At 47.4% G+C, this 61,884-nt stretch overlaps 1 protein-coding gene and 1 long non-coding RNA gene across 2 annotated transcripts; both read left to right on the top strand.

The window, feature by feature from the left end:
• Window positions 1-2,544: 2,544 nt before the first annotated feature.
• LOC134933685 (uncharacterized) lies at window positions 2,545-41,113 on the top strand. The gene is made up of 3 exons (XR_010179757.1): window positions 2,545-2,686; window positions 26,562-26,604; window positions 40,798-41,113. It is a non-coding gene; the product is annotated as an uncharacterized LOC134933685 (long non-coding RNA).
• A 17,421-nt stretch (window positions 41,114-58,534) lies between these two features.
• LOC134933677 (E3 ubiquitin/ISG15 ligase TRIM25-like) lies at window positions 58,535-60,868 on the top strand. The gene has a single exon (XM_063929052.1). The coding sequence runs from the start codon at window positions 58,559-58,561 to the stop codon at window positions 60,152-60,154; it is 1,596 nt and encodes a 531-aa protein (XP_063785122.1). The 5' UTR covers window positions 58,535-58,558; the 3' UTR covers window positions 60,155-60,868.
• The last annotated feature ends 1,016 nt before the right edge of the window (window positions 60,869-61,884 follow it).

Genomic DNA, 61,884 nt, shown 5'->3' with positions numbered 1-61,884 from the left:
CCTCATCACACACTTCATTTAATTCCTCGGATACAGGAAAAACTACAGGCAGTTTTTTCTCACCAAACATAATACCCTTTTTAGTGGTATTATCAGATATATGCAATACATTTTTTATTGCTTCAATCATGTAACGTGTGGCCCTAGTGGAAGTCACGTTTGTCTCCTCATCATCGACACTGGAGTCAGAATCCGTGTCTGTGTCTGCCATTTGAGGTAACGGGCGTTTTAAAGCCCCTGATGGCGTTTGAGACCCCTGGACAGGCACAAGCTGAGTAGCCGGCTGTCTCATGTCGTCAACTGTCTGTCGTAAGGAGCTGACACTGTCATGCAATTCCTTCCACAAGCTCATCCACTCAGGTGTCGACTCCCTAGGGGGTGACAACTGTATAATAGGCAATTGCTCCGCCTCCATCTCATTTTCCTCCTCAAACATGTCGACACAATCGTACCGACACACCGCACACACACAGGGAATGCTCTGATAGAGGACAGGACCCCACTAGCCCTTTGGGGAGACAGAGGGAGAGTATGCCAGCACACACCAGAGCGCTATATATATACAGGAATACCACTATAAAATGTGCTTTTCCCTTTATAGCTGCTGTTAGTATAAAACTGCGCCAAATTAGTGCCCCCCCTCTCTTTTTTACCCTTTTCTGTAGTGCAGGACGTCCTTCCAGCGGAGCTGTGATGGAAAATGGCGCCCGTGTGCTGAGGAGATAGGCTCCGCCCCCTTCTCGGCGGCCTTTTCTCCCGCTTTTTAGGTGAGTTCTGGCAGGGGTTAAAATACACCCATATAGCCCTGCGCTACCTTGTTGAAGACTGATGTCTTCTGCCCCGCGATTTTTCCGGACCTTTTCTTGCTTCTGGGCTCTGTAAGGGGCCGGCGGCGCGGCTCCGGGACCGAGCTCCGAGGCTGGGCCTGTGTTCGGTCCCTCTGGAGCTAATGGTGTCCAGTAGCCTAAGAAGCCCAATCCACTCTGCACGCAGGTGAGTTCACTTCTTCTCCCCTTAGTCCCTCGATGCAGTGAGCCTGTTGCCAGCAGGTCTCACTGAAAATAAAAAACCTAAAACTAAACTTTTCACTAAGAAGCTCAGGAGAGCCCCTAGTGTCCACCCTTCTCGGCCGGGCACAAAAATCTAACTGAGGCTTGGAGGAGGGTCATAGGGGAGGAGCCAGTGCACACCAGGTAGTCCTAAAGATTTTACTTTTGTGCCCAGTCTCCTGCGGAGCCGCTATAGCCCATGGTCCTTACCGAGTTCCCAGCATCCACTAGGACGTCAGAGAAATGTATATACCTCATGTAACTTGATAGGAAGGTGGGCCCCTCTCAGCTCTGGGCCCCATAGCAGCTGCACTGCCTGCACCTATGGTAGCTACGCCCTTGATGCAGACCTTAATCTAGCACACTGCTCATTTGACCGCTGGGTGAAATGTGCGCCCTCGCTCAGCTCACATCACGTCGTGCTGATCGGGGGGGGAGAGATGTGTGCAGAGCAGTCTGTTCTAGAACGCTGAGCACACATCTCCCCCGTGTGTACGGCCCTTTAGTGTAACTGAGCCTGTAGCTATTAATCTGAGTGAAGCTCAGCTCGCCCTGTGTGCAGAATGTGACCTCACTGGTATCTGAGTGTCAGAAATTCTCACTTTCATTTCTCTTTCCTGCTTCCAGTGATGGCGTCTGCTGATCTGAGACAGGAGCTGGACTGTTCCATCTGCCTGAGCATTTACACAGATCCTGTAACCCTGAGATGTGGCCACAACTTCTGCCGGGTCTGTATTGATCGTGTGTTGGATACACAGGAGGAGGCTGGAGCGTATACTTGTCCTGAATGCAGAGCAGAGTGTCAGGAGCGTCCTGCACTGCAGAGGAACATAACGCTGTGTAACATAGTGGGGAGGTTCCTGTCTACTCGGCCAGATCAGGAGGAGACTGGGATCTTCTGCACTTACTGTGTGGACTCTCCTGTACCTGCTGCTAAATCCATGTCTGCTGTGTGAGGCTTCTCTGTGTGATAATCACCTGAGAGTACACAGCAAGTCATCAGAGCACGTCTTATGTGATCCCACCACTGCCCTGGGAACAGGAAATGCTCCGTCCATAAGAAGATCCTGGAGTATTACTGCACTGAGGACGCTGCCTGTATCTTGTGTGTACTGTTCAGCTGGGGAACATCGGGGACACCATGTGGAGATGCTGGATGAGGCCTCTGAGAAGAAGAAAGAGAAGCTGAGAAATGTTCTGCAGAAACTAACCATAAAGAGAGAGGAGACTGAGAAAAGAGTCCAGAGTCTGCAGGAGCGCAGGAGAGAAGAACAGGGAAAAGCAGTGGGTGTAACAGAGACAGTCACTGCCCTGTTTAGAGACATCAGGAGACAGCTGGCAGACCTGGAGAGAGAGTCCTCAGTGAGATCTCCAGGCAGGAACAGCGCGTTTCACTCTCAGTCTCTGACCTGATCCAGCAGCTGGAAATAAAGAAGGACGAGCTGTCCGGGAAGATGCGTCACATTGAGGAGGCTGTGTACATGTCTGATCAGTGACTGTCTTACAGGAACCAGACACAGGGGACTTGTGTGATACTGAGGACACAGAGAGACATGATACCCAGGTCCGTGGTGCAGGAGATCTGGATGTGGGTCTCATCTCAGAGACATTACACACATTATCTGATATAATAACAGGTATAAATACAGGATCTATGTGCAGGAGGCTACAGACATATTACTGGATGTAACCACAGCTGGTAATAATATACAGATATCAGGTGACAGGAAAACTGCATCCTGGTCACCAAGTCAGAATCACCCAGTAACACCAGAGAGATTTCAGTGTGATCAGGTAATAAGCACCAGGAGATTCTCCTCAGGGCGACATTACTGGGAGGTGGATGTCAGTAAGTCAGAGTGGTGGAGGGTGGGGATGTGTTATCCCAGTATAGACAGGAGAGGACGTCAGTCACTCATTGGATATAATAACAAGTCCTGGTGTCTGTGTAGAGATAATAATCAGTACTCAGTGACACATGACAGTAGAGAGATCCAGTTACCTGACAGTATCCCCTGTGACAGAGTGAGGGTATATCTGGATTATGAGGCAGGACAGCTGTCCTTTTATTCTCTGTGTGACCCCAATCAGACACTTACACACCTACACTGCCGCCCTCACTGAGCCCCTCCATGCTGCATTATGGGTAGGAAACGGTTTATTTGAACCAAGAGGTTCTATAACTATATGTGGGGGAGTCAGGAGCTGGAAGACATTACCATAGGAAATCCTCCCAGAGACTGGTGACATCACATGGAGAGGAATATGATTGGTGGAGCACTCAGCCAATAGAATGTAGCAGTAGGTGGAGCTACAGCTGAGCTCCTCCCAGTATATGACCACATGACCAGTGTGTCTGGAGCTGTTCCCTTATTGGTGTGTTGCTGTCATTATAACTATATAAAATACACATCTCTGCCTCTGACACCTGTGATTGGCTGGAATATCTGTCAGGTGTGCTGATGTCAGTATAGTGTGATGGTGACATTATGAGTGACATCACTGTGACTACATCCCCGGCCCATCACCACACAGCTGACCATAGGGAGGACAGCCCAGCACTATTTTATCTATGTAATATTTGCTGAATTCCTTAATATAAAACATTTGGCCTCGGAGTCCTGTGAATAAAATGCTGATACTCTAGGGCGCTGCGATTCAGTAACACTGAGACCATTGGTGCCCCCTATTACTGTAGTCAGAGCTACACTCGCTCGCACTGGGTGTTATGTGTGTAGGGGGAGAATGGGGCGGGGACTGTGTAAAGCTCCGCCTACTGGGAACTGTGACAAAAGCCGATGTTTCTTACATAACACATGATTGGCTGGATAGCTCCTAACTGCATGATGCCTCATTGCTTATCTGTATTATCTTATGCAGGAATCACAATGTATAATGACTGTTTATGTGCTCACCATTATACAAGTATAGTATAAATTATACAGCGCTCTCTCTTTACATCGCGCCCTTTATACTGCCGCCATCACTTACAGCCATGTACGCTGTCACCATAAGAGCCTTAAATCATACTAATGACATTATACATGTAATAAACAACGTTATAACGTCACAGTCAGAGACTTTGGGAGACATCGATCATAACTTTGTAATCAACGTCTCTTCGAAATATTTCTGTTCTACTGATGTAATGGGGAGTGGGGGGAATCAGCCAGGCAGGCTTGTGTGATTGGTTTCCACAGCTAAGCCTGTACATATAGGAGATATGTGCTCCTTCCATTACATCCCCTGTATTATACACGTCTCAGGATGTCACACCCGGTACTAATTACTCTGCAGTCACACACCTTACACATGGAGCTATTTGCTCCATCATAGGAAGCCTGGTAATACTAATTATATGACAGTAAGTGCAGGGCCGGCTCCAGGCCTACTAGCACCCTGAGCGAGAAGATTTAAGAGCCCCCCCCCCCCCCCCCACACACACACACTCATGCGCGCTCGCTCCTGGAAAAGTGGGTGTGGCCTCATGGAAAAGTGGGCGTGGCTTCATAAGTTCATATAATCAAACTATAAATAAATATATTTTCACACACCCTCTATGCACACAGTTAGCAGCCTTACACATAACAGCCACAGTAGTGTTCCTTACACACAATGTCTCCAGTATAGTGTCAGGTACACACAATGTCTCCAGTATAGTGTCAGGTACACACAATGTCTCCAGTATAGTGTCAGGTACACACAATGTCTCCAGTATAGTGTCAGGTACACACAATGTCTCCAGTATAGTGTCAGGTACACACAATGTCTCCAGTATAGTGCCAGTTACACATGACATGCCCCCCAGCAGAGCCAGCTACACATGACATGCCCCCCAGCAGTGCCAGCTACACATGACATGCCCCCCAGCAATGACAGCTACACATGACATGCCTCGCAGCAGTGCCAGCTACACATGACATGCTCCCCAGCAGAGCCAGCTACACATAACATGCCCCCCAGCAGTGCCAGCTACACATGACATGCCCCCCAGCAGAGCCAGCTACACATGACATGCCCCCCAGCAGTGCCAGCTACACATGACATGCCCCCCAGCAGTGCCAGCTACACATGACATGCCCCCCAGCAATGACAGCTACACATGACATGCCTCGCAGCAGTGCCAGCTACACATGACATGCTCCCCAGCAGAGCCAGCTACACATAACATGCCCCCCAGCAGTGCCAGCTACACATGACATGCCCCCCAGCAGAGCCAGCTACACATGACATGCCCCCCAGCAGTGCCAGCTACACATGACATGCCCCCCAGCAGTGCCAGCTACACATGACATGCCCCCAGCAGTGCCAGCTACACATGACATGCCCCCCAGCAGTGCCAGCTACACATGATGACATGCCCCCCAGCACTCCCCAAATAGCACATGACGCAAAGAAAAAAAGAGGCGCAATGAGATAGCTGTGTGACTAAGATAAGCGACCCTAGTGGCCGACACAAACACCTGGCCCATCTAGGAGTGGCACTGCAGTGTCACGCAGGCTGGCCCTTCAAAAAAACACTCCCCAAACAGCACATGACGCAAAGAAGAAAAAAAGAGGTGCAAGATGGAATTGTCCTTGGGCCCTCCCACCCACCCTTATGTTGTATAAACAGGACATGCACACTTTAACCAACCCATCATTTCAGTGACAGGGTCTGCCACACGACTGTGACTGAAATGACGGGTTGGTTTTGGACCCCCACCAAAAAAGAAGCAATCAATCTCCCCTTGCACAAACTGGCTCTACAGAGGCTAGATGTCGACCTCATCATCATCCTCCGATTCATCACCCCTTTCACTGTGTACATCCCCCTCCTCACAGATTATTAATTCGTCCCCACTGGAATACACCATCTCAGATCCCTGTGTACTTTCTGGAGGCAATTGCTGCTGGTGAATGTCTCCAAGGAGTAATTGATTATAATTCATTTTAATGAACATCATCTTCTCCACATTTTCTGGAAGTAGCCTCGTACGCCGATTGCTGACAAGGTGAGCGGCGGCACTAAACACTCTTTCGGAGTACACACTGGAGGGAGGGCAACTTAGGTAGAATAAAGCCAGTTTGTGCAAGGGCCTCCAAATTGCCTCTTTTCCCTGCCAGTATACGTACGGACTGTCTGATGTGCCTACTTGGATGCGGTCACTCATATAATCCTCCACCATTCTTTCAATGGTGACAGAATCATATGCAGTGACAGTAGACGACATGTCAGTAATCGTTGGCAGGTCCTTCAGTCCGGACCAGATGTCAGCATCAGACTGCCCTGCATCACCGCCAGCGGGTGGGCTCGGAATTCTGAGCCTTTTCCTCGCACCCCCAATTGTGGGAGAATGTGAAGGAGGAGATGTTGACAGGTCGCGTTCCGCTTGACTTGACAATTTTCTCACCAGCATTTCTTTGAACCCCTGCAGACTTGTGTCTGCCGGAAAGAGAGATCCAAGGTAGGTTTTAAATCTAGTATCGAGCACGGTGGCCAAAATGTAGTGCTCTGATTTCAACAGATTGACCACCCGTGAATCCTTGTTAAGCGAATTAAGGGCTCCATCCACAAGTCCCACATGCCTAGCGGAATCGCTCTGTGTTAGCTCCTCCTTCAATGTCTCCAGCTTCTTCTGCAAAAGCCTGATGAGGGGAATGACCTGACTCAGGCTGGCAGTGTCTGAACTGACTTCACGTGTGGCAAGTTCAAAAGGTTGCAGAACCTTGCACAACGTTGAAATCATTCTCCACTGCGCTTGAGACAGGTGCATTCCACCTCCTTTGCCTATATCGTGGCCAGATGTATAGGCTTGAATGGCCTTTTGCTGCTCCTCCATCCTCTGAAGCATATAGAGGGTTGAATTCCACCTCGTTACCACCTCTTGCTTCAGATGATGGCAGGGCAGGTTCAGGTTTTTTTGGTGGTGCTCACCTATACGTGGCGGTAGGACAAGGCTTTTGTCAATGATTACCTCCAGCTACCCCGCCGGTGGCAGAGCCGGGTGCAGCAGTGCGCTATCTCCCCTCCTTCTCTGCCCTCCATAGCCGGATTAAGCCTGCTGCCCGCATACAGACAGTGGCGGATCAAATCCACTGTTGTTCCAGCTGCTGGGCTGGCCGGAGTGAGCTACCCCATCTCCGGTGATTGTCCTGGTGTAATCGCCGTCCCCCGCTCTGCGCTGCACGGACACTCCACTCTCACATCCTCCCAGCCAGTGGCTGCGCTGACTAGTTCCGCCCGCCACCAGCGTTACTCAGTCTCCTCTCCCTGGGCTGATGGCGGCAGAAGATGGGCTGTGGGAGTCTGGGTCTGGGAAAAGCTGAGCACGGGGAAGGCCCCTGCCGAGGACCCAGTGCTGTCCCTGCAGGATGTGCGGGAGGAGCAGGAGGGCGATGCTCTGGAGAGTGAGCCCAGTGCTGTGTGGACGGGACACCGAGAAGTGTTCTTACCCAGAGGTAACGGGGAGATCACCACCCGGCTCACCCAGGGGTACATTTACTAAGCAGTGATAAGAGTGGAGAAGTAAGCCAGTGGAGATATTTCCCCATCAACCAATCAGCAGCTCTGTATCATTTTATAGTATGCAAATTATAGATGTTACTTCAGTGCTGATTGGTTGCCATGGGCAACTTCTCCACTGGCTCACTTCTCCGCTCTTATCACTGCTTAGTAAATGTACCCCCCAGTCTGGTATCTGGTAACAGCGGCCATTTCTGCCCACATATCATTTTACTTGTACTTACCTGTGAATGTTCTTCCTTATGCAATTATGCATTAATTAAATGCTAATTTGATTATTCGTAAGATCTACAGTTTATGTTTGTATCAGTGACTTGCGGTGAGGGCAATGACTGGTGAGGCACTGGCGCCCCCCCATACAAAAACCCACAAATAAAGAAAAATAAAGCATAGGATTCCCCTTACTTAAGCAAAACCAGCACTAGGCCGAACCAGCCCGGGGGGAAGGGGTAATGCCATAGCATGGGAGACACTCAGTGTGGGATCCCCCTGCTGTAGCATTAAAGTTGCAGTACAATGCACCCGATACCATTCGAGATCATACACCCTTAAAAACGGCAAAAACACGAATATTAGTAAATATACCCCCAAGTCGGCGCTGTGGTACGGATCCAATATGATTGCTTTTTAGTATCCACATATAATTTTATTGATCCATAAGTGCACTTTCACTATTCAGCTTAGTAACCAGCATGTGATTATAGATCCAATATTGCAGTCCACTCAAAATAGTTAATCATTAGTAGAGATGAGCGCCGGAAATTTTTCGGGTTTTGGGTTCGGTTCCGCGGCCGTGTTTTGGGTTCGACCGCGTTTTGGCAAAACCTCACCGAATTTTTTTTGTCGGATTCGGGTGTGTTTTGGATTCGGGTGTTTTTTGTAAAAAACACTAAAAAACAGCTTAAATCATAGAATTTGGGGGTCATTTTGATCCCAAAGTATTATTAACCTCAAAAACCATAATTTCCACTCATTTTCAGTCTATTCTGAATACCTCACACCTCACAATATTATTTTTAGTCCTAAAATTTGCACCTAGGTCGCTGGATGACTAAGCTAAGCGACCCTAGTGGCCGACACAAACACCGTGCCCATCTAGGAGTGGCACTGCAGTGTCACGCAGGATGGCCCTTCCAAAAAACCCACCCCAAACAGCACATGACGCAAAGAAAAAAAGAGGCGCAATGAGGTAGCTGTGTGAGTAAGATAAGCGACCCTAGTGGCCGACACAAACACCGGGCCCATCTAGGAGTGGCACTGCAGTGTCACGCAGGATGGCCCTTCCAAAAAACCCTCCCCAAACAGCACATGACGCAAAGAAAAAAAGAGGCGCAATGAGGTAGCTGTGTGAGTAATAAGCGACCCTAGTGGCCGACACAAACACCGGGCCCATCTAGGTGTGGCACTGCAGTGTCACGCAGGATGGCCCTTCCAAAAAACATTCCACAAACAGCACATGACGCAAAGAAAAATTTAAGAAAAAAGAGGTGCAAGATGGAATTGTCCTTGGGCCCTCCCACCCACCCTTATGTTGTATAAACAGGACATGCACACTTTAACCAACCCATCATTTCAGTGACAGGGTCTGCCACACGACTGTGACTGAAATGACGGGTTGGTTTGGACCCCCACCAAAAAAGAAGCAATTAATCTCTCCTTGCACAAACTGGCTCTACAGAGGCAAGATGTCCACCTCATCATCATCCTCCGATATATCACCGTGTACATCCCCCTCCTCACAGATTATCAATTCGTCCCCACTGGAATCCACCATCTCAGCTCCCTGTGTACTTTGTGGAGGCAATTGCTGCTGGTCAATGTCTCCACAGAGGAATTGATTATAATTCATTTTAATGAACATCATCTTCTCCACATTTTCTGGATGTAACCTCGTACGCCGATTGCTGACAAGGTGAGCGGCGGCACTAAACACTCTTTCGGAGTACACACTTGTGGGAGGGCAACTTAGGTAGAATAAAGCCAGTTTGTGCAAGGGCCTCCAAATTGCCTCTTTTTCCTGCCAGTATAAGTACGGACTGTGTGACGTGCCTACTTGGATGCGGTCACTCATATAATCCTCCACCATTCTTTCAATGGTGAGAGAATCATATGCAGTGACAGTAGACGACATGTCCGTAATCGTTGTCAGGTCCTTCAGTCCGGACCAGATGTCAGCATCAGCAGTCACTCCAGACTGCCCTGCATCACCGCCAGCGGGTGGGCTCGGAATTCTGAGCCTTTTCCTCGCACCCCCAGTTGCGGGAGAATGTGAAGGAGGAGATGTTGACAGGTCGCGTTCCGCTTGACTTGACAATTTTCTCACCAGCAGGTCTTTCAACCCCAGCAGACTTGTGTCTGCCGGAAAGAGAGATCCAAGGTAGGCTTTAAATCTAGGATCGAGCACGGTGGCCAAAATGTAGTGCTCTGATTTCAACAGATTGACCACCCGTGAATCCTTGTTAAGCGAATTAAGGGCTCCATCCACAAGTCCCACATGCCTAGCGGAATCGCTCCGTGTTAGCTCCTCCTTCAATGTCTCCAGCTTCTTCTGCAAAAGCCTGATGAGGGGAATGACCTGACTCAGGCTGGCAGTGTCTGAACTGACTTCACGTGTGGCAAGTTCAAAGGGCATCAGAACCTTGCACAACGTTGAAATCATTCTCCACTGCGCTTGAGACAGGTGCATTCCACCTCCTATATCGTGCTCAATTGTATAGGCTTGAATGGCCTTTTGCTGCTCCTCCAACCTCTGAAGCATATAGAGGGTTGAATTCCACCTCGTTACCACTTCTTGCTTCAGATGATGGCAGGGCAGGTTCAGTAGTTTTTGGTGGTGCTCCAGTCTTCTGTACGTGGTGCCTGTACGCCAAAAGTGTCCCGCAATTCTTCTGGCCACCGACAGCATCTCTTGCACGCCCCTGTCGTTTTTAAAAAAATTCTGCACCACCAAATTCAAGGTATGTGCAAAACATGGGACGTGCTGGAATTTGCCCATATTTAATGCACACACAATATTGCTGGCGTTGTCCGATGCCACAAATCCACATGAGAGTCCAATTGGGGTAAGCCATTCCGCGATGATCTTCCTCAGTTGCCGTAAGAGGTTTTCAGCTGTGTGCGTATTCTGGAAAGCGGTGATACAAAGCGTAGCCTGCCTAGGAAAGAGTTGGCGTTTGCGAGATGCTGCTACTGGTGCCGCCGCTGCTGTTCTTGCGGCGGGAGTCCATACATCTACCCAGTGGGCTGTCACAGTCATATAGTCCTGACCCTGTCCTGCTCCACTTGTCCACATGTCCGTGGTTAAGTGGACATTGGGTACAGCTGCATTTTTTAGGACACTGGTGAGTCTTTTTCTGAGGTCTGTGTACATTTTCGGTATCGCCTGCCTAGAGAAGTAGAACCTAGATGGTATTTGGTAACGGGGGCACACTACCTCAAGAAATTGTGTAGTTCCCTGTGAACTAACGGCGGATACCGGACGCACGTCTAACACCAACATAGTTGTCAAGGCCTCAGTTATCCGCTTTGCAGCAGGATGACTGCTGTGATATTTCATCTTCCTCGCAAAGGACTGTTGGACAGTCAATTGCTTACTGGAAGTAGTACAAGTGGTCTTCCGACTTCCCCTCTGGGATGACCATCGACTCCCAGCAGCAACAACAGCAGCGCCAGCAGCAGTAGGCGTTACACGCAAGGATGCATCGGAGGAATCCCAGGCAGGAGAGGAATCGTCAGAATTGCCAGTGACATGGCCTGCAGGACTATTGGCATTCCTGGGGAAGGAGGAAATTGACACTGAGGGAGTTGGTGGGGTGGTTTGCGTGAGCTTGGTTACAAGAGGAAGGGATTTACTGGTCAGTGGACTGCTTCCGCTGTCACCCAAAGTTTTTGAACTTGTCACTGACTTATTATGAATGCGCTGCAGGTGACGTATAAGGGAGGATGTTCCGAGGTGGTTAACGTCCTTACCCCTACTTATTACAGCTTGACAAAGGCAACACACGGCTTGACACCTGTTGTCCGCTTTTCTGTTGAAATACCTCCACACTGAAGAGCTGATTTTTTTGGTATTTTCACCAGGCATGTCAACGGCCATATTCCTCCCACGGACAACAGGTGTCTCCCCGGGTGCCTGACTTAAACAAACCACCTCACCATCAGAATCCTCCTGGTCAATTTCCTCCCCAGCGCCAGCAACACCCATATCCTCCTCATCCTGGTGTACTTCAACACTGACATCTTCAATCTGACTATCAGGAACTGGACTGCGGGTGCTCCTTCCAGCACTTGCAGGGGGCGTGCAAATGGTGGAAGGCGCATGCTCTTCACGTCCAGTGTTGGGAAGGTCAGGCATCGCAACCGACACACTTGGACTCTCCTTGTGGATTTGGGATTTCGAAGAACGCACAGTTCTTTGCGGTGCTTTTGCCAGCTTGAGTCTTTTCATTTTTCTAGCGAGAGGCTGAGTGCTTCCATCCTCGTGTGAAGCTGAACCACTAGCCATGAACATAGGCCAGGGCCTCAGCCGTTCCTTGCCACTCCGTGTGGTAAATGGCATATTGGCAAGTTTACGCTTCTCCTCCGACAATTTTATTTTAGGTTTTGGAGTCCTTTTTTTACTGATATTTGGTGTTTTGGATTTGACATGCTCTGTACTATGACATTGGGCATCGGCCTTGGCAGACGACGTTGCTGGCATTTCATCGTCTCGGCCATGACTAGTGGCAGCTGCTTCAGCACGAGGTGGAAGTGGATCTTGATCTTTCCCTAATTTTGGAACCTCAACATTTTTGTTCTCCATATTTTAATAGGCACAACTAAAAGGCACCTCAGATAAACAATGGAGATGGATGGATACTAGTATACTTATGGATGGACTGCCGAGTGCCGACACAGAGGTAGCTACAGCCGTGGACTACCGTACTGTGTCTGCTGCTAATATAGACTGGATGATAATGAGATGAAATCAATATATATATATATATATATATGTATGTATATATAATATCACTAGTACTGCAGCCGGACAGGTAGATAATATATTTATTAGGTAATGATGACTGATGACGGACCTGCTGGACACTGTCAGCTCAGCAGCACCGCAGACTGCTACAGTAAGCTACTATACTATAGTAGTATGTACAAAGAAGAAAGAAAAAAAAAACCACGGGTAGGTGGTATACAATTATGGATGGACTGCCGAGTGCCGACACAGAGGTAGCTACAGCCGTGGACTAACATACTGTTTCTGCTGCTAATATAGACTGGATGATTGATAATGAGATGAAATCAATATATATATGTATGTATATATAATATCACTAGTACTGCAGCCGGACAGGTAGATAATATATTTATTAGGTAATGATGACTGATGACGGACCTGCTGGACACTGTCAGCTCAGCAGCACTGCAGACTACTACAGTAAGCTACTATACTATAGTAGTATGTACAAAGAAGAAAGAAAAAAAAAACCACGGGTAGGTGGTATACAATTATGGATGGACTAACGAGTGCCGACACAGAGGTAGCTACAGCCGTGGACTAACGTACTGTGTCTGCTGCTAATATAGACTGGATGATTGATAATGAGATGAAATCAATATATATATGTATGTATATATAATATCACTAGTACTGCAGCCGGACAGGTAGATAATATATTTATTAGGTAATGATGACTGATGACGGACCTGCTGGACACTGTCAGCTCAGCAGCACCGCAGACTGCTACAGTAAGCTACTATACTATAGTAGTATGTACAAAGAAGAAAGAAAAAAAAAACCACGGGTAGGTGGTATACAATTATGGATGGACTGCCGAGTGCCGACACAGAGGTAGCTACAGCCGTGGACTAACGTACTGTGTCTGCTGCTAATATAGACTGGATGATTGATAATGAGATGAAATCAATATATATATGTATGTATATATAATATCACTAGTACTGCAGCCGGACAGGTAGATAATATATTTATTAGGTAATGATGACTGATGACGGACCTGCTGGACACTGTCAGCTCAGCAGCACCGCAGACTGCTACAGTAAGCTACTATACTATAGTAGTATGTACAAAGAAGAAAGAAAAAAAAAACCACGGGTAGGTGGTATACAATTATGGATGGACTGCCGAGTGCCGACACAGAGGTAGCTACAGCCGTGGACTAACGTACTGTGTCTGCTGCTAATATAGAGTCTAGACTGGATGATAAATTATTGATAATGAGATGAAATCAATATAATATCACTAGTACTGCAGCCGGACAGGTACTATATATATTTATTATGTAATGACTGATGACGGACCTGCTGGACACTGTCAGGTCAGCACAGCACCGCAGACTGCTACAGTAAGCTACTATAGTAGTATGTATAAAGAAGAATGAAAAAAAAAAAACACGGGTAGGTGGTATACAATATTATATATATATATATATATATATATATTATATACAATTATATATATATATATATATATATATATTAAACTGGTGGTGATTGATTATTAAACTGGTGGTCAGGTCACGTTGCAACTTGCAACTAGTACTCCGAGGCCTAAGCAGACAATCACAAAATATATTATTATACTGGTGGTCAGTGTGGTCACAACAATGGCAGTGTGGCACTGACTCTGGCAGCAAAAGTGTGCACTGTACGTTATATGTACTCCTGAGTCCTGCTCTCAGACTCTAACTGCTCCCCACTGTCAGTGTCTCCCCCACAAGTCAGATAATACACTTACAGTCACACTATCTAATCTATAAATATCACTTCAGCAAGTAGTATAGTAGTACAGGTTGAGTCTCCCTTATCCAAAATGCTTGGGACCAGAGGTACTTTGGATATGGGATTTTTCCGTATTTTGGAATAATTGCATACCATAGTGAGATATCATGGTGATGGGACCTAAATCTAAGCACAGAATGCATTTATGTTGCATATACACCTTATACAGACAGCCTGAAGGTTATTTTAGCCAATATTTTTTAGAACTTTGTGCATTAAACAAAGTGTGCCTACATTCACACAATTCATTTATGTTTCATATACACCCTATTCACACAGCCCGAAGGTAATTTAATACAATATTTTTAATAACTTTGTGTATTAAACAAAGTTTGTGTACATTGAGACATCAAAAAACAAAGGTTTCACTATCTCACTCTCACTCAAAAAAGTCCGTATTTCGGAATATTCCGTATTTCGGAATATATGGATATGGGATACTCAACCTGTATACAGTATAGTAGTACTCCTCCTAATAATGCTCCCCAAAATATTGTGTCTCTCTCTTCTCTAAACGGAGAGGACGCCAGCCACGTCCTCTCCCTATGACTCTCAATGCACGTGTGAAAATGGCGGCGACGCGCGGCTCCTTATATAGAATCCGAGTCTCGCGATAGAATCCGAGCCTCTCGAGATGACGTTCGGGCGCGCTCGGGTTAGCCGAGCAAGGCGGGAAGATCCGAGCCTGCTCGGACCCGTGTAAAAAACCTGAAGTTCGGGCGGGTTCGGATTCAGAGGAACCGAACCTGCTCATCTCTAATCATTAGATGGTCTGGCCAGACAAAATAGTATATATCCGCTTCTGAGGAAGCCGCTGATACTGTGAGGAGGCGGGGAAAAGCATCAAGGCTTCAATGTACCAGACACCCACCACCCGGTCGGACATACTGTACAGCACCTATCCTGCAGCTTTCAGCACGGGAATATTCCGATAGTTGTCCCCAGGGATGGCTGTAACGAACAGATAAGCGGCCGAGGGTGGGAGGGGGGCAATCTTGTGCAGTGGAGGAGTTGGAGAGTGGTGAGATCACGGCTATATACTACTTTGTCTGGCCAGACCATTTAATGATTAGCTATTCTGAGTTTTACGAACGCAGTTTTGAGTCAACTTTATCTGAACAACTTGATATGAATTGGATGCAACATGTTTCTGAGACCAGTTACAAAATAGCTGTTGCTAATTGAGCCATAACTATTACACCTGCTGCAGGATCAGTCACTTTGTTTATTAATAACAAACATAGGAAATAATTTATGTCTAAACTTATTTTTATTGTGTGTATGTAAAGTGGCCGGTGGTTGTTCTTACCAATCGGTGGTTGTGCGCTGTAACATTTCCTTTTCTCTTTGCAAGGTCTGAGTAACCCTTGAGTTAATGGCTGCAACAGGAATTAATTAGTTCAAGCACCTTGTCAATTGTGTGTTTGTCTTTATTTGTGACATGTATTTATTAACCAGCGCGTCACACGTGTGAAGTCACAAGTCTTATTTGCCTTCAGAGGTCATTTTATCCACCATTCCCGGTAACAATCAGCCATTACTGTGCATTATTCATGTCTAATTGCTCACATACAGGTGGTAATGCTGCTTATGACGGGTCACTGGACGGAGCATCCATTACATTGTGCATCACCATATTATTATAGATCCAGCAGAAATTACATGCGTACACCACAGGGGGCGCTCTCCTGGCAGTCTAACACAGAACTGGCTGGATAAATAGAAGCTTGATGCGGGGCACGCTGGCTGCCGGGGCCGGAGGGTGCTGCTCTGGGGGCCAGCATGGGTGCTCAGTAGCTCTGCCCCAGGGCACAGTGATGTCCAAGTTACCCCGGTACCCATCAGAGAAGACGGCAATGCAGTGTGACCAGAGAAACTGGACACAGAGCTCAGGACCTATCTCCCTACTAAGGTAAGTGTAAGGAGCAGATCTGATGGCAATATCATGTGGAATATTCAGATACCGCAGATACTGACCCATGACCCCTGGGATGATGACGGGGGTGTGGGTGACGTGGATGGACAGAAGTTGCGCAGAGAGTTGGAGACAGTGAGGACACATAAGGGGAAGCATCAGATAAGATCCCTCTTCTGCACAAGTTGCCATATAAACCACAGCTTGTGAAGACAAATGGGGGACTGTGCGCCATCTCAGGATGGCGTAGTTACACTCTTACTGCAAGTTCCTTAAAAAAATTGCTTTTTTGGAACTTGCTGAATGGTATCTGTGTCCGGGTTACGGTCGTTAGGTCGACACAGCTTAGGTCGACAGTCATTAGGTCGACCACTAAGGGTCGACATGCATTAGGTAGACATGTACTAGGTAGACAGGTCAAAAGATCGACATGAGATTTTCACTTTTTTTGTATTAATTTTTTTTCATACTTAACGATCCACGTGGACTACGATTGGAACGGTAACCTTGCCCGAAGCATAACGATCGAAGCGAGCCGTGCGAGGGGACATGGTGCACTAATTGGGGTTTCCCGTCACGTTACGAAGAATACAACGCCAAAAACAGTCCAAAAACCCATGTCGACCATTTGACCTGTCCATCTAGTACATGTTGACCTAAAGACCATGTCAACCTATCGTCCCTGTTGACATAATGCATGTCGACATTCCATGGTCGACCTAGTGACTGTCGACCTAAGTTGTGTCTATCCAACGACCCGTACACCTGTGTCAGGGACTTGCAGTCAGGGGAGGCAGGGGAGGTAGGAGGCAGTGCCTCCCCTGTCATAATGATTAAAATAATAAAAAGAAGATATAACAGAGTCTGCAATAAATATCTTCTTTTATTATTGTAATAATTTTTCCCCTCTTACTATGGCTGCATAGTTGGGCTGGGAGGCAGCGGGAGAGGTGCCTCCCGCTGCTAACACTAAAAGTCCGAGCAGCGGGGGGCGGGCAGGGGGCGGGGCACAGCAATGGGCTGTGAAAGCCCATTGAAAAATAATTGGGAAGCGGCACCTATACTGGTGCCGCAATGACAGGAGCGTGCATTCAGTCCCGATAAATGCACGTCCCTGTCCGTGCCCCAGCGGATCCAGTGCTGGATCCGCTGTCCAATCAGTAGCGAGCCCCCTTCGCGGCTGCAGCGAGCGCCGTGGGCTGTGTGGGCGCCCGCTGCAGACGGCGCCGCTGACTGACACTAGAGGTCATAATTGACCCCTAGTGTCTGAGCGGCGCTACTATGGGAGAGACGTCATGAGTCATGACATCTCTCCCATAGTAGAGACGAGCCGGCGGTCGGAGACGGAGGACAGCGCAGCAGGGGGGTCATTCCAAGTTGTTCGCTCGCTAGCTGCTTTTAGCAGCATTGCAAACGCTAGGCCGCCGCCCTCTGGGAGTGTATCTTAGTTTAGCAGAATAGCAAACGAAAGATTAGCAGAACTGCTACTAAATAATAATTCCCTGCAGTTTCTGAGTAGCTCCAGACCTACTCACAGACTGCGATCAGCTCAGTCCGTTTAGTTCCTGGTTTGACGTCACAAACACGCCCAGCGTTCGCCCAGCCACTCCCCCATTTCTCCAGACACTCCCGCATTTACCTGGCACGCCTGCGTTTTTTAGCACACTCCCGGAAAACGCTCAGTTACCATCCAGAAACGCCCCTTTCCTGTCAATCATTCACCGATCAGCAGAGCGACTGAAAAGCGCTGCACAGACAACAGCAAATCTACTAAGTTTTGGGTTAAATAATTTAGCGCATGCGCCCTCGTACCATGCGCATGTGCATTTAGCCACAAATCACAGCATAGCGAAAATCGGCAACGAGCGAATGACCATCCAGGAGTGGTAAGTATGTGTGTGTGTTTTTTTTTTAATGTGTTTGTGTTTGGGGCACTGGCACAGCTACCAGGGGCAGAGCAACTGGGGCACAACTGCAAGGGGCACAGCAACTGGTGCACAGCAACTGGGGGCACAACTACAAGGGGCACAGCAACTGGGGGCACAGCTACAAGGGGCACAATTACAGGGGTCACAACTACTGGGGGCAAAGCTACAGGGGGCAAAGCTACAGGGGGCACAGCGACTGAGGGCACAGTGACTGGGGTCACAACTACTGGGGGCACAGCTTCAGGGGGCAAAGCTACTGGGGGAACAGCTAAAGGGGGCACAGCGACTGGGGTCACAACTACTCGGGGCACAGCTATTGAGGCAAAGGTACAGGGGACACAGCTACAAGGGGCACAGCGACTGGGGTCACAACTACTAGGGGCAAAGCTACAGGGGCCACAGCAACTAAGGGCACCACTACTCAGGGCACTGCTACTAGGGGCACAGCTACAGGGGTCACAACTACTGGGGGCACAGCCACAAGGGGCACAGCTACTGGGGGCAAAGCTACAGGGGGCACAGCTACAAGGGGCACAGCAACTGGGGGCACTGATCGGAGTGTGATTGAAACTGGCCATTTTCTGGGAGTGTGCGGAAAAACGCAGGCGTTTGAGGGAAAAACATGGGAGTGTCTGGAGAAACGGGGGAGTGGCTGGGCGTGTGTGTGACGTCAAACCAGGAACGAAACTGACTGAACTGGTCGCTATTTGTGAGTAGGTCTGGAGCTACTCAGAAACTGCTAAGAAATTTCTATTCACAATTCTGCTATGCTAAGATACACTCCCAGAGGGCGGCGACCTAGCGTATGCAATGCTGCTAAAATCAGCTAGCGAGCGAACAACTCGGAATCACCCCCAATATACATTATAGCAGATTCCAGTCTGGCCTGTATGTGGTCAGGGCCGAAACTAGGGGGGGGCTAGGGGGGCAGGCGACCTGGGCGCCGGATTGGAGGGGGCGCCGAGACCCCCTAACACCCGCCGCGGCACTTTTATAACATTGAAACCCCCTTCTCCCGAGTGTTCAGCTCGGGGGGCGGGGTTTCGCGGAATGACGCGATTGCGTCGTGACGTCACGGCGCAAACGCGTCATTCCACGAAACCCCGCCGGAGGAGGGAGAAGGGGGAGCCGCGCAGACCGGACGAGGAGGGAGAGGCGGCTGAAGAGCGGCGAGAACCGCTTCAAATGTAAGTCAGCCCCTCTCCCTTCCTCTCTCTCTCTCTCCCTCCACCACCGTCCTGCCGCAATGTGTAAAATGGGGACCTGTGCCTGCCGCAATGTGTAAAATGGGGACCTGTGCCTGCCTCAATGTGTAAAATGGGGACACTTTTTCCTGCCACAATGTGTAAAATGGGGACACTTGCCAGCGTACTGTGTAAAATGGGGACCTGTGCCTGCCGCAATGTGTAAAATGGGGACACTTGCCAGCGTACTGTGTAAAATGGGGACCTGTGCCTGCCGCAATGTGTAAAATGGGGACACTTGCCAGCGTACTGTGTAAAATGGGGACCTGTGCCTGCCGCAATGTGTAAAATGGGGACACTTGCCAGCGTACTGTGTAAAATAGGGACCTGTGCCTGCCGCAATGTGTAAAATGGGGACACTTGCCAGCGTACTGTGTAAAATGGGGACCTGTGCCTGCCGCAATGTGTAAAATGGGGACACTTTTTCCTGCCGCAATGTGTAAAATGGGGACACTTTTTCCTGCCGCAATGTGTAAAATGGGGACACTTGCCAGCGTACTGTGTAAAATGGGGACACGTGCCTGCCGCAATGTGTCAAATGGGGACACTTTTTCCTGCCGCAATGTGTAAAATGGGGACACCTGTCTGCCGCAATGTGTAAAATGGGGTCACCTGTCTGCCGCAATGTGTAAAATGGGGAATGGGGACACTTGCCTGTCGTACTGTGTAAAATGGGGACACTTTTTCCTGGATATGAAGTTCATGTTAGAAAAGGCAATTTTTCAGGTAAAAAAGTTCTGAAAGAGATATATATATATACATATAATATTTTTATTCATGTATTTATTTATTTTAATTTTTTTTATTATTATTTTTATTTATTTATTGTAAAAGAATTTTTTTTTTTTTGCCGGGGGGGGGGGTGTCAAATGACTACCTTGCCCCGGGTGACAAAAATCCTAGTTTCGGCCCTGATGTGGTATTATCAAAAGTGTTGACCAGTCAGAAAGCGCTGGATGGTGGGATCAGACCCTGACATACCCTGACCTTTGAGCTCAGCTGTATCTCTGTGGACGTTTTCCTTGGCTCTTTTTCTATAATTCCCACCATCCTTCTGTTTAATCTGGGGCCAGTTATCCTCTTGCAGCCACATCCAGGACACAGTCTCATGGACTTTAAACTTCATAATAATATTTGCAGCTATAGTCACAGCGGCTTGGACATGGAGAGGAGTGCCGACAGCTTTGCCAGGCCCCGGTACAGGGAGGGGCATGGCCAATGGGGGGAGGTGTGGCCAGACCCCATCCTTAGAAAATATAAAAAAATTATCTTATGCTCAGACCCACACACGGGGCACCGGGGTGTGTGAGTGCGATCGCTCCCCCATGCAGGGAGAGGACTGACTGCTGCCTCTTACTCCAGCCCAGCACGCTGTGGAGAGAGGCTGCTGCATCAACAGTCCGTTCTCTCTCTCCCTTCCTGAAGTGTGGCTTACTGCAATTGGGAAAGGGGAGGGGGGTCAGTTGGACTAGGGCCCCGCAACAGGCCCGGGTAAAGAATACCCACTCCGCCATCTTGTTGCCAATGGACATGGTCTTATAGCCTTTACCTTTATTATGCAGGTGTATGCTTTTCTTTCTGATCTCAGACAATGCTATCCTTTGCTTTCTCTGGACCATGCTCAGTGTGGTGCACACAATGATACCAAACAGCAGAGCAACTACTTATCTCTATTTTTTGGCTGAATGACTGATTAGAAGAATGAAGAGATGGGTGATGCTAATTCAAGAAAGCAAACAGTATAAAATATCACTATAATCCAATTATTTATTATCTTTTCTATGGGGTACCAAATCTGTCTAAAGCCTGGTGCAAACTAGGTGATCCCCGCGGACGCTGATATTGGTGGCGGCAGCGATGGTGGGGGGCTGTCGTTAACGAGAACCTCCCTCGTCTGTACATGTTCATTGAGTGTACACACTGGACGAGATTGTGAAATACCTCGCTCAGATTGGCCCTTCTGAACGAGATCTTTTGCTTTCTCTTCTAGTGTGTATGGGGCTTAAGCATATTTGTATATCTCCTATATAATAGCCCAGATCTGTGACTCTGTGCCTGTGTGTATAACGCTGGGCGTGGCTAGAAGCTCTCATTGGGTTAGCAGCAGGTCTATCACACCCAGTCCACAGCTGATTGGGCGAGAAATGCCCTCCCACACAGGTTACATCCAATGGGAGGCTCTGCCCTTTGGCTGCTGTGTTTTCCCAGAGCAGGATTAACAATGGGGCTGATGGAGCTGCAGCTCCAGGTACACACCCCAAAATAGGCCCACTGCATCTGCAGCATCATACCCTCCAACAATTTACACATAAAAATGGCTACAAATTCAAAAAGGGGGCGTGGCCACGGGTACAGTGCCGTGATCACGCCCCTTTTCCTACACTTTCAATGGGAGTTTGGAGAGCCAAAAATTGGTACAGACCATAAAATAGGGACTGTACCTGCCAAAAAGGTGCAGCTGGAGGGTATGCCACTGCATCTGCAGCAAGTCTCTGCACTGTAGATAGGTGGAAAAAAATCCTTTTACTGCAGCGTCCTATAGGGGTCATTCCGACCCGTACGCACGCTGCACTTTTTTGCAGCCGTGTGAACGGGTCAGAACTGCGCATGCATGCGGGTGGAAATGCGCAGGAGCATCGCTGCCTGGCGATGCCCGTCACCGGGCAGTGACGAGAATATCGAATAAAGCATTCACAGCAGCGAATGCAAGAAGATTGACAGGAAGAGGACGGCCGGAGGCATCAACTGCCCGTTTTCAGGGAGTGTCCGTCTGAACGCAGGCGTGCCCAGCCGTTTCCAGGGAGGGATCCTGACGTCAGCTCCGTCCTGGATGATCGCAGTGGGTGAGTAAGTCCTGAGCTGTGCAGAGACTGCAAAAACTTTTGTTTGTGCAGCTCTCTGCACAAGCGTTTGCAGCCCTGTAGGCGGCGACTACTTGATCGCAGCAGCGCTAAAAGTAGCCTGCTAGCGATCAGGTCGGAATGACCCCCAATGTCCTGCTGCCAGTCCACCTGCCCCCTCCGACATCAATAATCCCCACTCCGTAGGGCGGCGCAGGTGGAACGAAAGCTGCTGCGGCCACCGGCATAGATGTGTATGAAAGCGGTGCAGCGGAAGGCTTTCATAGCCCTCCCTGCGCTGCATACTCTCTGAGCCCTGGAGCCTCCTCTGCGCGTGATGTTACAGAAGTGCCTCCCCACCACAGCCGCGCCCACATCCCCAGAGGCCCTGACTCAGCAACACAGCACCTGGGCTGCCAGCCTGGAAGCCGCGAGATGGCTAATGTAATGGATAGAGTGGCTGATATCGCGGAGGGTAATGTCTGGACGCTGAATCAATGTAAAAGGTGACAGTGCTGTGCAGTGCAGTGGGTGTGCAGTGTCACTGACACTGCACAGCACTCTCACCTTTTACATTGATTCAGCGAGTCAGTCAGTTCTGCCAGCCAGTCACTATTGTTAGTGCCGGTGTCCCAACGCGCCACATTACAGGGAAGAAGATGCACTAAATAAACTATAGCTCCGGTGCTAGGGGCTGCTGGGAGCTGAAGTTTATTGAGTGCATCTTCTTCTGGACCCCCTCCCCCAACTGTGGCACCCACGCACCTGCCTCTTCCCCACCTGTGCCACCACCGCACCAGCCCCACCTGTAGCACCACTGCTACTGCCCCTCCCCCACACATGGCACCCCCTCCCCCATCCGTACCACCCCCGAACCACCTCCCCCATCTGCACCTCTCCCTCACCCACCACTCCCCAACCACAGCACCTACTAGGTGATTCATCAGGCCCTGCGTGCACTGTTCACGCCATTGCAAGAGGCTACGACCCCTTAACCATTGCACACCCTTTGTCCGTGCAATATTTAACCACTCACACAATTATGATTGAAGGTAATACTCCATATAATACAAATATTGCATGCCACAAGGGTTAATGGGGCGTAGCCCCATATGACGGTGTGAAGAGCGCCCGTAGGGCGCGATGAATCATCTGGTATATCTTAGTAACCTACTTTTGTCTCCTCACTGCTGCCCACTTTGGGGGCCGGGGGCCGGTCTGTCACATTATTAGGCCCCAACATAGGAAAAATGCTGCAATTTGTAGGTCCAAGGACAGGGACGGGGTGTAATTATGCAAATAGCATCACTGAATCCCACCCCCTCTGCCCGGAACCACCATTATGGTGATTTTCTCCACATCCTGCCTGATGGGAAGCGGGTAGGATGCGGGAGAGACGCTTACTCTTCTGGGGGTGCAGGAGCTACCCAAAATATTGTGAGTATCCTGCAACATCTGAGAGTAGGTGAGTATGATATAGATATAGCTTATGTGCATTATCAAGTAGCAGAAATATGAGAGTAGGTGAGTATGAGAGCATAGGCGTGCACAGCACGTTTTATTAGGGGGTACACCGTCGGGAGGGGTGTGTCTAGCACCGCCTTTTGGGCGTGTCTAGCGCCATCTATTGATGGTCAACACAATATAAAATATCCACCCTTGTACCAATCCTAATAAAGCAGATACATTGGGGGTAATTCTGAGTTGATCGCAGCAGGAACTTTGTTAGCAGTTGGGCAAAACCATGTGCACTGCAGGAGGGGCAGATATAACATGTGCAGAGAGAGTTAGATTTGGTTGGGTTATATATTGTTTCTGTGCAGGGTAAATACTGGCTGCTTGATTTTTACACAGCAATTTAGATTGCAGATTGAACACACCACACCCAAATCTAACTCTCTCTGCACGCTGTTTTTGTACATGGAGGTGGAGTCGAGAGTTTGAAAGCCGGTGGCAGTGGCATCCTTGATTAACCCAGGTGTCCGGTCAGTAATGCAGTCCTGACAGGGTGCAGCACAGAGGCGACAGTAATCAGCCTGCTCGGCGATCGCTGCATCAGGCATGTGAGATCGGGGTATGTACAGTGGTGCACGCAGGGGGGGTTTCTGAGTACCCAGAACCCCCCCCCCCCCCTCTGTTAGGGCAAATTCTTGTTTTCAGAGACAGAGACAGCTTTGTCTCCGTCTCAATATAAACCGCGATGATCGCAACCGCTACCGCAATCACAGCTGAACTTCCGGAAGCAGCCGCATGTGCAGCGCCCAGGAGGACTAGGCATCGTCATGCATGGTGCGGCTGCTTCCGGAAGATGGAAGAAGGCCCGCATCAGAGACCCCACCAGCGGAGAGAACGGACCGGCAGCCACACAGAGAGCCCCCTCCAGCCGGCACACTCACCCCTCGGCGGCCGGCGTAGAGCGTGGACTGCAGTCAGTGACAGTGAGTCATGTCACTCCTGCTGCAGAAATCTGCGCTGTGGATATTACAGGCTCCTCTGATGGGAGCCTTCACGGACACTGCCTGTCAGACTCCGGCAGCTCTGAGCACACACAGCAGCCCTCCCCCATGCTGGGAACAGGGGGAGGGACACAGTGCAGTAGGGTCTGAAGGAGGGAGAGCTGGCCTGTGATGATTGAGAAGGTATGCTCCCCCTGTACAACATGTGTGTGTGTCAGTGTGCATCAGGTCCCTATACAGTGTGTGTGTGTGTGTGTGTGTGTGTGTGTGTGTGTGTGTGTGTGTGTGTGTGTGTCAGTGTGCATCAGGTCCCTATACAGTGTGTGTGTGGGTGTCAGTGTGCATCAGGTCCCTATACAGTGTGTGTGTGTGTGTGTGTGTGTGTGTGTGTGTGTGTGTGTGTGTGTGTGTGTCAGTGTGCATCTGGTCCCTATACAGTGTGTGTGCGTGTGTGTCGGTGTGCATCTGGTCCCTATACAGTGTGTGTGTCAGTGTGCATCTGGTCCCTATACAGTGTGTGTGTCAGTGTGCATCTGGTCCCTATACAGTGTGTGTGTGTGTGTGTGTGTGTGTGTGTGTGTGTGTGTGTGTGTCAGTGTGCATCTGGTCCCTATACAGTGTGTGTGCGTGTGTGTCGGTGTGCATCTGGTCCCTATACAGTGTGTGTGTCAGTGTGCATCTGGTCCCTATACAGTGTGTGTGTGTGTGTGTGTGTGTGTGTGTGTGTGTGTGTCAGTGTGCATCTGGTCCCTATACAGTGTGTGTGCGTGTGTGTCGGTGTGCATCTGGTCCCTATACAGTGTGTGTGTCAGTGTGCATCTGGTCCCTATACAGTGTGTGTGTGTGTGTGTGTGTGTGTGTGTGTGTGTGTGTGTGTGTGTGTGTGTGTGTGTGTGTAGTAAATAAATGGAGAGTGCACGTGTAAGTGGTTAATAAGCACACTCTTTACATAAAACATATGCTCACGTACATTCAAATGTAAAATGAACGGCATGAATGGATCGCTGCAACTTAGCTGCTCCGGTTGTAATGCAGACTTGTCTCAGCGTCCGCTCTGGTCTCGGCAGATGACGTCACAGCGTCCACGTCTAGGCTATGCCAACGCATTTCGTCCAATGGGTGACTTCGTCAGGGGGAATGTACGTGAGCATATGTTGTAAGTAAAGATTGTACTTTTTAACCACTTACAAGTGCGCTCCCCATTTGTTTACCAGTTGTTCTTGCGATACTCGGAGAGCTTGGAGGGATCAGAGCAACATTTTGGACATTTTAAACTCTGGAGCCTGAGGGACTTTGTGCGCAAGGACTGATTTGTGTGTGTGTATATATATATATAAGAGCCCATGAGGCAGCACTCCCATATGTAAATAACAGCCCCGATGCCTTCCGATGGTGCCCACCGGCCAGGAGCCCAAATATAGCAAGTGGTGTCGGCAGCACTCCGGTAAAGAAAAGTCTTTTCACTACCTTAGTGTCGCCAACACCACTTCCTATATATGTATATTTTACATATATATTTAAAATATGGAAACCCCCCCAAGTAAATCCTGCGTTTGCCCCTGGGGTACAGGGGTAACTGCCAGTGAGCCCCAATGCCTGGGGGCCCCTCCTCTAGGGATCATGTTCCAGACTGTGTACATGAATTATACATGTAACCCTTACTTCACCTCACAGGGTTACTTTCTACATAGGACAGAGTGCCTCCACCCAAGCAGTGTTTGTTCCAACCCAGGCTTGCTTGGGAAAGCTATTATAAGTAATGTTATATTTACTTGGTCTTGTGTGGGTTGAGTAAGATGTTCACTGTACCTTTTATGTCTGCTTATGTTTTTCAGATTCGGATATTCAGATGACTGAAACAACGGATCCCATTCAACGGTAAGTATTTATTAATAGGACGTTAATACCTTCTCATGTTCTTGGGTTCACCGAATAAACACTTATTTACTTTAGGTTAACAGTACATTACCAATTCTTACAAGCATTTGAAATCATTACCCACAGAATAATGATATAATTTACCAACATATATGTCTATACATAAATTGTTACCTTTTCTACCATACAACAACTTATTTCAACTAGGTTTATCAGATAGATTAATAATACAGTTACTATAACCTTATAATTCACACTGCAGTCTCAGTTTTATGTGTTGGGTATACCCTTTGTTTATCGTTGGTGCACTGTTGGGGCCCAAGTTACCTTATTTACTCTTGTTGTAGTCGTCACATTAGGATGAATGAATTACTAGTAGGGTTCATAAAGATTAGAGGGAAATATATATACATCTTCTGGGTCACAAATTCCGAAGTAGTATGATGTCCAGTACTTCAAATCTACTGATCGCTACGTATCGATGGCCTAGCGTGGGTCTGATGATCTTCTCTTAGCTGCTTTCAAGTACAGTCTTAGGCGACAACGGAGAAGGGTACTTGTCTCTTGCTGCATATATAACTATCCTTGTTATCCATGGAGATTATACTATTAGGGGTATCTGCTTTCAATCTCCTCCAATATTTATAACTTTCCAATGCTTCCGTAGCTCTATCCTGGTGACTATTAGGTTAAATGCAGTCAAAGGGGCCAGCGATAAATACAATGATACCCCCAGTGCAAAAGTATCTCATCCCTCTGTGTAGAATCTCTGTGTATAATATCCTACAGTACCTCAGCCCTCGTGCTGACTTAACAATTGTATGTAGCAATACAAGGAGTATTTCATGGGGGTTACAGAATATCTTCCTTTATTTAGATTATTGCACTGCACTACTGAAGAGAGAATGTATCGGTATAGTTTATGTCCAGCACCGGTTTTCCACTGATACTTATAAGGAACACAAGTCTATTTATGTTCTATATTCTTTATCATTAGCAGTCTCTGTCCCTCATGCCAAGCACTCCTCCCCCAGATCTGGGCTGAACTCAGTATGTTAATATAGGGGCTGGCTCTCCTCTTCCCCTGCAGACTCAACTGGCTAGTACTCCCAACTTTCCCTGAGTTCTATGAGGTGAGTATGGGCACAGTCTCTGTATTATACTCCGAACTGACTATACACCATAATGTCACCTCAGGTGATTATCTCTCTCCCTGCTGGGTGGATGTTTTAGCGCGATGTCTCCTCACCGGTCACCCGCTCCGTGTACCCCGATCGCTGCTTCCACCATCCTCTCCCTTCCCAGTCTCGTCAGCAGCGGCCTTCTCTGGTATAGAGTCCCTCCACTTCTCCTCAGCGTCGCCGTCAGTTAGATCTCCGCCTTTCTTCCAATCGGTGCTCCCCCTGCTCCGGTGGCCGCAGTCCAGTCCTCTTGGTCCGGGTTCACTACCGCTTCTGGTCCCGGTCAATCAACTGACTTCCCCGCTCTCCACAGCGGTGCCTCTGTCAGCTCTCTCCGTTCTCCTCCTGTCAGATCTGTCTCCTTCGCTCCGTTTTTTTTCCCCCCCACGGAGTAACAGTCCCTTAACCCCGCGTGCTGCATGCTCGCTCCCCTCTCTGCACACAGCACTTTTGTTTTAGCTCGAGGACACTCAGAAGAATTTACCCCAGTTCCCGGGGGCATTTACATTTACCACCTGTCTACCACCATTGGTGCATAACACATACTTACATGTATTCATACTGTAATTATGTATCATATATATCCATATATATATATATATTTTCCCATAAATAATAAATCTATATCAGTCATTAAGTGTCAGGGTTATACCATATAATACTACCCACCATAGATAGTAACTAATTTGTCACTGTAAACCCCATATTAGGGTTACATACATTATACTTATGTTACATTATCCTGCACAGGACTATGGTGTATTCTCTACAGTGCATTGCTGTTATTACTCTGGTACATTATCATGCACGCACTAGCAGTATATACGGTATATATTTATCAAGGGGCCATGCACGCTCTAATGGTTAGGCAAACCAATGTGGTGGCAGGCCACACCCTCTCTGGATACTGGCCACACCCCCTCTGGAGACTTGCTACACCCCTATACATGGCCTCCTACCATAGCATCCGCCCCGGTGGGCCCCTAATGCCTCAGTCCGATACTGTCTGTGTCTACCTGTAATAAATCAGGTATTACCAAAAAGAAATAAAAGACATAATCAGCATACATTATTATTCAATGCTATAAGATAACATCAGAACAGAACACGCCCACTCATACTAGGAAGAAAATGCGCTTTTTCCAAGATACATTTTGTGATTACATTGATCTCCAACTCTGAATAAGGCCCAATGTGTATCTTTATCAGTCATACATATTATCTGTGTCCCTAAAGGGGGTACACGCGGAGATATCCGTGCATAAATTCTAAGCAATCTGACTAGATTGCTTAGAACTTAAGCACGGAAATCTCTGTGTGTTGCCCCACAGTGATAGTGATGCACGTCCCCGCACGTCGCTGTCGCCGGTGCTAGATTGAGCCTGCGTGCAGACCAGGGGCATAGCCAGAACTTTGTGGGCCCCATAGCAACATTTTGAAGGGGCCCCCGTCCCAATGCTTCTAGAGACACTTCTCTGCAGCAGTTGTTAATGTTATGCCCTACATTAGTGCCCTAGTTCATTTTCTGAACCATAGTAGAGCCTCATTAATGTTATGCCCCATAGTAGTGCCCTAGTTTCTTTTATGAATCACAGTAGTGCTTAAGTTCCCCCTATGTCACAATTCAGAGCTGCCAGTACACATTATGCCGCACAGTACCCCCAATTCACATTATGATATATAGTGCTCACTGTTCACATTGTGCCTCATTACAGTGCCCCGGTTCATATTATATAACATTAAAATGCCCTCCAGTTCATTTTATACCACACTACAATGAGCAGGCCCAGGGGCATACCTAGATATATTGCAGGCCCAAAGGAAAAGGTCTGAAAGAACCCCTACATACCACCAAATGACAAAAAAATAAGAATTTACTTACCGATAATTCTATTTCTCGTAGTCCGTAGTGGATGCTGGGAACTCCGTAAGGACCATGGGGAATAGCGGCTCCGCAGGAGACTGGGCACAAAAGTAAAAGCTTTAGGACTACCTGGTGTGCACTGGCTCCTCCCCCTATGACCCTCCTCCAAGCCTCAGTTAGGATACTGTGCCTGGTAGAGATGAGCGCCGGAAATTTTTCGGGTTTTGTGTTTTGGTTTTGGGTTCGGTTCCGCGGCCGTGTTTTGGGTTCGACCGCGTTTTGGCAAAACCTAACCAAATTTTTTTTGTCGGATTCGGGTGTGTTTTGGATTCGGGTGTTTTTTCCAAAAAAACTAAAAAACAGCTTAAATCATAGAATTTGGGGGTCATTTTGATCCCATAGTATTATTAACCTCAAAAACCATCATTTCCACTCATTTTCAGTCTATTCTGAATACCTCACACCTCACAATATTATTTTTAGTCCTAAAATTTGCACCAAGGTCGCTGGATGACTAAGCTAAGCGACCCTAGTGGCCGACACAAACACCTGGCCCATCTAGGAGTGGCACTGCAGTGTCACACAGGATGTCCCTTCCAAAAAACCCTCCCCAAACAGCACATGACGCAAAGAAAAAAAGAGGCGCAATGAGGTAGCTGTGTGAGTAAGATAAGCGACCCTAGTGGCCGACACAAACACCGGGCCCATCTAGGAGTGGCACTGCAGTGTCACGCAGGATGTCCCTTCCAAAAAACCCTCCCCAAACAGCACATGACGCAAAGAAAAAAAGAGGCGCAATGAGGTAGCTGTGTGAGTAAGATAAGCGACCCTAGTGGCCGACACAAACACCGGGCCCATCTAGGAGTGGCACTGCAGTGTCACGCAGGATGTCCCTTCCAAAAAACCCTCCCCAAACAGCACATGACGCAAAGAAAAAAAGAGGCGCAATGAGGTAGCTGTGTGAGTAAGATAAGCGACCCTAGTGGCCGACACAAACACCGGGCCCATCTAGGAGTGGCACTGCAGTGTCACGCAGGATGGCCCTTCCAAAAAACACTCCCCAAACAGCACATGACGCAAAGAAAAAAAGAGGCGCAATGAGGTAGCTGTGTGAGTAAGATAAGCGACCCTAGTGGCCGACACAAACACCGGGCCCATCTAGGAGTGGCACTGCAGTGTCACGCAGGATGTCCCTTCCAAAAAACCCTCCCCAAACAGCACATGACGCAAAGAAAAAAAGAGGTGCAATGAGGTAGCTGTGTGAGTAAGATAAGCGACCCTAGTGGCCGACACAAACACCGGGCCCATCTAGGAGTGGCACTGCAGTGTCACGCAGGATGGCCCTTCCAAAAAACACTCCCCAAACAGCACATGACGCAAAGAAAAATTAAAGAAAAAAGAGGTGCAAGATGGAATTGTCCTTGGGCCCTCCCACCCACCCTTATGTTGTATAAACAGGACATGCACACTTTAACCAACCCATCATTTCAGTGACAGGGTCTGCCACACGACTGTGACTGATATGACGGGTTGGTTTGGACCCCCACCAAAAAAGAAGCAATTAATCTCTCCTTGCACAAACTGGCTTTACAGAGGCAAGATGTCCACCTCATCATCATCCTCCGATATATCACCGTGTACATCCCCCTCCTCACAGATTATCAATTCGTCCCCACTGGAATCCACCATCTCAGCTCCCTGTGTACTTTGTGGAGGCAATTGCTGCTGGTCAATGTCTCCGCGGAGGAATTGATTATAATTCATTTTAATGAACATCATCTTCTCCACATTTTCTGGATGTAACCTCGTACGCCGATTGCTGACAAGGTGAGCGGCGGCACTAAACACTCTTTCGGAGTACACACTTGTGGGAGGGCAACTTAGGTAGAATAAAGCCAGTTTGTGCAAGGGCCTCCAAATTGCCTCTTTTTCCTGCCAGTATAAGTACGGACTGTGTGACGTGCCTACTTGGATGCGGTCACTCATATAATCCTCCACCATTATTTCAATGTTGAGAGAATCATATGCAGTGACAGTAGACGACATGTCCGTAATCGTTGTCAGGTCCTTCAGTCCGGACCAGATGTCAGCATCAGCAGTCGCTCCAGACTGCCCTGCATCACCGCCAGCGGGTGGGCTCGGAATTCTGAGCCTTTTCCTCGCACCCCCAGTTGCGGGAGAATGTGAAGGAGGAGATGTTGACAGGTCGCGTTCCGCTTGACTTGACAATTTTCTCACCAGCAGGTCTTTCAACCCCAGCAGACTTGTGTCTGCCGGAAAGTCAGAGAGATCCAAGGTAGGCTTTAAATCTAGGATCGAGCACGGTGGCCAAAATGTAGTGCTCTGATTTCAACAGATTGACCACCCGTGAATCCTTGTTAAGCGAATTAAGGGCTCCATCCACAAGTCCCACATGCCTAGCGGAATCGCTCCGTGTTAGCTCCTCCTTCAATGTCTCCAGCTTCTTCTGCAAAAGCCTGATGAGGGGAATGACCTGACTCAGGCTGGCAGTGTCTGAACTGACTTCACGTGTGGCAAGTTCAAAGGGCATCAGAACCTTGCACAACGTTGAAATCATTCTCCACTGCGCTTGAGACAGGTGCATTCCACCTCCTATATCGTGCTCAATTGTATAGGCTTGAATGGCCTTTTGCTGCTCCTCCAACCTCTGAAGCATATAGAGGGTTGAATTCCACCTCGTTACCACTTCTTGCTTCAGATGATGGCAGGGCAGGTTCAGTAGTTTTTGGTGGTGCTCCAGTCTTCTGTACGTGGTGCCTGTACGCCGAAAGTGTCCCGCAATTCTTCTGGCCACCGACAGCATCTCTTGCACGCCCCTGTCGTTTTTAAAAAAATTCTGCACCACCAAATTCAAGGTATGTGCAAAACATGGGACGTGCTGGAATTTGCCCATATTTAATGCACACACAATATTGCTGGCGTTGTCCGATGCCACAAATCCACAGGAGAGTCCAATTGGGGTAAGCCATTCCGCGATGATCTTCCTCAGTTGCCGTAAGAGGTTTTCAGCTGTGTGCGTATTCTGGAAAGCGGTGATACAAAGCGTAGCCTGCCTAGGAAAGAGTTGGCGTTTGCGAGATGCTGCTACTGGTGCCGCCGCTGCTGTTCTTGCGGCGGGAGTCCATACATCTACCCAGTGGGCTGTCACAGTCATATAGTCCTGACCCTGCCCTGCTCCACTTGTCCACATGTCCGTGGTTAAGTGGACATTGGGTACAACTGCATTTTTTAGGACACTGGTGAGTCTTTTTCTGACGTCCGTGTACATTCTCGGTATAGCCTGCCTAGAGAAGTGGAACCTAGATGGTATTTGGTAACAGGGGCACACTACCTCAAGAAATTGTCTAGTTCCCTGTGAACTAACGGCGGATACCGGACGCACGTCTAACACCAACATAGTTGTCAAGGCCTCAGTTATCCGCTTTGCAGCAGGATGACTGCTGTGATATTTCATCTTCCTCGCAAAGGACTGTTGGACAGTCAATTGCTTACTGGAAGTAGTACAAGTGGGCTTACGACTTCCCCTCTGGGATGACCATCGACTCCCAGCAGCAACAACAGCAGCGCCAGCAGCAGTAGGCATTACACTCAAGGATGCACCGGAGGAATCCCAGGCAGGAAAGGACTCGTCAGAATTGCCAGTGACATGGCCTGCAGGACTATTGGCATTCCTGGGGAAGGAGGAAATTGACACTGAGGGAGTTGGTGGGGTGGTTTGCGTGAGCTTGGTTACAAGAGGAAGGGATTTACTGGTCAGTGGATTGCTTCCGCTGTCGCCCAAAGTTTTTGAACTTGTCACTGACTTATTATGAATGCGCTGCAGGTGACGTATAAGGGAGGATGTTCCGAGGTGGTTAACGTCCTTACCCCTACTTATTACAGCTTGACAAAGGCAACACACGGCTTGACACCTGTTGTCCGCATTTCTGTTGAAATACTTCCACACCGAAGAGCTGATTTTTTTGGTATTTTCACCAGGCATGTCAGTGGCCATATTCCTCCCACGGACAACAGGTGTCTCCCCGGGTGCCTGACTTAAACAAACCACCTCACCATCAGAATCCTCCTGGTCAATTTCCTCCCCAGCGCCAGCAACACCCATATCCTCCTCATCCTGGTGTACTTCAACACTGACATCTTCAATCTGACTATCAGGAACTGGACTGCGGGTGCTCCTTCCAGCACTTGCAGGGAGCGTGCAAATGGTGGAAGGCGCATGCTCTTCACGTCCAGTGTTGGGAAGGTCAGGCATCGCAACCGACACAATTGGACTCTCCTTGTGGATTTGGGATTTCGAAGAACGCACAGTTCTTTGCGGTGCTACTGCTTTTGCCAGCTTGAGTCTTTTCATTTTTCTAGCGAGAGGCTGAGTGCTTCCATCCTCATGTGAAGCTGAACCACTAGCCATGAACATAGGCCAGGGCCTCAGCCGTTCCTTGCCACTCCGTGTGGTAAATGGCATATTGGCAAGTTTACGCTTCTCCTCCGACAATTTTATTTTAGGTTTTGGAGTCCTTTTTTTACTGATATTTGGTGTTTTGGATTTGACATGCTCTGTACTATGACATTGGGCATCGGCCATGGCAGACGACGTTGCTGGCATTTCATCGTCTCGGCCATGACTAGTGGCAGCAGCTTCAGCACGAGGTGGAAGTGGATCTTGATCTTTCCCTAATTTTGGAACCTCAACATTTTTGTTCTCCATATTTTAATAGGCACAACTAAAAGGCACCTCAGGTAAACAATGGAGATGGATGGATACTAGTATACAATTATGGATGGAGTGCCGACACAGAGGTAGCTACAGCCGTGGACTACCGTACTGTACTGTGTCTGCTGCTAATATAGACTGGATGATAATGAGATGTAGTATGTATAAAGAAGAAAGAAAAAAAAAAACACGGGTAGGTGGTATACAATTATGGATGGACTGCCGAGTGCCGACACAGAGGTAACTACAGCCGTGGACTACCGTACTGTACTGTGTCTGCTACTAATATAGACTGGATGATAATGAGATGTAGTATGTATAAAGAAGAAAGAAAGAAAAAACCACGGGTAGGTGGTATACAATTATGGATGGACTGCCGAGTGCCGACACAGAGGTAGCTACAGCCGTGGACTACCGTACTGTACTGTGTCTGCTGCTAATATAGACTGGATGATAATGAGATGTAGTATGTATAAAGAAGAAAGAAAAAAAAAACACGGGTAGGTGGTATACAATTATGGATGGACTGCCGAGTGCCGACACAGAGGTAGCTACAGCCGTGGACTACCGTACTGTACTGTGTCTGCTGCTAATATAGACTGGATGATAATGAGATGTAGTATGTATAAAGAAGAAAGAAAAAAAAAACCACGGGTAGGTGGTATACAATTATGGATGGACTGCCGAGTGCCGACACAGAGGTAGCTACAGCCGTGGACTACCGTACTGTGTCTGCTGCTAATATAGACTGGATGATAATGAGATGTAGTATGTATAAAGAAGAAAGAAAAAAAAAACCACGGGTAGGTGGTATACAATTATGGATGGACTGCCGAGTGCCGACACAGAGGTAGCTACAGCCGTGAACTACCGTACTGTGTCTGCTGCTAGTATAGACTGGATGATAAATAATGATATAAAAAATATATATATATCACTACTGCAGCCAGACAGGTATATATTATATAATGACGGACCTGCTGGACACTGTCAGCAGAATGAGTTTTTTATAGAATAAAAAAACACCACACAAGTCACACGACGAGTGTTTAACTTTTTCAGGCAGACAATCACAATATACTGGTGGTCAGTGTGGTCACTGGTCAGTCACACTGGCAGTGGCACTCTGGCAGCAAAAGTGTGCACTGTTTAATATGTACTCCTGGCTCCTGCTATAACCTATAACTGCTCCCCAGTCTCCCCCACAATTAAGCTGTGTGAGCACAGTCAGATATTATACATAGATGATGCAGCACACTGGGCTGAGCACAGATATGGTATGTGACTGAGTCACTGTGTATCGTTTTTTTTCAGGCAGAGAACGGATTATATTAAATAATAATAAAACCGCACTGGTGGTCACTGGTCAGTCACTAGTATAACTAACTACTATCAGCAAAATTCTGCACTCTCTGAGTACTCCTCCTAAGCTCCAGTAAATGAAGTGTCTCACTCTCACTCTCCTATCTATTTTTAAACAGAGAGGACGCCAGCCACGTCCTCTCCCTATCAATCTCAATGCACATGTGAAAATGGCGGCGACGCGCGGCTCCTTACATAGAATCCGAGTCTCGCGATAGAATCCGAGCCTCGCGAGAATCCGACAGCGTGATGATGACGTTCGGGCGCGCTCGGGTTAACCGAGCAAGGCGGGAAGATCCGAGTCGCTCGGACCCGTGTAAAAAAACATGAAGTTCGGGCGGGTTCGGATTCAGAGGAACCGAACCCGCTCATCTCTAGTGCCTGGACGAGCGTACACAATAAGGAAGGATTTTGAATCCCGGGTAAGACTCATACCAGCCACACCAATCACACCGTACAACCTGTGATCTGAACCCAGTTAACAGCATGATAACAGAGGAGCCTCTGAAAAGATGGCTCACAACAATAATAACCCGATTTTTGTAACAATAACTATGTACAAGTATTGCAGACAATCCGCACTTGGGATGGGCGCCCAGCATCCACTACGGACTACGAGAAATAGAATTATCGGTAAGTAAATTCTTATTTTCTCTGAAGTCCTAGTGGATGCTGGAAACTCCGTAAGGACCATGGGGATTATACCAAAGCTCCCAAACGGGCGGGAGAGTGCGGATGACTCTGCAGCACCGAATGAGAGAACTCCAGGTCCTCCTCAGCCAGGGTATCAAATTTGTAGAATTTAGCAAACGTGTTTGCCCCTGACCAAGTAGCTGCTCGGCAAAGTTGTAAAGCCGAGACCCCTCGGGCAGCCGCCCAAGATGAGCCCACCTTCCTTGTGTAATGGGCTTTTACAGATTTTGTGCAAGCTGAATTGTACTACAAATCCAACGAGCAATAGTCTGCTTAGAAGCAGGAGCACCCAGCTTGTTGGGTGCATACAGGATAAGCAGCGAGTCAGATTTTCTGACTCCAGCCGTCCTGGAAACATATATTTTCAGGGCCCTGACTACGTCCAGCAACTTGGAGTCCTCCAAGTCCCTAGTAGCCGCAGGTACCACAATAGGCTGGTTCAAGTGAAACGCTGAAACCACCTTAGGGAGAAATTGAGGACGAGTCCTCAATTCTGCCCTGTCCGTATGAAAAATTAGGTAAGGGCTTTTATAGGATAAAGCCGCCAATTCTGAGACACGCCTGGCTGAAGCCAGGGCTAACAGCATTACCACTTTCCATGTGAGATATTTTAAGTCCACAGTGGAGAGTGGTTCAAACCAATGTGATTTTAGGAACCCCAAAACTACATTGAGATCCCAAGGTGCCACTGGAGGCACAAAAGGAGGCTGTATATGCAGTACCCCCTTGACAAACGTCTGAACTTCAGGAACTGAAGCCAGTTCTTTCTGGAAGAAAATCGATAGGGCCGAAATTTGAACCTTAATGGACCCTAATTTTAGGCCCATAGACAGTCCTGTTTGCAGGAAATGCAGGAAACGACCCAGTTGAAATTCCTCTGTAGGGGCCTTCCTGGCCTCGCACCACGCAACATATTTACGCCAAATGTTGTACGGTTACATCCTTCCTGGCTTTGATCAGGGTAGGGATGACTTCATCCGGAATGCCTTTTTCCTTCAGGATCCGGCGTTCAACCGCCATGCCGTCAAACGCAGCCGCGGTAAGTCTTGGAACAGACAGGGTCCCTGCTGGAGCAGGTCCTTTCTTAGAGGTAGAGGCCACGGGTCCTCTGTGAGCATCTCTTGAAGTTCCGGGTACCAAGTCCTTCTTGGCCAATCCGGAGCCATGAGTATAGTCCTTACTCCTCTCCTTCTTATGATTCTCAGTACCTTGGGTATGAGAGGCAGAGGAGGGAACACATACACTGACTGGTACACCCACGGTGTTACCAGAGCGTCCACAGCTATTGCCTGAGGGTCCCTTGACCTGGCGCAATACCTGTCTAGTTTTTTGTTGAGGCGGGACGCCATCATGTCCACCTTTGGTTTTTCCCAACGGTTCACAATCATGTGGAAGACTTCTGGATGAAGTCCCCACTCCCCCGGGTGGAGGTCATGTCTGCTGAGGAAGTCTGCTTCCCAGTTGTCCACTCCTGGAATGAACACTGCTGACAGTGTGTCAAAGTCAGAAAAATATCACTATGCACACTGCCATATTTGCACCTCATACATGTCCGCGCTGCGCATGCGTGCGCTCTCCCGTGCGTGCGCATACCCGCTGTTACGTGCACCCGCAGGTGCACGGTATGCGTATTTACGGTAGAGTTTATGTGTTCGTAGCGTGCGACTCAATCATTACATATTTTCACTATATAATGTATTTTGTAGATCATGGTCCCTTTGATAGAATCTGAAAGTTTAGTTAAGGTAGCATGTTCCTGGACAAAGAGATCCCTCTTTGTTTGATCCGAAGGGTCCGACAGGGGTCATACAGTGGTGTTTAGTATCCATCGGAAGAGTATTTAATTAGCAATATTCCGGTGTTGGTTTGAAGCGGATTAATCGCTCGTGCGAATAGTTATGGACATAAGAAGTTATGTCCATTTACTATTATTTGCACTTACTTAGCCATGCGGCGGGAAACCTAGTTTCCCACCCACCTGAGCAGTTGGAAGTAGCCACAGCCCACCTGTATGAATCAACCTATGACCTTTTGTTATAATGCGAAGACGAATTCCTGTGTCCAATGAACAATGAGATTGTAGGGACCATTGAATTGTATTGTGTGTGGGGCATAAATAGACAAGCCGATGATATCCAGCTCACTCTCTTCAACGGTTCTCATCACTGATAATCGGGAGCTGGATATTCAGAGGCGCATGCGATCATTCCCCTTGTGCGTAAGTTTTCTCCGCAATCATATTGTCTTTGTTGTTATTGTGAGCCATATCTCTCTCTCTATCTCTCTCTTCTCCTCTTTCTCTCATTTTCCCTTAAACGTAATTGTATTGTATTTCCTGTGTAGTTATCTGGTTAGTTAGTCTATGTTATATTGTAGTGTATGACTTGTATTGTATTATTCTTTTTGCAAGTATAACATTCATATAAGGCGTTAGACCCTAAGACCGGTATCTGTGTATTTCTTATATTGCTAAGTATTCTCAGAGCGTCGGTGATGCCCAAACAGCTTTTAAGTTAATAAGGTTACACTGTGTTGCATTTACACCCTATCACTACACAAAGGTTTACTGCATATTACATTGTGTATGGTTTAGATACAAAGGTTTAACAGTGTGAGCGTCTGCGCCGCTGGTGATCTCCTCGTGGTCCCAAGCGTCCCGTAGCGCTAATAGCGAACCATTACGTTAGTCGGCAGCCAATAGCGTGCCTGCCTGTGATCTCTTGGCCGTGAGCGAACGTAACGCTTGAGCGTCTCGACTACGGCTAAGCGATTGTTACGCAACGTGCGTACCCTTACGGTACTCCATACGTCAATAGCGTACAGTGTTCTTAGACCTCTTAAAGGGTTTTAAATAAGATAAATATTTAGCTTTATCAATTGGCGGCTCGCCCGTCCTTCACATATCTGCACTAGGTAATTACAGCAGACATTATCCATCAGCAAAGGGCGGGAGATCATATTCCTCGCAGTGCTGACGGGATAAGCGTCTGCTTCGCTTGGTAAAGGGTGCTGAAGGAATCTGGGAACCGGAGGTAAGAACAACACGCTAGTGTCTTTTAAAAAAACAAACAAAACTGTTTATTTCTGTCTTGCGTACGCACGCACGTATATATATCTGCATTTCTTTTTCACTCGTGTATTTTCATATATCACTCTCCTGTTTGCCATTTTATAATTGATAAACGTGCTAAGAGAGATTTGCCGCTATTTCATAGTTAAAGAGTAAAAGTAATACATTAAGGTGTAGAAAAACACACACAGCTTCGTCTGAGATACAAGGAGAAATCGGTGTGGTGCTCAGTAGATGATCGGGGATCATCTACATTGATAAACGTGTACATTGTGTTACGGTGGATATTTGCTTTGTGTACACGTGTCTCTAACAAAGGGCCTTTACATACCAAGCATTCCTTTTTGCTGGCTGCATCGGCACCGACTAATATCCTGGGAAGGGACTTATTGTGTAAAATGGGGTGCGTCATTTTCAATGAATTTTTTATTCTAATTTTAAAATCAGCGGGAAGGGTGGTGATATAGCTTTCCCAAGACTCAAAGAATTGCCCCACCAATTTCTCTTTTTGTATGGTAGTTTCTATCCAATGCATTTGAAATAGGTGGTGCAACTTCCCTTTGAATAGAGGTAAGGTAGGAGGATCTTTAAGGATCCAGGCCTGTAGAATGGCCTTTCTCGCAGCCGCACTTATTGCCAAAAGTAATCGTTTGCATCCCTTTGTAACTCTCTGCCCCGACGGAAGAATTCCGAAAATTGCCCATTCCGCCGTGAAGGGAATAAAATTAATCAGCTCTTCCATGGCATATTGCCGTACTTACAGCCAGAAATGGCGGATAATCGGGCATGACCAAAAGCAATGCATGAGATCGGATTTGGGTGTATGGCATTTGAGACACCTATCCGAATTTGTCATGCCTGCCAAATATTGCTTATATGGGGAGAAATAGGTCCTATGGGTGATATTATAGAACATTTCTTGATACTGTGCCGAAGGCAATAATTTACAGGATTGAAGCAGGCTGTTTAAAATTATTTCACATGTAAGCCTAGGGAAATCAGATGTCCATTTCTGCATCCCATATTGTGATGCAGAATGGTCGAGTAGAGTAGTAAGTTTTCTATAATATATGGACATAGCTCGTTTCGTGGCAGGCAGAGTCAAGAGCATAGTATCTAAATCGTTAGTGAAATCCGCCCCCGAAAGAGATTTGATCACTGAGCTTGCATAATGTTGCATCTGAAAAAATGCTAACGGGAAATCAGAGATAAATGGGTAAATTTCCCTCGCCTCTGTAAATGTCAATGGCTTCCTTCTACCCTCATCAATTACGTGACGTATGTTTTTCAGGCCCCCTTTATTGAACAGCGTGAATGGAAAGACCGCCTCCCCATGTTGGAACTCCGGATTGCCCAGGAACGTCAGGAACAAGGACTTGTGCCCACCTAAATTCCTAGCGCGTCTAAGAGTATGCCATAATCTATATATTGTCCATAGAAGCGGGTTATCTTTCAATTCTTGGTCAAATTCCGCTTCTACCCCGTGAAGGAAAGATATAAGGTTTCTGGACCCCACAAATTGTGCCTCCAGCTGTGTATTAGCATAAGTGTCACTATTATGTAACCAGTCTTTTAAAAACCTCAATAAAGAAGCATGGTTATATTTCTGGACGTTTGGAAAATTAATGCCTCCGTTAGCCTTAGGTTGTTGTAATTTGTGCATTGCAATACGCGGTCTTTTACCTTTCCATATGAATTGTCTGAACAGTTTAGTTATGTATGCTACGTCAGCTCTGCTAAGCAGTACAGGGAGGGATTGCAGGATGTACAACAGTTTGGGGAATGTGCACATTTTAATTAAATTAGCCCGTCCTAGGTATGAGAGCAACAAGCTCTTCCAAGCCTCCAACTCCTTTGCTACGTTGTCGATCGCCGTTTTAACATTTAGCCGATACAAATCCGATGGGTATTTAGAGAGTTTGATGCCTAGATATGTGATATATGTGGGGGCCCATTTGATAGGAAGTTGGCGGGCCCATCCTGGACTTTTTATTCCAGTTTTTAAACATAAACCCACTGATTTGTTAAGGTTAACTTGAAAGCCCGATATTTTACCAAAATCATCTAACAATCTCAGAATGTCCCTTAAGGACTCTCTAGGGTTCCCTATATATAATAGGACATCATCCGCAAAAGCAGATAATTTTATCTCCATATTTCCAACAGGAATACCCTTATAAACCGTTGAGTCTTGGAGAACTCGGAATAGGGGATCTATAGACAAATTAAAAAGAAGAGGGGACAATGGGCAGCCCTGCCTAGTGCCCCTTTGCATGGTTATTTGATTACCTCGTTTGCCATTAACCAGTAATGATGTTTTCGGGGCAGTATATAGATATTTAATGAGGTTCACAAACCTGTCGCTGAAGCCCCTATACTTCAACATATTAAATAAATGATGCCACGCCACAGTGTCGAAAGCTTTGTGTGTATCTAGGCTTAAGAGAATATGTTCTGATAGGGGTGAATTCCTTGACGCAATTGTGGCCGCTATGGCTGTTCGGATGGCTTTAACCGATTGGCGATCCCGAACAAAGCCATATTGATGGTCCGTCAATAAGTCAGGGAGAATCAATTGTAACCTATTGGCCATTATTTTCGTAAAGATCTTAAAATCAGAGTTTAAAAGAGTAATGGGCCTGTATGAGTCTGCTGACATTAGGTCCCTATCTGGTTTGGGGATTAGTGTCGTGTATGCTTGTGAAAAGGAAGAGTAGCTTGGGTGCTCCCTGTAGATTTTATTAAATAGTTCTAGTAACGTCGGTGTTAGTTCCCTTTGTAACAATTTATAGTATGCCCCTGTGAATCCATCGGGTCCAGGCGATTTGTGCGGCTGTAAAGAGGCAATAACCTCCCGTATTTCTTCTTCCCTGATGTCCCCGTCAAGCGCCTCCTGTTGGTCGGTACTGAGATGAGGTAGATTCGCCATATTTAGAAATTCCCTCTGTAACTCTTCATGAGGAGATACGGGACTATAAAGGGCAGTGTAATAATCACTTAAATGTGTTAAAATGTCCGCTGTCGTTGTGTAGGTCTTGTTCTGGGAATCGTCTCTCAGCGCTGCTATGAAGGAGCGTTGCCTTCTCGGTTTAGACATAGTAGCTAGGAGTTTACCAGTTCTGTTGCCCCACTTATAATAATGAAATTTGGTGTAGTCTAAGCGTTGTTGAGCTTGAGCCGTCAAAAAGGCATCAAGTAATTTTTTATCCCTGACATATCTCTCCAGATGTTCCTCTAAGGGAGTGGCTTTATAGATGTTGAAGCTGTGAGACATAGCGTTGTGTAAAGTATGATATTGTCTTGAGCTATCTTTCCGCAACTTTGCTACATAACCTATTATGTGACCTCGTAACACCGCCTTTGACGCTTCCCAAAAAAGCACCGTGTCATCCCAATGTTCTATATTGTCATCTACAAAGTTGTGCCAGGACTGTAATAGAAATTTCTTGAAATCTTCTGAATTGGAGAGGTGATCCGGAAAGCGCCAAAGGCGGTCCCCGCCCCCCTGAGAATCCACATATAACTCTAATCGTATAATAGCATGGTCCGAGATAACGATATCGTCCAATGCCGTACTTTTCACCTGGTCCAATAAGTGATTGGCCAGTAATATATAATCTATCCGGGACATAGTACCATGTACCCTAGATAGGTGACTATAAGATCTGTCCGTTTGATTTAGTAAACGCCATGGGTCGCTCAGTTCTAATATTTCCTTCATTTCCTGTATAAATTGCCAACATGGGGAGGTCGGTCTAGCGACAGGAGATGACTTATCCAGTGTGTGGTCATCAACCGCGTTGAAGTCGCCTCCAACTATTAAAGAGTAATTGGTTCTGCTGGCTAAGATCTGCGTAAGGTGACGTAAAAATTCCCCGGTTGCCACATTGGGTGCATATAAATTCACTAAGGTAAATTTTTTACCCTCAATTTCCACATCAAGAATCAAATAGCGGCCCTCTGGGTCCACCAGTGTATGTAGAATCTTGTATCTCAATTGTTTATGAAACAAGATTGCCACTCCCCTGGACTTTGAGGAGTGAGAAGCCTGTATGCATTCCGCTAACCAGGGGGCTCGCAAAGTAGATTCATCACCAAGCCTCCAGTGAGTTTCCTGGAGGAAGGTGATAGAGGGTTTTTTCCGACGAAGGTGAATGAGTACTTTTTTTCTCTTGATCGGGGTGTTAAGTCCACCCACGTTCCAAGATAGTATAGAACGGTGGGCGGTCTCCCGGCCCGCAGACGTGCGCCTATTATCATCCGCCATCATTGGTGATGAAGAGCTGAAAGGGGTGCCCCGATGTTTCCCAAACCTTCCCAATTGGGAGCAACTGTTCCCCCACGAAGAGTAGAACAGCAGGGGTCCCAAAGTTCCTGGCGCTCAGGTCCCGACCCCCTCCCCCCGCTACACAACCCCTGGAGACCGCTGAGGAGACAGAACAGGCTATCACATTCAATAAATTCAGGTGAAGTAATACATTTCCATTTTTTAGAACTATAACTAAACGTGGGTCATTTAATTGACCCATGTCAACAAACTGAGGACTCCCAACCGTAATGGAGGGAATGCTCCGTTTTTTGAACAAAAACAATACAAACAACAAACATTGTAATGCAGGTATAAGAAGCCCACAAAACATCATTAATGAAGAACAAAGAGAAGATCAAAAAGAAAAATCTTAACCTTCAGTCAGGGTCTGGGTAAATAATACAGTGTAGGGTAAGACCTAATATAAGGGGGAAGTGCGTCCGGCCCTCCACCCCCCCAGAGCCCCCCTATTCATTGACATGGTGGCACAGAAATGAGCGAAAGTTGTAGGGGTCCGGCTACCAAGTGGGTTTAGGCCGAGCGCCCCTCCCCCCCCGAGAAGATAACACAATAAGGAGCTATTTGAGTGTGACTTGTTTATTCTCGTGAACTAGCATTAGAGCGGGCAGGCGAGGGAGGGCCCTGTCTAAGGAAATGGGACTTCGCCTGTTGGGGGTCAGTAAAAAGCTGAGTGCGGCCATTTTCAGTTACTTTCAATTTGGCTGGATAAAGTAAAGCGAATCTTATCTTTTTGTCCACCAAAAACCTACAGACCTCCGAAAATGCCTTACGTTTCTGTGATACCAAGGCTGAGAAGTCTTGGAACACCAGAATTTTGTGACCTCCCACTCGCAACTCTGGGGCGGCACGGTAAGCCTGCAGTACTTTTTCTTTGTCTCTGTAGTCTAAGAATTTAGCAATAGTGGGCCTAGATTGATTACCCCTATCCCTGCGAACTGCACCTAACCTATGCGCCCTTTCCACCGGCAGTGGCAGGTCAGATTCTAGCAGACCCAGAGCAGACGGGATAAGGTTACCAACGTAATCCTGCAATTGTGTGTCAGTAACCTCTTCGGGAATGCCAATAAAACGTAAATTACATCTTCTATTCCTGTTTTCCAGGTCATCGAGTTTCTCGACCATGGTGTGTATAGTTTGAGATTTAATCGCTAGTTCTTGTTGCAAAGCGTGAACTGAGTCCTCAGCATCGCTTGTTCGTTGTTCTAAAGTGTCTATTCTAGCAGTATTTGATTCTATCTTTGCTAGCGATGTGTCTAGTCGCGCATGCAGATCCTCAAATTTTTTATCAATGAGGGGCATTAGCATGTTGATTACTTCTTTGGCGTTATCCGCTGGTGACGGAATTGCCATATGGACAGGATGTGTGTCCTCAATTCCTCCTGATAATGGAGAAGGAGGAGAAGATGATTGAGACGCATTTGTTTTCTGGTTGGTTTGGCGTTTGTAGCCTGATTTAGCCGCGGAACTAGGCATGTCTGCGGATGGATTTTGGTTTTTAGCCAAATACTTGTCCATACCACGGTGTACTAGCACTAGAAGCAGAGCAGATGTGACCAATGATAGCCGCAATGGTAAATTAACCGCTATAAAGCATACATAAGTCTTACTGAGATGTGTACGTTAGACCCTGCGAACGAAATGTTAACTACATATTCTCACGAGATGGGTAACTTGCACATAGAAAAGTACCTGAAAAATATACGGATCCGGAGGCTAAAAGACCAGCGGTCTCACTTGCCCTGGGAGCCGTGTACAAGCAATTGAATGGTAAATAAGAAACGTAGCAGGTGCCACTTACAAAATAAACAGCATATCTCTGTCACTTAATTCAATAGTATATGCAAGGATCATGGCATTTTGTGGTAAGAAGGGAAGGGGAGAGGAGAAAAAAAAAAAAAAAAAAATAAGATCAATCAATAATTAGATGAATAAATCAAATAAGAATAAAAATTAAATTCAGATCCGCAGCAGGATCAGGTGTAATGGAACCTCAGTGTGAAACATATAACAAGCAGTTATGGTGAAATGAGGGCAGCAGCCTGCAAGTTAGATTTTAAATAGAATTATTTTCAAATCAGCCACAAGGTGTCACTACAGGCACATGTAATACTTTCCCAGCCTCGTGAGTAGGCTGAAAAACCTGTACTGCACGTGGAGGAAAATAAGGGGACAAGGGAAATTGCAGAGGTTTTCTTCTATTAAAGAACCTCCCCAGTATGTAGAATAATTCACTCTGACAGGTGTAAGGATAATATGCCGCCAGTCCATAAACTGTTCACAGGTCGGTTCAGAGCAGTTCACCTAGTGTTCTGTGATTGCTTCACACGGAGTGGCAGATAGCCGGTCACAGCCCGCGTTCCGCTGTCTTGGAGTTATGTGCCAAGAAGAGGAAAAAGGGGATAGCTAAAGGGATCATAGAGTTGGGAGGGAAATCATGGGGAGGGGGGGATATGGGAAACACACAAGGGGGGATGGATACAAGTTTAGGAAGGGTGCAGGCAGTTATGAAGAGTGTTAATAAAAGAGAAGGAGGTGTACAAACAAAATTAGTACCTTGGAGGGCAAAGAAATATTAGGCTCGGACCCTGGAGGGGCACTGTAGGGAACCCTGTGTTCTTGTGGTCCCCGTTACTGAGCTCCGATCTGAGCTCCGTCCACAATGCTGTTGGCTTATGGTCGTGTATCTGACAGGGAGCCCCTCTGAGCTATGCCGCTTCTACGCCTCCTGGGAGCACCCTCCGGTCCGGCCAGTATGTCGCGCCCAGCGGGGTTTAGGTAGCCGGCACTCTCTCTCCTCCGTACTTGTGAGCGTCCTCGGTGTCCTGCAGGAAGGATGGTCTCCGCCACAGCACACAGTGTCCTGACGCCCGTCCGAGACTCGGTATAGGTATACCGCTTCCTCTGCTCACACTCTTTCTTCAGGATTAGGTAGCCGGCAATCCCTTTGCTAGCGAGCGAGCGTCCCCAGGGTCCTGCAGGGAGGATGGTCTCTGCCGCCGCTCTCAGTGTCCTTACACCCGCCCGGGACACGGTACACGTTCACCTCTTCCTCTGCCCGCAACTCCTCTCTAGCCTCGCTCCACGAGCTCGTCGTCAGTTGTTTCTTTAAGGGCTGTGATTTAGGCGGGCTCAAGTGCTACCAGGGACTCGATTCTTCAGAGCTTGCTCACACACGCAGCTCCATTTTCGCGCCCACGCCGTGTTAGCAAGCCTGCTGGCCGTCTCTTACCGATGGCCTGACTCCGGGGTAATTTCAATTCTCCCTGATAAATGTTTTAGTCCCGAGGTCCCTCAGGTGTCAGCAATGAAAATATGAGGACCTGAATTCCCAATTCTTGCCAATATTGGGGAATTTTCAGTCAGCTTTGGGAGCCACATTAAAAGGCAGCCATACTCGCTGGCTCCGCCCCCGGAAGTCCGGGGTGCGTCATTTATTGTACTCCTGAAGGTGTATTCTTGGACATACCTGAGAATCACGCTCAGGAAGTGCGAGACATGTTAGACTCCCCATCAAAATTAATGTCACATACCATTATGACAAATAGGACTCCATCCCAAGTAGAAGAAATGACATCCCAAATACCAGAGTCACTTTGGACTAAAGATGGACAGGACACTGGATTGATGGCAAACGTAGCTCCGGTAGTTGTGCAAGTAAAAGATGGTAGGATAGCTCCTAAAATCCCACAATACCCTCTGAAGCCAGAGGTGGAGTTAGGAGTGTATCCCGCAATAGAGCACTTGCTACAACAGGGCATTCTGGTAAGAACATCCAGCACAGCCAATAGTCCCATCTTCCCTGTGAAAAAGAGTGGGGGGAGGGGTTACAGGCTAGTGCAGGATCTAAGGGGGATTAACAAAATAGTTGAGAGTCAGTTCCCCGTAGTGCCAAATCCAGCTGTCATCCTTATGCAAATCCCTCCCACTGCGAAATTTTTCACTGTTATTGACCTCTGCTCCGCTTTCTTTTCGGTACCTCTGCACCCTGACAGCCAATATTTGTTCGCATTACATACAGAGGAGTCCAATACACATGGACTCGATTACCACAAGGTTTCATAGATAGTCCAAGTATATTTTCCCAGGCTTTGCATGATTGTTTACAGTCTTTCCAACCAGAGAGTGGATCAGTATTGATACAGTATGTGGATGATTTACTGCTGTGTTCAGATTCATTGAAAGCATCCCTGAAGGATACGAAACAGCTCCTGTTTCATCTTTCAGACACAGGACACAAGGTTTCCAAAGACAAGTTGCAATTATGCCAAACTAAAGTAACATATTTGGGACACTGTCTAACACAAGGACTGAGACACCTGACCGCTGATAGAATTCAAGCAATTAGAGACATGACTCTGCCACAAACACAGCAACAGATCAGAACGTTTTTAGGAATGTGTGGGTATTGCCGTAACTGGATCCCAGGATTTTCCATTCTAGCGTTACCTTTGCAGGAGATGGTCTCCTCAAACAAACCGGATCGGATTTCGCATACAGACGAGTCCGAGATGGCATTTGAGAGACTTAAACAGTGCCTAACGCAGGCACCAGCATTAGGTATGCCAGACTATGGGAAACCCTTTGAGCTGTACGGAACAGAAAGTGCTGGTTGCGCGGCAGGCGTCCTAACCCAGAAGCATGGTGATGCCAGCAGGCCGGTAGCATACTATAGCGCTCAGCTAGACACGGTAGCGCGATCCCTCCCCACATGTTTGCGAAGCGTTGCTGCGATTGCATTGCTAGTGACGAAAAGCGAAGATGTCGTGCTAGGTCACAACCTCACAATTCATACGCCACATGCGGTGTCAGCTTTGTTAAATTCTGCCCAAACCAGGCACGTCTCATCAGCACGGTTTACAAGATGGGAATTGGCACTAATGGCCCCTGTAAACATCACCATAAGGAGATGCACTGCATTAAATCCTGCAACATATCTCCCAGGTGTGCCTGGACAGGCACAAAGGGTGGAGGATGAGAGTGGTGGGGAGGGAGGATTTAATACAAAGGAAGACACACATGATTGTATGGAATATTTGACCCAAAATTTCACGGCGAGGCCTGACATCAGTGACAACCCACTGGAAGATGTAGAACTTACTTTTTACACGGACGGTAGTTGTCACAGACAGTCGGAATCGGGAGACTTGTGTACTGGATACGCAGTCGTAGATGACCAAGGCACCATAGAAGCAGAACCGCTAGGCCCACCTCACTCAGCCCAGGTTGCTGAACTGGTCGCCCTAACCAGAGCATGTGAATTGGCTAAGGGTAAGTCAGCCAATATCTACACCGATTCTAGATACGCCTTCGGGGTAGTCCATGATTTCGGAGCCCTATGGCGCCTCAGAAATGTCATGACAGCAGCTGGTACACCGGTAGCGCATGCAGCTCACATTAAAAGGCTTCTAACAGCGATACAGGAACCCGACAGAGTGGCTGTTATCAAGTGTAAAGCACACACATATAGCCAGGACCCAGTATCACTTGGTAACAGCCGAGCAGACGAAGCTGCTAAGTTAGCAGCTGGTACCCCCAGACAGACAGACACCACACAACTGATGGTATTTAATACCATCAACACACAGAAGCTGAGTGAAATGCAAAATTTGTGTTCCACACAGGAAAAGGCAGTCTGGAAGGCAAAGGGATATGGCCAGGAGTCCTCAGGACTCTGGACGGATGGACAAGGTAAACCAGTGGCCCCCAGAGCATACCTTCCATGTTTGGCTGAGGCAGCTCACGGGCTGACTCATCTGGGCAAGGAGGGAATGTGCAAGTTGGTAAGAGCATATTGGTGCGACCCAGGATTTTCATCTCATGCGAGTAAGAGAGCAATGTCATGCCTTACCTGTTTGAGAAAGAATATCGGAAAGGCAATACCAACAGAACCATCTCATATCCCACCTGCAGGCGGCCCTTTCCAGGTAATACAGATTGACTTCATTCAATTACCCCCTTGTCGAAATTTAAAATATGTACTTGTTTGTATAGATGTTTTCTCAAATTGGGTCGAAGCATTTCCTGCGGCCACAAATACTGCTATATTTACTGCTAAGAAAATTGTGCAGGAATTTGTATGTAGATATGGTATCCCTAGAATAATCGAAAGTGATAGGGGTACCCATTTTACAGGTGATGTCTTTCAAGGAATGTGTAAGTTGATGGGAATTGATAGCAAGCTGCACACTCCATACCGTCCACAGGCGAGTGCGAAGGTGGAAAGAGTGAACAGCACTATTAAAAATAAACTGAGCAAAGTTATGGCAGAGACAGGATTGACATGGCCAGAAGCTTTACCCATTGTACTGTACAGCATCAGAACCACTCCCAGGTCCCCTCTTAATCTGTCCCCCTTTGAAATCTTGTTTGGTCGACAACCGCATGTTATGATTAACCCTCAGGATGATTTGAAGTGTAACAATGAAGTGACTGTAAAATACTTGATTAACATGAGTAAACAGTTAAGGAATCAAAATGATAATTTGAAGTTGGTGATTCCTGATTTACCAGATAGTAATTGTCATGACATTGAACCTGGGGATTATGTAATGATACGGAATTTTCTACGCTCAGGTTGCCTTATTGACAGATGGGAAGGACCATACCAAGTCTTATTGACTAGCACTACAACATTGAAGGTTGCCGAGAGAGAGACTTGGGTTCATTCATCCCACTGTAAGAAGGTTGCTGATCCAGAGAGGTCCCGTGATAAGGAACAGACGGTAGAGGAAGTTGTATCACTGGAGTGTCTGTTCCAGGAGGACTGAGGCGGCACCTGAGCATTGAAAATCACAAGATCAAAAGCAGTTGTCGATTCCCTGTTCCCTTTTATTGTTTTCTCCACTTCCCATCCCCTCTCCTTCAAATTATTTTTTTCCCCTTCTCATTCTTCTCCGTTTCCTCCTATAAGATGGACTTGCCCCAAGAGACTGTGATCCGGATTTTCCTGTTGACCATGATGTTGACCAGAGCAGTCTGTTCCGGCGAGAGTACCATGGAGGTCGAGATAGGTTCTGGAATGGGTTCTGATGATAAAGATGGAGGCGTAGTTTTCCAAGAACAACTTAACCAACAAGTAAAGGCGAGTATCAGAAAACGATCCGATAGCATTGACAATAGAAGGAATTGTGAAGGATTGTTAGCTGAAGAAAACTGTATCTGTAGGCTCTGTAACAATGAAGTTGAGGATGGGTGCATCAAGAAATGCCAATCCAGTTTTAATATCCACATGGACCGGCATCCATTGAGTGACTATCACTCCTTAGTGGGTAGTGTGTTAAATCAAACAGATTGTTGGGTATGCTCTCAAGTACCTCAAGGTCATAGCAAATCAGGGCTAGTACCATTTCCTTTAACGGTAGGGGAGGTACTTGAGCTAAAGGGTGGGAGACCGGTGGACAGGAGGTTCAATATCTCCAGTCCTCCTAGTTTGAAGCTCCACCAATATCATGTGGATAGATCCCTAATATGTTTTAACATTACCAATCCCCGAAAGCCGGGAAATTGGGAAGTGTCATGGAGTAACCAAACCATGACCTTTTCATATAGGGCAGATAGAATGCCTACAGATACAGAGCTTATACGCCACATAGCCAGTAGAGGAAAATCTTTCCGATATAGGTATACCCTAGGAAGTAGGATTACGAGAGTTGGAGAGGTATCACCAGGATACTGTGCACATATCGTACAAACTGATACGTGTACTAGGCAGATGGGAGAATTAGGGCTAGGAGATTTCACATGGAAGATGTGTAACATGGTTATGTCCTACTCCGTCCCCTATGTTCTCCCCGATGATGCATATTTCATATGCGGGAGGAAGGCGTATAAGTGGCTTGTCCCAAACTCTGAAGGATTGTGTTATATTGGAAAAGTACTGCCTGAGGTAATGACTGTATCACATGCCAGAATGAAAGATATACACCGTGGTGCCCAAGCTCCTAATACTCATACTCATTACGAGCACGTAGTTAAAAGGCAACTGAGAGAAAGGACAGAGCATCCGGCCTCTGATCTGATCCATGAATCCACCGGGATTCAGGTCCTGCTTGCGTTAGATTTCACTCGCACCGCTCGAGGAGTGATGAACTATAGATACATATCTGCGCTTGCAAATTTGTTAGATAATATCACTGAAATGTATGATGACACGTTTAGGTATACTGGAAGAGAACTTCAAGCTTATAAAACAGAACTGGTACAGCATAGAATGGTTCTCAATTACCTCACAGCAGTGACAGGCGGATATTGTGTCACACTGGCAACGCAGTACGGCGTGAAATGTTGCACATATATTACGAATAGCACCGAGGACCCGGTCGAGGTCATAGACCAAAAGATGGACGATATTCTCCAACTAAAGTGGGAATTTCGCAGGAGACACAATCTCACTCTTGCTGCTGTAGGTAATGAGCTGACTGGTTGAGTGTCATGGTTGAACCCGCGAAATTGGTTCTCTGGTTTAGGAGAATGGGCTCAAGGAGTCATAATGGATGTTGGGAAGTTTCTTCTATGTATCTTAGGTGTTGTCATATCAATTGGCTTGATATTTAGATGCGGTCAGGCTTTAATGAAGTGCAAACATAGTACCAGGGTAATGAGTCTGAGGAGTGAGGAAACTGTAATTCCAATGGATTTGATTTATGACCCAACGGTAGAAACAATGATGTGATGAAAATGCGATTATACGGTCCGTTTCTTTCACCTGTTTTTCCGTTTTCTCCAAGGTAAAAAGACCCACTTGGACGAGGAATTTGATGAGCCTGTATACAGACAACTGATGGATTAAAGAAGAAGTTTTGACAACCTTATACACAGATATTTGATGAACTATGCCATAGACCCCCAGTTTCCCTAGAAATTTTAAAATTACGCTAGCCCAACACTTTTGTAAGTCTATGGACATTGACAAAGCTTTTTGCCCACACCTTTTGGGCAAAAGCACAAAGAAGACTGCATTCAACAGACACCGAACAAGACTTCAACCGACAAACGTTCATTAACCTGACATAGAATACCACTGCATTTACCATAAGTGTTCTTTATCTTCATTTCTACAACCCTCAGGTAATGACACACATAGTCGATAGGGAATACAGGCACAGATATCAGCAATCACATATTCCCCCATTCATGTATCATCAACTAAAATGTGCTCCCCCATTTTGTTACAACCACAGCCGAAAAGAGCTCGGTAGAGTTTGACAGCCCATCCACAGACCCTTGATACGGGATAAGAAGGAATTCAAATGTATACTTCGCAATACCTCGAAGCTTGATTTACAACACGTACGGCACGATAATACATGACTCCCCCAAACATGGATTCATACACACATGCTTCTGCTATCTCACTAGGTCATACCCTTTTCACACCTTCTTCTCTCCTCCCTTACCCAACCATGGAAATGTATTAACACCTGACATATATTTTTCTCTTTTTGAAATGTTTTAGGAAGTGGCAGTTATTGTTGACTGCCAAAGGGTGGACTGTCAAAGTCAGAAAAATATCACTATGCACACTGCCATATTTGCACCTCATACATGTCCGCGCTGCGCATGCGTGCGCTCTCCCGTGCGTGCGCATACCCGCTGTTACGTGCACCCGCAGGTGCACGGTATGCGTATTTACGGTAGAGTTTATGTGTTCGTAGCGTGCGACTCAATCATTACATATTTTCACTATATAATGTATTTTGTAGATCATGGTCCCTTTGATAGAATCTGAAAGTTTAGTTAAGGTAGCATGTTCCTGGACAAAGAGATCCCTCTTTGTTTGATACGAAGGGTCCGACAGGGGTCATACAGTGGTGTTTAGTATCCATCGGAAGAGTATTTAATTAGCAATATTCCGGTGTTGGTTTGAAGCGGATTAATCGCTCGTGCGAATAGTTATGGACATAAGAAGTTATGTCCATTTACTATTATTTGCACTTACTTGCAACCTAGTTTCCCACCCACCTGAGCAGTTGGAAGTAGCCACAGCCCACCTGTATGAATCAACCTATGACCTTTTGTTATAATGCGAAGACGAATTCCTGTGTCCAATGAACAATGAGATTGTAGGGACCATTGAATTGTATTGTGTGTGGGGCATAAATAGACAAGCCGATGATATCCAGCTCACTCTCTTCAACGGTTCTCATCACTGATAATCGGGAGCTGGATATTCAGAGGTGCATGCGATCATTCCCTTTGTGCGTAAGTTTTCTCCGCAATCATATTGTCTTTGTTGTTATTGTGAGCCATATCTCTCTCTCTCTCTCTCTTCTCCTTTTTCTCTCATTTTCCCTTAAACGTAATTGTATTGTATTTCCTGTGTAGTTATCTGGTTAGTTAGTCTATGTTATATTGTAGTGTATGACTTGTATTGTATTATTCTTTTTGCAAGTATAACATTCATATAAGGCGTTAGACCCTAAGACCGGTATCTGTGTATTTCTTATATCGCTAAGTATTCTCAGAGCGTCGGTGACGCCCAAACAGCTTTTAAGTTAATAAGGTTACACTGTGTTGCATTTACACCCTATCACTACACAAAGGTTTACTGCATATTACATTGTGTATGGTTTAGATACAAAGGTTTAACAGTGTGAGCGTCTGCGCCGCTGGTGATCTCCTCGTGGTCCCAAGCGTCCGCTACGCTAATAGCGAACCATTACGTTAGTCGGCAGCCAATAGCGTGCCTGCCTGTGATCTCTTGGCCGTGAGCGAACGTAACGCTTGAGCGTCTCGACTACGGCTAAGCGATTGTTACGCAACGTGCGTACCCTTACGGTACTCCATACGTCAATAGCGTACAGTGTTCTTAGACCTCTTAAAGGGTTTTAAATAAGATAAATATTTAGCTTTATCAAGTGCTATCACATGATTTTCCGCCCAGCGAAGAATCCTTGCAACTTCTGTCATTGCCCTCCTGCTTCTTGTGCCGCCCTGTCTATTTACGTGGGCAACTGCCGTGATGTTGTCCGACTGGATTAGCACCGGCTGACCTTGAAGCAGAGGTCTTGCTAGGCTTAGAGCATTGTAGATGGCCCTTAGCTCCAGGATATTTATGTGAAGTGATGTCTCCAGGCTTGACCACAAACCCTGGAAATTTCTTCCCTGTGTGACTGCCCCCCAGCCTCTCAGGCTGGCATCCGTGGTCACCAAGACCCAGTCCTGAATGCCGAATCTGCGGCCCTCTAGAAGATGAGCACTCTGCAACCACCACAGGAGAGACACCCTTGTCCTTGGTGACAAGATTATCCGTTGATGCATCTGAAGATGCGACCCGGACCATTTGTCTAGCAGATCCCACTGGAAGGTTCTTGCGTGGAATCTGCCGAATGGGATTGCTTCGTAAGAAGCCACCATCTTTCCCAGGACCCTTGTGCATTGATGCACTGAGACTTGGCCTGGCTTTAGGAGATTTCTGACTAGTTCGGATAACTCCCTGGCTTTCTCCTCCGGGAGAAACACCTTTTTCTGGACTGTGTCCAGGATCATCCCTAGGAATAGAAGTCGTGTTGTCGGGATCAGCTGCGATTTTGGAATATTGAGAATCCAACCGTGCTGGCGCAGCACTATCTGAGATAGTGCTACTCCGTCTTCCAACTGTTCCCGGGATCTTGCCCTTATCAGGAGATCGTCCAAGTAAGGGATAACTAAAACTCCCTTCCTTCGAAGGAGTATCATCATTTCGGCCATTACCTTGGTAAAGACCCGGGGTGCCGTGGACAATCCAAATGGCAGAGTCTGAAACTGATAGTGACAGTTCTGTACCACAAACCTGAGGTACCCTTGGTGAGAAGGGTAAATTGGGACATGTAGGTAAGCATCCTTGATGTCCAGAGACACCATATAGTCCCCTTCTTCCAGGTTTGCAATCACTGCTCTGAGTGACTCCATCTTGAATTTGAACCTTTGTATGTAAGTGTTCAAGGATTTTAGGTTTAAAATTGGTCTCACCGAGCCGTCCGGCTTCGGAACCACAAATAGTGTGGAATAGTACCCCTTTCCCTGTTGTAGGAGGGGTACCTTGATTATCACCTGCTGGGAATACAGCTTGTGAATGGCTTCCAATACTGCCTCCCTGTCTGAGGGAGACGTCGGTAAAGCAGACTTTAGAAAACGGCGAGGGGGAGACGTCTCGAATTCCAATTTGTACCCCTGAGATACCACCTGAAGGATCCAGGGGTCCACTTGCGAGTGAGCCCACTGCGCACTGAACTTCATGAGATGGGCCCCCACCGTGCCTGAGTCCGCTTGTAAAGCCCCAGCGTCATGCTGAGGACTTTGCGGAGGCGGGAGAGGGCTTTTGTTCCTGGGAACTGGCTGTTTGTTGCAGCCTTTTTCCTCTCCCTCTGCCACGGGGCAGAAATGAGGCGCCTTTTGCCCGCTTGCCCTTATGGGGCCGAAAGGACTGCGCCTGATAATATGGCGTCTTCTTAGGTTGAGAGGCTACCTGGGGTAAAAATGTGGATTTTCTAGCAGTTGCCGTGGCTACCAGGTCTGATAGACCTACCCCAATTAACTCCTCCCCCTTATAAGGCAATACTTCCATGTGCCTTTTAGAATCCGCATCACCTGACCACTGCCGCGTCCATAAACCTCTTCTTGCAGAAATGGACAGCGCGCTAACTCTTGATGCCAGTCGGCAAATATCCCTCTGTGCATCACGCATATATAGAAATGCATCCTTCAAATGCTCTAAAGTCAGTAATATACTGTCCCTATCTAGGGTATCAATATTTTCAGTCAGAGAATCCGACCACGCCAGGCCCGCACTGCACATCCAGGCTGAGGCGATTGCTGGTCGCAGTATAACCCCCGTGTGAGAGTATATACATTTTAGGATATTCTCCTGCTTTCTATCGGCAGGTTCCTTTAGGGCGGCCGTATCAGGAGAGGGTAGTGCTACCTGTTTAGACAAGCGTGTGAGCGCTTTATCCACCCTAGGGGGTGTTTCCCAACGTGCCCTATCCTCTGGCGGGAAAGGGTACGATGCCAATAACCTTTTAGGAATTATCAGTTTTTTGTTTTTTTATCGGGGGAAACCCACGCCTCATCACACACTTCATTTAATTCCTCGGATACAGGAAAAACTACAGGCAGTTTTTTCTCACCAAACATAATACCCTTTTTAGTGGTATTATCAGATATATGCAATACATTTTTTATTGCTTCAATCATGTAACGTGTGGCCCTAGTGGAAGTCACGTTTGTCTCCTCATCATCGACACTGGAGTCAGAATCCGTGTCTGTGTCTGCCATTTGAGGTAACGGGCGTTTTAAAGCCCCTGATGGCGTTTGAGACCCCTGGACAGGCACAAGCTGAGTAGCCGGCTGTCTCATGTCGTCAACTGTCTGTCGTAAGGAGCTGACACTGTCATGCAATTCCTTCCACAAGCTCATCCACTCAGGTGTCGACTCCCTAGGGGGTGACAACTGTATAATAGGCAATTGCTCCGCCTCCATCTCATTTTCCTCCTCAAACATGTCGACACAATCGTACCGACACACCGCACACACACAGGGAATGCTCTGATAGAGGACAGGACCCCACTAGCCCTTTGGGGAGACAGAGGGAGAGTATGCCAGCACACACCAGAGCGCTATATATATACAGGAATACCACTATAAAATGTGCTTTTCCCTTTATAGCTGCTGTTAGTATAAAACTGCGCCAAATTAGTGCCCCCCCTCTCTTTTTTACCCTTTTCTGTAGTGCAGGACGTCCTTCCAGCGGAGCTGTGATGGAAAATGGCGCCCGTGTGCTGAGGAGATAGGCTCCGCCCCCTTCTCGGCGGCCTTTTCTCCCGCTTTTTAGGTGAGTTCTGGCAGGGGTTAAAATACACCCATATAGCCCTGCGCTACCTTGTTGAAGACTGATGTCTTCTGCCGCCGATTTTTCCGGACCTTTTCTTGCTTCTGGCTCTGTAAGGGGGCCGGCGGCGCGGCTCCGGGACCGAGCTCCGAGGCTGGGCCTGTGTTCGGTCCCTCTGGAGCTAATGGTGTCCAGTAGCCTAAGAAGCCCAATCCACTCTGCACGCAGGTGAGTTCACTTCTTCTCCCCTTAGTCCCTCGATGCAGTGAGCCTGTTGCCAGCAGGTCTCACTGAAAATAAAAAACCTAAAACTAAACTTTTCACTAAGAAGCTCAGGAGAGCCCCTAGTGTCCACCCTTCTCGGCCGGGCACAAAAATCTAACTGAGGCTTGGAGGAGGGTCATAGGGGGAGGAGCCAGTGCACACCAGGTAGTCCTAAAGATTTTACTTTTGTGCCCAGTCTCCTGCGGAGCCGCTATACCCCATGGTCCTTACGGAGTTCCCAGCATCCACTAGGACGTCAGAGAAATGTATATACCTCATGTAACTTTGATAGGGAAGGTGGGGCCCCTCTCAGCTCTGGGCCCCATAGCAGCTGCACTGCCTGCACCTATGGTAGCTACGCCCTTGATGCAGACTTAATCTAGCACACTGCTCATTTGACCGCTGGGTGAAATGTGCGCCCTCGCTCAGCTCACATCACGTCGTGCTGATCGGGGGGGAGAGATGTGTGCAGAGCAGTCTGTTCTAGAACGCTGAGCACACATCTCCCCCGTGTGTACGGCCCTTTAGTGTAACTGAGCCTGTAGCTATAATCTGAGTGAAGCTCAGCCTCGCCCTGTGTGCAGAATGTGACCTCACTGGTATCTGAGTGTCAGAAATTCTCACTTTCATTTCTCTTTCCTGCTTCCAGTGATGGCGTCTGCTGATCTGAGACAGGAGCTGGACTGTTCCATCTGCCTGAGCATTTACACAGATCCTGTAACCCTGAGATGTGGCCACAACTTCTGCCGGGTCTGTATTGATCGTGTGTTGGATACACAGGAGGAGGCTGGAGCGTATACTTGTCCTGAATGCAGAGCAGAGTGTCAGGAGCGTCCTGCACTGCAGAGGAACATAACGCTGTGTAACATAGTGGGGAGGTTCCTGTCTACTCGGCCAGATCAGGAGGAGACTGGGATCTTCTGCACTTACTGTGTGGACTCTCCTGTACCTGCTGCTAAATCCTGTCTGCTGTGTGAGGCTTCTCTGTGTGATAATCACCTGAGAGTACACAGCAAGTCATCAGAGCACGTCTTATGTGATCCCACCACTGCCCTGGGGAACAGGAAATGCTCCGTCCATAAGAAGATCCTGGAGTATTACTGCACTGAGGACGCTGCCTGTATCTGTGTGTACTGTTCAGCTGGGGAACATCGGGGACACCATGTGGAGATGCTGGATGAGGCCTCTGAGAAGAAGAAAGAGAAGCTGAGAAATGTTCTGCAGAAACTAACCATAAAGAGAGAGGAGACTGAGAAAAGAGTCCAGAGTCTGCAGGAGCGCAGGAGAGAAGAACAGGGAAAAGCAGTGGGTGTAACAGAGACAGTCACTGCCCTGTTTAGAGACATCAGGAGACAGCTGGCAGACCTGGAGAAGAGAGTCCTCAGTGAGATCTCCAGGCAGGAACAGCGCGTTTCACTCTCAGTCTCTGACCTGATCCAGCAGCTGGAAATAAAGAAGGACGAGCTGTCCGGGAAGATGCGTCACATTGAGGAGCTGTGTAACATGTCTGATCCAGTGACTGTCTTACAGGAACCAGACACAGGGGACTTGTGTGATACTGAGGACACAGAGAGACATGATACCCAGGTCCGTGGTGCAGGAGATCTGGATGTGGGTCTCATCTCAGAGACATTACACACATTATCTGATATAATAACAGGTATAAATACAGGGATCTATGTGCAGGAGGCTACAGACATATTACTGGATGTAACCACAGCTGGTAATAATATACAGATATCAGGTGACAGGAAAACTGCATCCTGGTCACCAAGTCAGAATCACCCAGTAACACCAGAGAGATTTCAGTGTGATCACGTAATAAGCACCAGGAGATTCTCCTCAGGGCGACATTACTGGGAGGTGGATGTCAGTAAGTCAGAGTGGTGGAGGGTGGGGATGTGTTATCCCAGTATAGACAGGAGAGGACGTCAGTCACTCATTGGATATAATAACAAGTCCTGGTGTCTGTGTAGAGATAATAATCAGTACTCAGTGACACATGACAGTAGAGAGATCCAGTTACCTGACAGTATCCCCTGTGACAGAGTGAGGGTATATCTGGATTATGAGGCAGGACAGCTGTCCTTTTATTCTCTGTGTGACCCCATCAGACACTTACACACCTACACTGCCGCCCTCACTGAGCCCCTCCATGCTGCATTATGGGTAGGAAACAGTTTATTTGAACCAAGAGGTTCTATAACTATATGTGGGGGAGTCAGGAGCTGGAAGACATTACCATAGGAAATCCTCCCAGAGACTGGTGACATCACATGGAGAGGAATATGATTGGTGGAGCACTCAGCCAATAGAATGTAGCAGTAGGTGGAGCTACAGCTGAGCTCCTCCCAGTATATGACCACATGACCAGTGTGTCTGGAGCTGTTCCCTTATTGGTGTGTTGCTGTCATTATAACTATATAAATACACATCTCTGCCTCTGACACCTGTGATTGGCTGGAATATCTGTCAGTGTGCTGATGTCAGTATAGTGTGATGGTGACATTATGAGTGACATCACTGTGACTACATCCCCGGCCCATCACCACACAGCTGACCATAGGGAGGACAGCCCAGCACTATTTTATCTATGTAATATTTGCTGAATTCCTTAATATAAAACATTTGGCCTCGGAGTCCTGTGAATAAAATGCTGATACTCTAGGGCGCTGCGATTCAGTAACACTGAGACCATTGGTGCCCCCTATTACTGTAGTCAGAGCTACACTCGCTCGCACTGGGTGTTATGTGTGTAGGGGGAGAATGGGGCGGGGACTGTGTAAAGCTCCGCCTACTGGGAACTGTGACAAAAGCCGATGTTTCTTACATAACACATGATTGGCTGGATAGCTCCTAACTGCATGATGCCTCATTGCTTATCTGTATTATCTTATGCAGGAATCACAATGTATAATGACTGTTTATGTGCTCACCATTATACAAGTATAGTATAAATTATACAGCGCTCTCTCTTTACATCGCGCCCTTTATACTGCCGCCATCACTTACAGCCATGTACGCTGTCACCATAAGAGCCTTAAATCATACTAATGACATTATACATGTAATAAACAACGTTATAACGTCACAGTCAGAGACTTTGGGAGACATCGATCATAACTTTGTAATCAACGTCTCTTCGAAATATTTCTGTTCTACTGATGTAATGGGGAGTGGGGGGAATCAGCCAGGCAGGCTTGTGTGATTGGTTTCCACAGCTAAGCCTGTACATATAGGAGATATGTGCTCCTTCCATTACATCCCCTGTATTATACACGTCTCAGGATGTCACACCCGGTACTAATTACTCTGCAGTCACACACCTTACACATGGAGCTATTTGCTCCATCATAGGAAGCCTGGTAATACTAATTATATGACAGTAAGTGCAGGGCCGGCTCCAGGCCTACTAGCACCCTGAGCGAGAAGATTTAAGAGCCCCCCCCCCACCCCCCACACACACACACTCATGCGCGCTCGCTCCTGGAAAAGTGGGTGTGGCCTCATGGAAAAGTGGGCGTGGCTTCATAAGTTCATATAATCAAACTATAAATAAATATATTTTCACACACCCTCTATGCACACAGTTAGCAGCCTTACACATAACAGCCACAGTAGTGTTCCTTACACACAATGTCTCCAGTATAGTGTCAGGTACACACAATGTCTCCAGTATAGTGTCAGGTACACACAATGTCTCCAGTATAGTGTCAGGTACACACAATGTCTCCAGTATAGTGTCAGGTACACACAATGTCTCCAGTATAGTGTCAGGTACACACAATGTCTCCAGTATAGTGCCAGTTACACATGACATGCCCCCCAGCAGAGCCAGCTACACATGACATGCCCCCCAGCAGTGCCAGCTACACATGACATGCCCCCCAGCAATGACAGCTACACATGACATGCCTCGCAGCAGTGCCAGCTACACATGACATGCTCCCCAGCAGAGCCAGCTACACATAACATGC

The sequence above is a fragment of the Pseudophryne corroboree genome, chromosome 6 (assembly GCF_028390025.1).
Source record: "Pseudophryne corroboree isolate aPseCor3 chromosome 6, aPseCor3.hap2, whole genome shotgun sequence".
Classification (NCBI taxonomy): domain Eukaryota; kingdom Metazoa; phylum Chordata; class Amphibia; order Anura; family Myobatrachidae; genus Pseudophryne; species Pseudophryne corroboree.
The sequence above is the reverse complement of the archived record's forward strand: the minus strand, read 5'-3'. Positions and strand labels throughout refer to the sequence as shown.

Excerpts from the sequence above, each read along its gene's own strand:
- LOC134933677 (XM_063929052.1), top strand. The coding sequence starts at position 58,559 with ATGGCGTCTGCTGATCTGAGACAGGAGCTGGACTGTTCCATCTGCCTG.